At 35.8% G+C, this 72,089-nt stretch overlaps 3 protein-coding genes across 5 annotated transcripts; 1 reads left to right on the top strand and 2 right to left on the bottom strand.

Moving 5' to 3' along the window:
- The first annotated feature begins 2,652 nt into the window (after positions 1-2,652).
- Positions 2,653-3,567, top strand: LOC123544027 (uncharacterized protein F54H12.2-like). Its single transcript, XM_045330081.2, has one exon. It carries the CDS (start codon positions 2,653-2,655, stop codon positions 3,565-3,567), a length of 915 nt encoding a protein of 304 aa, XP_045186016.2.
- Positions 3,568-19,257: 15,690 nt separating this feature from the next.
- On the bottom strand, positions 19,258-43,503 carry LOC128547456 (uncharacterized). Of its 3 annotated transcripts, XM_053520367.1 has the most exons (18): positions 42,532-42,745; positions 42,345-42,408; positions 40,670-40,828; positions 40,255-40,374; positions 36,654-36,791; positions 35,822-35,932; positions 35,385-35,495; positions 33,719-33,918; positions 31,814-32,096; positions 31,134-31,346; positions 28,676-28,816; positions 28,225-28,386; positions 27,123-27,255; positions 24,475-24,608; positions 23,721-23,831; positions 21,608-21,718; positions 20,651-20,843; positions 19,258-19,396 (listed from the first exon to the last, which is right to left on the bottom strand). In XM_053520367.1, the coding sequence occupies exons 2-17, from the start codon at positions 42,406-42,408 to the stop codon at positions 20,689-20,691; spliced, it is 2,346 nt and encodes a 781-aa protein (XP_053376342.1). In that variant the 5' UTR covers positions 42,532-42,745; the 3' UTR covers positions 19,258-19,396; positions 20,651-20,688. The 3 variants fall into 3 exon arrangements, 2 of the variants coding, with proteins under 2 accessions (XP_053376342.1, XP_053376343.1); XR_008366570.1 differs by lacking the exons at positions 19,258-19,396; positions 20,651-20,843 and having other exon boundaries at positions 23,721-23,889; positions 42,532-43,503; XM_053520368.1 differs by lacking the exons at positions 40,670-40,828; positions 42,345-42,408; positions 42,532-42,745 and having other exon boundaries at positions 40,242-40,361.
- A 4,555-nt stretch (positions 43,504-48,058) lies between these two features.
- Positions 48,059-59,326, bottom strand: LOC128547458 (uncharacterized). Its single transcript, XM_053520371.1, has 13 exons — positions 59,136-59,326; positions 58,069-58,209; positions 57,396-57,557; positions 56,891-57,017; positions 55,923-56,053; positions 55,284-55,394; positions 54,731-54,841; positions 54,260-54,453; positions 53,522-53,756; positions 52,966-53,061; positions 52,426-52,602; positions 51,012-51,194; positions 48,059-50,604 (listed from the first exon to the last, which is right to left on the bottom strand). The coding sequence occupies exons 4-13, from the start codon at positions 56,995-56,997 to the stop codon at positions 50,507-50,509; spliced, it is 1,443 nt and encodes a 480-aa protein (XP_053376346.1). The 5' UTR covers positions 56,998-57,017; positions 57,396-57,557; positions 58,069-58,209; positions 59,136-59,326; the 3' UTR covers positions 48,059-50,506.
- Between the last annotated feature and the right edge of the window lie 12,763 nt (positions 59,327-72,089).

The following is a 72,089-nucleotide window of genomic DNA, read 5'->3' as shown; positions in this document are numbered from 1 at the left end:
TCTAAGTCTATAAAACGTGAACCCAGAGCTTCAACGTCCCAGTCGTGGGAGGCTTATTAACAAGGACAGTAAAAAGGAGGTAGTGCTTCATAAAATTTACTACGATCCAAAACATCCTGCAGGATTTTCGGGCATACAAAAACTGTATCGGTCAGCTCGAAAACAGATCAAATCTTTATCTTTAGATCAAGTCAGATCATGGTTGCAGGAGCAGAAAACCTACACGTTGCATAAACCTATTCGTCGAAATTTAAAAAACGTCAAACAAAGGTGAGAGGTATTGATCATCAGTGGCAGGCGGATTAGCAGATTTACAGAGGTTAATGAAAGACAATGATCAGTTTCGTTATTTGTTGTGTGTCATTGATGTGTTTTCAAAATACGCTTGGGTTGTTCCAATTTATAATAAAACATGTCAAACTTTGATTTAAGCGTTCGAGTCTATTTTGAAAACTTCAGGTAGATCCCCAAAGTCCTTACAAACTGACAAAGGGTCTGAATTTAAAAATAAAGACTTTCGAAAGTTCTTAAAGTCCAAACATATTCATTTTTCACTACGGAACATCCTGAAACTAAAGCAAGCATTGTTGAAAGATTTCAAAGAAGTTTGAAAAGTCGCATGTGGAAGTATTTCACACATGAAAACGCGACGTTACATTGATATTTTAGATGATTTGGTTCATGCCTACAATCATAGTTTTCATCGGTGTATTCAAACAACACCCACATCGGTTACTGAAAAAACAGAACCTGAAGTATTACAACACTTGCATGGATCAAAAACAAAATCAAAACCTATCTCGGTCAAAGTGGGTGATTTAGTTCGCATCAACAAAACAAAGCGAACTTTTGACAAAGGGTATCTACCAAACTGGACCAAAGAATTATTCAAGGTCATCCACATTCGCCGTTCTTTGCCACCAACCGTTCAGTTAGAAGATTTGGGTGGGGAAAAAATTGAAGGATCATTTTATTTGTCTGAAATTCAGACTATAAAAGACAAAGATATTTACGAAATTGAATCAGTCCTTGCTCGTCGCACAAGGAAAGTGGGTGGAAAAAAAAATCAAAGAAATTAAATTTCACTGGAAGGTTTCCAAAGAAATTTGACAGTTGGATTCCAGAAAGTCATTTGGTATAAAATACTCTACATTTTGACAGGATGTCTCAGTCAGATTCGGCTAGCGTGGAGGTGACAGACAATACTACGACGCTTTGTGTAACTCGTGAGCCAAAAAATCGTCTCACTTACATGTCACAGATTTCTGCCATTTATTTTGTGTTGGTGGTTTCCATCATTCAACTCTGTCTGAAATCTGAAGATAGGATTTGGTTAAATCTGCTCAGTAGCACACTTTGTTACATTTTACCTACCCCAGGTTTAAAATTCATAAAACAGCCTACGTTGCATAGTCTAGCTATTGGTCAGCAACGATGAATTCGTTTTACATAACGGTGCTCAGTGACAGCTCTATGGGCATGTTTTCTAATAATATCCAGAGTGAATTCAGAACAAAATTACCCAAACCAATTCATGTCAATAAAGATGATTATGAAATGGCTTTGGTCGGACTCATCATTCCTTCTCAAATTGTCAATGTGACAAAGGAGGAATCTCAAATTCAAACTGTTACAACCCATGCCAAACTTGGCAAGGAATTTAGTTAATTTCCTTCCAGCAAGTGTAGGAAAATCAATGTTCAGTACACGTTTCTTTGCTGTATCAAATCTGGGGTGTATTCTTCCCCAGAGCATCTCATTACTGAAATCGACAATGCTATTCAAAAAGAACTTAAAGACATTTTATTCCATAGTGTTTCATATAGGTTATTCCCAACCAAGGAGACGAATCAAATTCAAAACCGATACACAGCATGTGGGTATACATTTCCATCCTAGTTTATTACTTAAGCTAGGGGGTGAAAGTCAACATCTGGGATATGTTTATCCAGGGGATGAAAATCCTTTTCCTTACGGTGTGGATTTGAATGCTGGCACTAATCATTTATTCTGATCTGGCAGCAATCCTTCGTGTGGTTCCATTTGAACCGAGCAAGAAAGATTCAAATCATGTTCACGAAGAATTTGTCAATTTGCATTATGTCCCCCTCTCCAAATCCAGTTTTGATGAAATAGGTATAAATATAAGGGGTGACACTGGACAAACCGTTCAGTTTGTTGGTGGCAAGTCTATGGTGAAGTTGCATTTTCGAAAGAAATCACGAGTAAACTTATGATCACAATGTATCCCGTGTATCGTGGTGTTCCTCGCCAATATGGTCATGGAGTTGGGTCAATCTTTAAATCAGTTATCAAAACAACATCTCCTTTGGTGAAACCCGTGGTTAGATCAGCAATTAGGGCCCTCAAACATGAAGGTCTGGGTGCAGTCAAGGATATCGTGTTAGGAAGAAATCCAAAACAGGTGTTAAAGTCTCGTGGAGCAAGGGCGTTGAAGTCTGTTGGAAAAGCAACAGCTTTACCCTTGGGAGAATCTTTGATCAAAACTATAAAAGGTTCCAAACCAAGGCCTCGTCGTCAGTACTCATTCAGGCATCGTGGAAGAAGGGTGGTGGTGATACCACAACGTGGCCGTGGAAAAAAACGTTCACAAAGAAAATCTAGACCTCTTGATATTTTCGACTGAAAAATATGGTTCAACACGGTTCTTGCGAATGTAGCAAAACGAAACTTGATGTTTCTGCTGTACCTCCAACCATGTCAGCCATGCAAGATGGACAATGGACGGAACATTACCCGATTTCGGCTTTGAATAATTCAGCCCCCATCGAATTTATTATTCCTCCACAAACAGAAAAATGGACTGATTTGAATCAGTCCTATTTGTACATCAAATTCAAAGTGCTCAAGGCTGATGGAACAGACCTGGAGGCTGGCACTGAAACTTCTGTGGTCAATAACTTTTTCCACAGTATGTTCAGTAGCATTGATCTATATCTGAACAATAAACTGATTTCGAGCAACTCACACACCTATCCGTACAGAGTCTACATTGAAAATCTCCTGTCCTACAACAAAGAATGTAAAGACACACAACTGCGGGCGTTTGAACTCTGGGATAAAGATACAGCTACTCATATGCAGGATAATACACGAGATGGAAATAATGATGGATGGAAACGTCGCAGAACTCGTATTGCCGAAAGCAAATCCTGTGAACTCACTGGAAGATTACATCTGGATTTATTCCTACAAGAGAAATATCTCCCCAATGGAATTGAAATACGCCCCAAGTTGAACAGAGCCTCCACCAACTTCTGTCTCATGGGCACCGCCGAAGGAAAAGTTGATATCCAGCAAGTGAGATTCAACGTGAGGACGGTTGAATTGCTTCCTGTGGTGGCCAACGATTTGAATCAGGCCATCAGTCAGCATAACATGAAGATTCTGATACGACGCACTGTAGTGAAAACATTCACAATCACCGATGGACAGAGATCTAAAATTGATGATCACTTGTTTCTTGGACAACTTCCAAAAACGACTCATCATTGGTATGGTGAGAAATGCAGATATGAATGGAGACCACCGTACCAATCCGTTTGATTTCAGACATTTCCATTTGTCTAAACTAGAAGTCAGTATCGACGAGAAAACCATTCACAACAAAGCCTTCCAACCAGATTTTGAAATTGGAGAATGTTTGCGATTCTACATGTCACTCTACCAGGCAACAGGAGCTCTTGGTCTCAACAGGTCAATTGGATTGACTATGACAGAATATAAAAGTGGCTACACTCTCTGGGGATTTGATCTCACCGCAGGTTAAGGTTGCGAGGAAGGTCAACTTCACCCTATAAAAACGGGGAACCTGAGGATAGATCTTCAGTTTGCACAACAACTCCCTAGCGTCATGAACGTGATAGTATATGCAGAATTCGGCAGTCAAATTGAAATCAACGGATTGAGAGAAGTCGTCACAGATTATTAAACATGGATGGTCATACCTATGCCAGAAAACTTAGAGAAGATGCTGAGAAAGTGAAATACCAGGAACCGATATTTAAAAGAAAACTGAAGAATATGCGAGACACCTTAAACGAATGTGTTGTGGACGAACTTCAAACACTCATCTTTGATGAAGTGCATAAGAACTGTTATGGATGTATTGTGGATCATCCCAGTCAGTTACAGCATCAACTGTGTTTGTCCACATCTACAGACGAGTGGGTGGAGTTGTACATTGAAAAATCTCTTAAGCAACTGAATCTTTACAATGTCATGGAAAAATGGTATCCAAAACTAGAGCTTACGAACGTGCATGGCAGTGAGAAAGTACAAGCCCTGCATATGTGGGTAGATATAAGGGACAAGTTAACACGTCATCAATCAGATCCACGGGAAAGCTGGATGAGTATATGGGCAGATCGAGTGAAAGACGCTTGGAATCATGAATACCCATGAACTTCAATACATCTTGGATAAATCGTTTATATTGAGAACACTCAATGGAGAAGTGTGTCCTAAGGATCATCTGCCGAAGCAGAAACCCTGTCATGTGAAAGCTTACATAGTGAACACACATGACACAGATAAACCAGGAGAACATTGAGTGGCTATTTACTTCAGAGAAAATACAGACATCTACTTTGACTCTTATGGATTACCACCCTTAGAGGAAGCTATTCGACCTTTCTTGGACAACAATACCCGAAGGCGGACTAGGAACAACATACGACTTCGAAGTGGAAGCAGTGCCATGTGTGGTGTTTACTGCATATTTGCTTTAGACGCTTTAGCCAGAGGATATGATTTAGAGACTATATTGACTATCAAATTTCGTTTAGAGCCAAGATATTGGCATCTCAATGACAAAGATGTAGGAACTTGGTTTAAACAATTCTATGGACACTTGTTTTCAAAAGCTAGATCACTAGCTAAACCTGAACATTGTCAGTGTTGTACAGCAGATCAATCTGAAATGAAAAACTTGCTTTAGCTTTGTTTAAATTGTATGTTAGACCATGATTATTTGTACCCTTAATGTTCTTTGTTAATACATGTATTGTTTTCAGACATTTACATTTGTTTAAACTTGTTTTGTTATTTTTCCCTATCTAGGGGTAGTAGTAAAAGGTGCCATAACCCCATCCCTCAAAAAGACCAGTAGTCCTGGTCTTTTTTCAACTTAGCCATGTAGATGTTGGTCCTACTTGTAAGGGCAAAAAGGTCAAGGTCGCCGACATTTAATCACTTGCCTGTCACCGATGTTGGTTCGAACCGAACCTGAGGCGTTGCAGTCTTCATGTGAGGAAGCCATCCTTCTGGCTTACGGAAGGTCGATAATTTTACAAGTCCCAGAATGCACAAGTTATATCCCGAATATTTATTTTGTAATAATAGGACTAGAATCTAGTACATATTTTCCACGTAAAATTAACATATAATGCCTTTCAAATACACCCCTAAGTCACAGTTTAGTCATATTTACACGCTAGTAAAGTTTTCCATTCATAAACACGTGTTATAAACAATAATTATCCTGTAAATCGTGGAAGCCAATGAAATACACACGTATTATGCTTGCCCAAACTAAATGACCAATCAGATTTCACTTTGTCCCACCGCTGTCAATCAAGTCCATATTAGGTATACATACGGGTGTCAAGGACATGTACACATTGGCGATATAGCACTAATTTGTTTACTATACAGTATCAAAAGGAAAAAGTCAATCTTGTCGTGAAGTTTACGTCACACACACAAACAAAAATGCGCACTTGCGATCTACTTATCTTACTTATCATTACTTTTCCTTGCCAATCTTTACCCCTACTTTCTTTTCTTTCTTTTTTGATAGGTCACTTAAGATTATGGATTACTTCGCCCTATAGGATATTCTGCCCGGGTATAACTTAATGTCTGTAGATTTAATTCTATATAGGGCGAGGGTAGGACTTTTTGTTGGACTCCAGATGAAGACAAATGGTCTAAGGCGCTTTACAACCTTTGAGTTGATAACCTGGATGGCTCTGATTCTTCTTCTAGCGGTCGATGTTCATGAGAACCCAGGACCTAGCTCAAACGGTAGCCAACCTTCTTCTTCACTGTCATCATCTTCCTTGTCGTCAACTCTTGACATCGTTGATGGTTTTAAGAAGTCATTATCTTTCGTACATTTTAATGTTCAGAGTTTTTTCCATAAACGAGATATATTACAAGGAGAACTCCAGCATTTCGATGTCATCTCTTTTACTGAAACCTGGCTGAGTAATGACACTGAGTCTGATTGTATCACGTTTGATAATTATGCTATATCTTTCAGAAAGGACAGACCAGGTGATTCCCATGGCGGCGTTCTTGTTTATGTTAAAAGTCATATCCCTGCTCTCAGGAGACCTGATCTAGAGATTGCTGGAGTCGAATGTCTATGGATTGAACTTAGAATCATGCGTAAAAAAATTCTTTATGGTACATTTTATCGCCCTCCAAACTCATCCCCCCTCCTTTTGTCAAACATAGAAAACTCTATTGGACTTGCCTTCGATACAAACATCAATAGTGTAATCGTCACAGGAGACTTTAATTTAGATATGTTAAAACCGGCAACATATAGAAAATTAAATGACATAGCATCACAATACAACATGATTCAGCCCATAAATGAACCAACTCATTTTACTGAAACATCTCACTCTCTTATTGACCTTTTTCTAGTATCCTCTGCATGTAGTGTTCATACATCTGGAGTAGGAGATCCCTTTCTTGACCAGAATCTTAGATTCCATTGCCCCGTCTATTGTTGTCTTAATTGCTCCAAACCTTATTCGAAAAAGTATAAGCGCAATATATGGAAATTCGACCAGGGGGATTATGACAACCTTAGAAGAGAAGCGGCAACTATTAATTGGGACTCCCTAGCTGACGATGATATTAATACATACGTAGAAAATATTACTGATACAATTCTATCTATCTCTAAAAAGCACATTCCAAACAAAATAGCAACAATAAGACGATCAGACCCTGCATGGATGCATAATGACAAAAGAAAACATACGTAGAAAATATTACTGATACAATTCTATCTATCTCTAAAAAGCACATTCCAAACAAAATAGCAACAATAAGACAATCAGACCCTGCATGGATGCATAACGACATAAGAAAACATATAAGAAAGAGAAAGAGAGCTTATGACAGGGCCAAACGAACCCAAAATGAACATCACTGGTACATTTACAAACAAATAAGGAACAAAACTACACAATTATTACGAAATGCAAAAACACAACTTTCAGAAAAATTATCAAATAAACTAAAGACTGAAAATCTTAAAATATCTGACTATTGGAAGATACTAAAACAGTTTATATCACCATCCAAAAACACACCAGTTCATCTATTAAATGACAATGGTACTCTTGTAACAGAAGATACAGATAAAGCAAACTTGCTTAACAATTTCTTTCAGTCCCAAACATTACTAGATGACAATAACAAAACACTGCCACACATGCAAACAAATACAAATCATCCAAAACTTGAGATAATTGTCATCACAGAGGAAGAAGTAACAGAAACAATCAAATCACTTACCGTAGGTAAAGCTGCAGGACCTGACAACGTGAACAACAGAATCCTGAAGGAGCTCTCTCAGGAACTTGCAAAACCACTCAACTTTTTAACATATCTATCAGCACTGGTCAAATGCCATCCAAATGGAAATTGGCACATGTATGTGCTGTTTTCAAGAAGAATGACCCACAGCTAGTCTCAAACTACAGGCCTATATCACTTCTAAGCACAATCAGAAAAGTACTGGAAAAAATCATTCACAAGCATATTTTCAACTTCTTTTCAGCAAATAACACTATCTCAGCTCTCCACTCTGGATTTGTTCCCAATGACTCAACTACCAACCAGCTAGTTTCTATATACAATACTTTTTGCAAAGCATTAGATGAAGGTAAAGAAGTCCGTGCAGTTTTTTGTGATATATCCAAAGCTTTTGACCGTGTATGGCACAAAGGTCTTTTGTTCAAGCTGGAATCTGCAGGTGTATCTGGAAGTCTGTTAAAATGGTTTCGTGACTACTTATCTGAGAGAAAGCAGAAAGTTGTTCTTCCTGGAGGTTCTTCTCAAACAGTTTTTATCTCAGCAGGTGTGCCACAAGGTTCTATCCTTGGTCCTCTTCTTTTCATCGTCTTTATTAATGACATTGTTCTCAATATCAGTTCAAATATCAGACTCTTCGCTGATGATACTAGCTTGTACATTGTTGTTGACAACCCGGTCACTGCAGCCGAAACCCTTAATTCAGACCTCATGAAAATAGACGAGTGGGCAAATGAGTGGCTTGTCGATTTCAACCCGTAAAAAAACAGAATCACTTCTTATTTCTCGTAAAAATAACAAACCCCTGCATCCTCCTCTGTATATGCATGGTGTTCCAATCAACGAGGTGACGTCTCACAAACATCTTGGTGTTGCTTTTTCAAATGACGGAAACTGGCACGAACATGTAGATAGTATTAAAGAAAAGGCATGGAAAAGAATCAACATAATGAGAACCTTGAAATTTATTCTTGACCGCAAGTCTCTTGAAACTATACATTTGTCCTTTATTCGGCCTCTCCTGGAGTATTCTGATGTCGTCTGGGATAATATAACCCAGCACGATGAATTTGAACTTGAGAAAATCCAACTTGAAGCATGCAGAATTATTACAGGAGCCACCAAACTTGTTTCTTTTGCCAATCTTTATAAAGAGACTGGCTTCCAACCCCTTAAAGTTAAAAGGCAAAAACATAAATTCACTCTTTTCTACAAAATGAAAAATCATTTAACTCCACAGTATCTTTCTTCATTGGTACCTGACACTGTTCCACAAACATCCGTATACAATCTTAGAAATGCCGGTGATTCCAGAAATCTGCTTTGTCACACACAGCTCTTTGCAAACTCCTTTCTTCCATCAACTGTTAGTGACTGGAACCAACTTCCGCTAGACCACAGAGATTCTCCAACATTGGGCATCTTCACAAGACGACTTTATTCTGATGTAACGAAAGTTCCAACTCATTATTATGTAGGTGAACGTAAATTCCAAATTCTTCATGGCAGACTTAGGACACATTGTAGTTCTCTTAATGAACATCTATTCTCTAAAAATATCGACAGTCCACTGTGTGTATGTGGCGAGGTGGAAAGTACACACCATTTCTTTTTCAGCTGTCCTAATTATCAGAGAGAGCGCACAGAACTACTTAACTGTATTAGGCCAATTACCACTGTTACACTAAAAACACTGTTACATGGCGATTCCTCAATTACAAGCAGACTTAACAACTCCATATTTCTCCATGTACATAAATATATACAGAAGACAAAGAGATTCGATATGTAATTCCTTTATTACCTTTTTTCTTGGACACTAATAGCTGTAATAATAGCTTTGTATTCCAGATTTTTTGTCAGTTTAGTCCTTCTTTATAGCCTTGACGAAAGTCCTAAAACTCCATGTGTCTTAAGTGACATTTCTGACCTATTGACCCCATTTCCTCTATTTTTCTTCCTTCCTTCCTATCCCTATCTTCTTAGATATTATTGTAAGATAAAGCATTTATAATTTAGAGTTAATTTCACATAAACATTTTAATTTTCTTATCCAAAAATCCTTTTTGTCAATCTGTTTTAAAAATACAGTTGACACATTTTGTCAGATATCATACATAAACGAAGAAACTGCAAGCAGAACAATTATGATGGATTGTTTATATTGTTACCATTGAAATTGTATTAGTTATAGGGAGAGAGTTTTAAAAAAGCTTATAGCTTCCTACTCAATCCTATATGTTTGTACATTTAACAATTTAGTGTAACAGATGTAATTATGTCAATAAAATACTGTTTAAACCAACTGGAAGAAATTTGTATAGCCAGTCTATGTATTTTTAACACTCCTCTTACCTATACATTCGTCCATTCGTCACCCGTTTGCACCTTAGTTTAGACGCATTATTTTCAGATATACAGAAAGGACCGATAAAATATGTTTGAAATCAGTTTCGTTACTTATAACCAATTTATCATTTAAATTATTCAAATAAGGCAAATAATTTTGACAGTTTTCATCCGTTTGCTGGTAAACAGAATGTAAACGAACACGAGTGCTCAAACATTTGTACGTGTATAATGGCGTAGCTTCTGAACATATAAGCGTACATGTAATGTATGTCATTCAAGGTAAGGCGTTTATACCTTTATTTCCAATTACTTGAAGTGCAATATTCTTTGAAATTGCAAAAAAATACAGCAAATTTAACAAACAAGCAATCCCAACGATGTATTATTCATACTTTACAAAATGAACATAATTATAATGTAAAAAAATAAATATACTGAATTCAGCGATGATGTATTTCTGGCGTGACTTATTATTCAAACTGTGATAGAACTACCAATATTTATCCGCATAAGGGATGTCGGTCTCTCAAAGAAATGGTTTAGGACGAGATGAGGAGGCAGTAAACAGTTTTTATCTGTTAGTCAAGTTAGTGTCGAATGGGCCCATGTCGAATTTACAAATAAGAGGCAATTTACGGATTAAAGTGCATATTTGTATAATAATAATTGCCAGAATTGAAGTTTTAGTGGCAAGGATTGAGTTTCAGACATTGAGTTAAAATTAGATGTGTAGCCTTGACCTTGCAATTATGACGTAACTTGATTTGCAGAGAAGAATACATGCCTTCGTTGAGCTAGCTTAAAGTGGAGCTGTAATTTTGACAGGGGCCTCAGGTAAATTAAAATAGTGGAAAACAAACGGTACAGACAGCATATATATTTGAGCTTAGTTTCATATTTTACAGTGTAAGTGGAGTAAGAGACTGTGTAGTAGTTGGTGCTTTCATTTGCAGGGAATTTTGCTGCGATTTGAAATTTTACAACTTCAGCTTTTTTTCGTCATCAGATTTCGCGGCCGTGAGAGCACAAAATTCAGGGTTTGTAAACAGAAAACTAGATGTTAGACATTATTATAATGAGACACCTACAGTCATATAATCAACAAGGCGACTGAAGTCCGAGGTCTAAAATCTGTTGAAAGTCTCCTGAGCAAAGTGTCGAAGATTTGTGTTATTGCCGTTATCTAAAACGAAAGTAGGATGGCGTTTAATTGAATCGATATGTTTGTTATCCTTGATAATAAAGTGTTGTTTTGATTTTTAAAAAAGTACTATCATTTAACAGATTGTGTAAACAGAAAAATACACTCTATACCATTTTGTCTTAACTGTCACGTATTTCAAGACGGCCCATTGTTCCATTCCTAAGCGTGGTGTGATGATGAGGTAAATTTCTAAGATTATGGACCTGACCAATGTTGTATACGAGGCCTCGGTGAACATCACCTTAGTCAGGTCAAAAACCTTAGATATTTACCTATAACAACATACAGTAAGGTTTTGTTAGGTTTAGCGTCACCCCGACACAAGTAAAGGTCATATGGCGACTTTCCAGCTTTTCATGGAGGAAGACCAAATGTGCCCCTCTGGGCTTATTTTCATCACGCATGGGCACCTGTGAACCAACGACCTTCCGTTAGCCAGATGGATGGCCACCTCATATAGAGAATTTCCAAGTGAGGCCCGAACACACATCGGTGAGGGACAAGTGGCCACCTGGCCATTTAGGCCCCTCATACAGTTAATAGGGTTATTATAACGGTAGCTCGATCTGGGATGCCTATTCGGCTCGAGTGGATTTTTGCCAGATTGGATCTCACGAGGCGCGAAAGCGCCGAGTGTGATCCGACCTTGCAAAATCCACGAGAGCCGAATACAAAATTCCAGATCCAGCTACTGTAATAATGACCCTGTTATTATATACCTCTATCTTTGTGTTTGTTGTTCTGTTATTGAACAAAATCTCCAATGTTTATCGATATTAAAATGACACTAAGTGAAGTTATTATAGAACTGTGTCAGGTCATGCATATCAATGAAAGTAGTCCGGCAGCATACAATACGGAAGGTACAATACAGAATTTAAAAGGTTCAATACGGATTGTTTTTCTGCCTGTTCATAGTTAATTGTGAAATACAAGCCGATTGTTTACAGAATTTATATAGGTATATAATAAAGTATAATATTTTATGACTACACTGAAAAAAAAGAGCAATGTGGTCCATATCTAATAAAAATCAATGCTAGATTACTTTCAGACAGGCTTTATTAAGCAATCGTCTAGAAATTTTATAAAAAGACAATGCATAGAATATGAAGCCGTAACATTGTATTCAATCCAGTTATATTTAAAAATTAAAAACACAATGTTATATTCATGGAAAACAAGTTTGTGCACAAGAATATCACTGTTATATTGTAAACGCCATTTTCTACGGACCTCCATGTTAACAATTACCAACCAATCTGATATAAAATAAATTAAATCATAACTGAATCAAACCAAACTTGTGAGAACTAAGGAAGTTTGGCGAAATTTCAAGAAGCATGAAATAAACTTTGTTTTCTATGACTTTTCTGTTTGATCTAATTTGCAGACAAGTCAAAGCATAACAAATGAAGAAAATTACTTTGGCGCGCAATTACTAAAGAAACTGAGCACGTATTGGATATATATATATATACTTTTATATACTTTTACCGGTTACAAATTACCTATTATCAATACATTTTCAGTATAAAAAGCATAAATAAACGGATATATTAACATAAGAATAGAACTTGGTGTATGATTTCACCATCAGATGAATAATGTACGATTGCATTTAAACATACAAAACGCATCGCTACATAAGATCTAAATCTAGCTTAACAGTGACAATAGTTTACGCCACGTAACTTAGCAAGACACTACTTTTGAAAAAGCGCATGCCTCCATACTCTTTCGTTTGAATGGAAATGGTTACTGATATGTGATATTTGGGTAAATAAAGTCGATATTTCATATATATTATGTAATATCAGATTTGGTCAAATTTTTATAACCTATAAATTATAGACCTGGCAAGGAATAAACCTACTGATGTGACCTCAAGTGTGACCTTGATCTTTGAGCTAGGGGTCTTGGTGTTTTGAATGATAAATTGCCTCATACCTGGGAAACATTGTCATAAAAATTAATATCAAAATCATTTGATGGACGACAGCGTTATCAACAGCAAAGGGAAAAAACCTATTGAACTCTGACCTCCAAGTGTGACCTTGACTTTTGAGTGAAGGATCTAGGTGCTGCGCATGACACATTGTCTTATTGTAAGAACATTTGTATAAAGTAGTATTAAAATACTTTGATGAATGACAGAGCTATGGCCTGGGAAAAAAAAACATCTATTGTCCTTTGACCTTTGAGTGTGACCATGACATTTGTGCTAAGAGTCTGGATGTTGCACGTGATACACCATCTCATTATAGGATACATTTATGCCAGTTAATGATAAAATCGCTTAAATAATGACAGAGTTATGGGCCGGACAGGAAAACAACACTATTTCCTTTGACCTCTGAGTGTGACCTTGACCTTTGGGCTAATGGTCTGAGTGTTAAGCATGACATGCAGTCTGATTATGAGATACATTTGTGCCAAGTAATATCATAATCCCTCCGAGGATGACAGTGTTATGGACCGCCCAGGAAACAGTATTACTGACCTGTGACACCAGAGTGTGACCTTGACCTTTGAGCTACGGTTCTGTGTGTTGCGGATGACACCGATTGTGGGAAACATTTGTGCAAAGTAATATTAAAATCTCTGAATGGGAAAAAAACTTGTGCAGTTTTGACCCGAAAGAGTGACCTTGACCTTTGGGCCAGGGATCCGGGTATTGCGCATAACACACTGCCCTAATAAGAGGAACATTTGTGCCAAGTAATATTAAAATCCCTTGATGGATGACAAAGTTGCAGACTAGATACGAATTCGGGACGAACGAACGGACGGACGGACGCTGCAATTATTATATTCCGCCTCCGATAGAGGACTTTAAAAGTCAGTACGATGATATGATTTTCTTTGGAAAAATAAAACAAGTAAATAAAATATACAAATTGATCTATGTAAACACTTTAAACTGGTGACAAAGTACAAATTAGTCTAGTGTAAGTTCTTTTAGGTCTAATGATAAACAAGTTCAGCAACATATATTTATTAATCCACTCCCCCTCATTCCAGATGGAATCCACCGCCAAGAGGGTATTAGGCAAGAGAAGCCAGTTTCCCATTTAGCGCAAAGCAATGAGCTACTGGTACCACTTTTCATGTATTTGGTATGATGCAGCCAGGGTTCGAATCAACGACCTCTCGCACTCGAGGCGGACTTGAAGGACAAAGCAGTAAGATCATTATATAAATAGAAGTACATGTAGTAAAACATAGAGTTCAACACTAAACCCGAATATCTCAAAATTAGATGCTGTTAGACCACCCGTTTGTATTGATCCTTCGACGCTATAATGCATACTGTAAGTTAGCTTTCTGGTATGCTGTAATTCATAAATGCTGTATACTAAAATTTTAAAGCTTAATATTGAAGGAAAAACGTCAGCATTAAAGTACCACATTGTAATATTTAAGAACTGCCACATTGTCTCTTGATTAGTATAAACTTTCACTGTAACTTGGTAGACGTATCGTGACAATAAATACGTTACTCGAGCTAGATTTAATCTAGCCTTAACCAGCAAATCTTAATCACAAAAAGCACTGTAGAATAATACTTCCAAGGGGCTGACGCTTGGAGTATTATTTTCTATGACTTTTCCTTTGACCAGGTGTTGTTTCGAAAGTTAATTTTATTGCTGCAATTTTTAATTGAAAATAAAACTGTATATAATAACTGCCAGCAAAATTCCCATCACACATCCATGTTCTCTTACGCTTCTTGAAGTCAAAGTCTTATTGTCTGAAATAATCAAATAAGTATTTTGTTATGTCTTCTGTAGGAGGGGTTTTGTCAAATACATGTTAAAGGAACGTACCACCGCCTCTTATTGTTGACCATAACATACAAACAACACAAATTCACGTATTTGTGTGGTATCTGAATTCAGCCACAATCTATGAAACATCAACCATCATGATTACTGCAAACACTATATGTGACCCGCAAAATGTTTCAGGAGGGGCACTGACTTACTTTTGTCCGTACGTCCGTGCGTCCGTCTGTCCGCCCGAATTTATGTCATGCATATAGATCTAAAATATCTGCAGTCATGCAACATGATAAGATCGTTATTCCGCTTATGAAGTTGAATATCTGGGGTTTGTTTGTGATTTCACTCAGTAAGACTAGAGCTATGGCCCTTGGCAATCAAAATGCATAAAGTGCCTAAACGTTTGTGTCGCACGTATCTCAAACTAGTCTGGCCTAAAGTCATGAAACATTATACGATTGTTGTTCAGCAGGTTTTGGAATTTCAATATTGAAGTGTTATGGCCCTTGAATTATTAAAAATTATAAACGGACTAAAAGTTTGTGTCAAAACTATCTCAAAACGTTTTTGACCTGTAGTGGAATTTTACAGGAATATTGCATATAACGGTATAGTGACAGGAAGTGGGGCACCATGTCCTATAGACATACACCTAGTTTATACATGTATGTAATGAACATACTCGTATGTAATTAACATTTTAAAGAACTTATTGTGTGTATCTTTAACGAAGACAGCATAACTGCAACAAATAAATGATATCTTGAATAAAATACAACTACTGACTCTTGTACTAGTGGCAATGATAAGATAAACAAAAGAAGAAGTCAATACCACTTTCTTCGTGTGAATATAACATCAAATAAAATGGCAAAAGATTCAACAATTATTTTACTATATCATAATAATATGTTCATACAATATCCGCATTTTATAGATATATACTTCGCTTAAGTTTATTTAACATTATCAGTTGAAATGACAACAGAAAAACAGGTATGCTAAACATTTAATTTAATACTATTTCTAATATGCCTTTCTCTGTTAAAACACTCTTACGCTAGAATAACGTCACATTAACGTGCGGTGACGTCAATGTTTTTGTTGCAACCAAGAAAGAGCTCTACTATATTTATCTACTGTCTTAAGGGCATATTAAAATCTATTAAAATCGAAATAATTTATACCAAAGCCGTGCTTAAACACTATTTATACACTCGGGCGGTAATACGTCGTCCAAATAATTTCACGAGGGCGACGCCCGACGTATAACCGCCCATCGTGCATAAATAGTGTTAAAACACTCTTTTGCTATAAATTATTTCTTAAACGAAGAGATGAGTACGATCAGCATCGAGTAGGTTTACTGCATTTATTAATCTCCAGTTTTCGACCTTACACGATATTCCTCAGGAATAAGATTAACATACAATAGTTGAGAAATAAAACATGTAGTATTATATACATGTATGTGCCACTGAATAATATATCAGCGTGTTTATTCCAACAAAAACTGTTACATGTACAAAAATATAACACATTCCGAAACTATCCGTATGAACTAAATTTAGAAAAAGGCAATAAAAACGATGTTGAATGTGTTTTTTTTTGTGTGTGAAACTATGTGAAAGTATATAGTTTTGACAAATGGAAACTAGTTTATTAACATACCATAAAATAAACGGTTAAATCATGATAAGAACTGGTCAAATATGATGTAAGGCTTTCAAATAGTTAAACGAAATGAAGACATAATTCAAAAGAGTGTGCGAAAGAATCCGTTTTTAAACAAAGAATTCACCAATATGCCGAGAACGTTATCTTTACTGTTAATAGCTTTTAATCTTAAATTATTCAGGAGGGAATTACAACAATAAGTCTCCCTACCCTCTTCCTTGTGTACACTGCAAGAAGGTGGAACAGCAGACCAATTGCCGGTAGACAAGCATTCTATCATATCAGTACCATTTAATTTAAACCCAACGTCGCACTCGAATGTCACATTCTGTCCGAAAGTCAGACGAGTTACATTCATTGTTCCATTTGCAGGAGCTTCGACAGTGCCACAGTCTAAATACCAACAAACATGTATTGCAAATTGTACAAAAAGCAAGAATCATCCTTATAATATAATGACCACAAGGAACTGCAACAAAGTTCGATGAAATATTTCGTTATTTTAGTTTCTAGTTTTTAGATTTTGTTACGAGTTGTCTTACAAAACAAAAAACTCAGACCAGTAATCATATAACAACAATAGCTTTTCAAGTTTTAATTTTCATGTTTTTGAAAATAAACATAAAATTTAGCTCGCTTATTTTCATTAATTTAGTTTTAAATACCTCGCAGAAATCTATATATTATACACTTTAACTATAAGCCTAAAACATGGTAATATGAAATTCTTCAGTTTGTTTTAAATCATCGCAGTTTGAATACTTGATTTTTTTTCACTTTAAATGAAATCTTATCTGAGATATCTCAGTTAACAAACGTTCCATGTAAGAAATTAATAGTGTTTCAAAATCTAAATGGGCCAGAATTTTCCCCCATGAAATTTGCTATACAGTATTTCAAACCATGATGTTTAAAGAAACGACAGGAGGTGTCTTATAAATTCAAAATGATCCCACTAAAGAAATAAAGAATTACTTATATTTAGGTCTTGGCAAATAAAGAAAATCATCATTACAGAACTGGTGAATCAATTGTAAGACAAAAAATGTTTGTGAATACCAAAATTCATTAATTTAAAGCAGGTCTAAATTACTACAGCCAGTAAATTTACTGGGGATCAAAATGGAAAAACGTCACTAGGTTTCTTAAATAAATTAACAACAAACCGACTGGTTGACAACTCGAATAAAATTCCCACTTCATATCTCTGAAACAGACCGCCGTTATATCCAAAGAGATACGGTATCCATTATCGCACTCTAAGGCAGCCATAGCGCCAACTTCAGTCCCATTTATAGTTGTGTTGATAAAACCGTTCTCTACCTCTGGCGGAGGACCACAATCTGAAAGGTAAAACACACCAGCAATTAGTAAATGTATTTTATTATGTTTTCTTCGCTGAAATCAAGTTGTTTCGTAACTTTATATAAAATCTAACAATTTGTTCTTTATCCTGGTAAACTATTCAACGCAAGGGAGAATCTACGTTGACTTGCGTGTACATAACGACACAAACAAGGAGTACAATGTATATACTATCATTTAGCTATACCGTAAGTGCGCTTTGAAACAATTAAGTTTAATTAAAGAGCTTTATTAAACGGTGTCCCACAAAGGACAGAAATAATCCTGGCTCAAAAATTAAAAGTTAACAACACCGAATAATAGTTATAATAATAACCAATAATAATAATAACAACAATAATAACGAAACCTCCATTTATCCAGCTGTGCAATATTCCAATTCCTTCGAAAGCTTTTTCTGAGTATTTTCCATTTCCAAACGAGTCCGGTATGCATACTAAAGCCCCTAAAATTTAGACAGCATACAACTAGATGTAAAAACCCATTCATACGCAATTTTGAAAATAAGTTTAACCCTGGAAGTGTATATATGAACTAAGATTATGTTTTATCTTTAATTGTCTAAACCTTAATCTTAATAATGTTTGTCTAAGCCGAGCGAAGGGGCCTCCGTGGGCGAGTGGTTACGGTCGCTGACTTCGGATCGCTTAACCATTACGACTGCTTAGGTTTCGAAACCTCGCTGGTTTTAGTGAGAAAACCATCCAGCTCGACGATTCTATCGAGGTTCCCACCCGTTCACGAAATACTGACCGAATGCACTACAGTCCATAAAATAAACAAACGTGTTTGTAAACATGGACGGATCAAAAAGGAAGGGGAAGAAGCATTTTATAGAAATATTTCGATGGCAAAATACTATGCATATCGTAGCCCTGACCAACCTATAAATCGGGCTAGTCTATTTTATAAGTGCAACAACACGGTTGACCCATTTAAACGAGCTGTATTATTGTGTCGGTCGGACCAATTTATAAATATAACATTCGAACTCCACTCATACTCCCGCAAGTTCTACTCTTGGTCTACTTGAGTGACACTTACCAAAGTTTGAGTCAAGTGCGAGTTTGATTAACGAATACGAGTCAATGATTATTAAGTTAGCTCTTTTAACATTATATTTGTGCACGTGTAGCATTCACGTTAGTTACGGCTTTTAGTGCACCTTCAAAAACTTTATGAACTGTTGCACTATATACTCACCTGTATCATGGTAAGGACTACTGAAGTTTTTAGATTTATACAGCAACATCTCGGTGCTTTTTTCTCTTAGAGAAATCAGGAAACTCGACCAATGTTCGTAACCGTAAGTAAATCCTCCAAATATACATTTACTGGCGTTCCCGTCTTTGCGGTATCCATCCCTGTCAGCAAGATAGGCCGAACTTGGAAACCGGTAGCCTTCGTTCAGGCTGGTAGGATCTCTTATCTCTGCCTATATTTGTAAATATTACAATAGATGGTCTTCAAAATCTGTTTAAAAGCATACTTTCAACACTGCAGCAATCTTTCAAAATCCACAAAAAGCATAAAAAAATACAGTATTTAGCCTACTTTGTATTTTAAAATCCACGAGCCGAATCCGAGCTTAAAAACTCGAAAGAAATATTTCAGCGTCTAATGTAAATTGTTCATATCATGTATATAATTTCGTTGTAAGTAGTACCTAAGCCTATAGTTCCAGCATACGTGGCAGAAAAGTACAGTACATCATTTTTTTAATGCGGTTCAGACAATATCTCTAATTAAGGTAATTCTGCACGTCTGATAAACCAGAAGTAATGGCGTAACGCCACAAGATATAATATCATAACGTTTAACACGTTAAAATCTTTCATATAATGTCCTAAAATCTGCTCTCTTTAATCATGGGCAAATATCTCAAAAATAAGCATAAGGACCTACTATCTTTATTTCACCATTTACAAACCATACATTTATTTACGTCTGTGAGAAGTTTAATTAAAATCTACATTGTAGAAAAGGTTCTGTTAGCGTAAATGATATCGAAATTGTGATCTTCCCATAGGCGCAAAAAGTTAAACTCGCGACCCTATCAGTTTTATTTGCCAAGTTTTCTTAGTATATTCAGAATGTTTTTTTAATATCATGATTTAATCAAATACTACTTCGTAGAAAAAAATGAACCGAATGTGCAGAACTACCTTAAACTAGGGCCATATTTGATAATACCTCTTAAGAGTTGTCTATTTAAGATATTCGATACTTTTCTTAGATTTTCATTTAAAACCAATATTTTAGAGTTAAGGAATATAGATAAATGCTCAGTTAAATATAGTTCGCTTTTGGTTTTGCCCCGTTTATCAAACAGTATTTCAGTTGTGTAACCGATGGACCGTTAACTCCGCAAGAAACTGCCAATTTTTTCACATATATTTTGTGTAGGACAAATGATGCCAGACACATTGTCCACAGAAAACATACGCCTGGTCTTGGCCTTGGGACGAATTTACGATCCCATGATCCGTAGAACTGCGCTCTCCCTCGCGAGCCGAGCTGGCGGACTATCACGTTGGTAAAATGTAAATAATATTTGTCTTCTTACTGATTTTATCAATGCCGCTTAATGAGTTACTATTTAGCTAAAATATTTTAGCAAGTTAAGATATTTTCTAATGAAAAACTTCAAATGCTTCATGTTATAAGTATGGCCTGTAAAAGTTCTCACCACAGCTACATTGAGTGCATCACCAAGCCTAAATTTCATCAAAATTCAACAGAGTCTGGGAATCTGTCGTCATCTAAGGAGAACATATATGTGAAGAATGGAGTTAAGGTTGATATTTTCCACGCATAAATTTCAACGATTGCTTCAGTGACAATAATGTCAAATTTCGTGTGTTTCCTGCCGTCAAATATTGCTGAAACAAACAAAACATGCCAAAATTAAAGACATAAGTAATTCATATAACCTTTAACTAAAATAGAAGCTGGATCGCAAAACATAATTCTACAAGATAGTGTATGTATATAAATGGTTATTTTTAATGCAAATTACAGTCCTATTGTAAAAAAAGTTCTGAACGCATGAGTAACCGGATTTGACATCGCAAAGTCATTTATCTGGAAAACCGAGAATGCACTTTCAATTTTTGGTTTAAGGTTTTCGCAATATTCATTATTATTTGGGTGTTAACTGGAAAAAAGGGCCTCCTTGGAATAGTGGTTAAGGACTTCGAATCTCTTGCCGCTCTCCGCCGTAGCTTTGGTGTAGAATTCTTTCATGTGAGGATATCGTCCATCTGTTAACGGAAGTGCGATAGTTTTACCAAGATGCCCGACCGTGCGTGAAATAATGCCCTAGGGTCTTCTTCAACCATTTAAAGTTGGAATGTCACCATATAAGCAATAACTGTGCTCTTGTGACTTCAAAACCAACAAAAATATGTTAGCTGAAAAATGATCATGCATGTCGATCTGTTTAACAATAGTCGGGACCGATTAAGTCGAGTTACCGACATTTTAACCAACGTTGTAAAATTATCTTGTCATTTCCTTCATGTTATGTAAATAATGACAAATATTTTATGAAATTTTAAGAAAATCACATGAATTCTGACAGAATAATGAAACATTCTATTTCGTTTAAACATGACTGATATGCAAGTCTGGCTCGGTAACTTACCTCCGTTTTCTGATGAGTCTACCCATGCGCGCACACTTTCACCACTAAATCCATAGACAAGAAAAGCGTTAGTCATGCCGGGCACATTGTAGAATACATTTAGAGCTGATCCTTGAATATACAAAAGTAGGAAGCGATAATTCCAACGTTTCCAACATTATTTGAGAGAATATTGTTTCACTTCATGCATTTAATCTAGGGGGTTTAAATCAACAATAAATGGAGCACTTCTTCTAGTTGAAGCCGCTATATAAAGCTATTTAAAAAAGGTTATAACGATATCAACTGACTTACTGTTATTGCCTGTGGAAGACAGGGAGAAACTCGTGGGACAGAGTGGAATGGAAAACCGATGGTTGAGAAACACCTGTCTTACTCAGACATGTAATTTTTTTGTCTACCGTTAATACATGTATCATTGCAACATTTTCAAAGATATCACTCATACACTTCTCTGTCATACAGTTTTTATTCTACCACTACTTCTTTTTTCGCTGAAAGAGGGCTGACGTGTAAATTTGGCTTAATACGTCACCCTGTGTATACGTCACCCTGCCTTTGCACGACGGGTGCTGACGAACTCTTTTTTTAAATATATTTTGACTTTGATCAAGATTTCAGAAGATGTTATGATCGTTCAAACATTTCATCATGCGTACTGGACAAACTACTCGAGTACCGAGTATTTTAAAAAGGTACTCTGTACTCATCAGTACCGAGTATTTTAGCAAGGAACACTGTATTCATGAGTACGAGTACCAATAATCTCATGCAGTGATTTGTCGCTGAATAAATCATTGTTTGGAGTTCAGATGCGAAGGAATTATATTACGAGGGCACAGCCCGAGTGATATAATAATACGCATCTGAACGACAAACAATGATTTATACAAGAGCAAATCACTAAATGAGATATATTATTTCGATTCTAACACGTTTCCAAGGATTTTAAGTACATCCTTGACGACATTCATTAAATATTTGCCCGTTTTCATTTGGTTTCTTTTCCAGCGCGCCGCTATGCCGTTTGACGCTATGACGTAATACTTGTGACGTCAGAACAGTGATTTGTTGTCTAATAATTCACTGTTTTCAGCCTTCTTTGTTTAATAGGAAATTGAATCGGATCGTGTTAGAATATTTCTTAAACATTGCCGTCATGACTTTAGAATTGTAGTTTCAAACAGACACTATTTGACTGGCAGAAGTCATTGCACATCTGCGGTGACAAGAGCTTGCTTAATGTGTATGTCATTTCTAGGGCATCATTTGTCAGATGGCGTAAACGATGAATACCCACAAAGATCCTATAGCATGTATTTAAAACCTCTAGCTAGGAACACGCCGTTTGAGCCAGTGTTCATTGACCGCAACCGTTTGAACTAGTGTTCAATGACAGGAACTGTTTGAGTCAATGTTCATTGACCGGAACCGTTTGAGTCAGTTCAATGACCGGAACCGTTTGAGCCAGTGTTCATTGACCGGAACCGTTTGAGCCAGTGTTCAATGACCGGAACTGTTTGAGCCAATGTATTGACCGGAACCGTTTGAGCCAGTGTTCAAAGCCGGAGCCGTTGGAGCCAGTGTTCATTGACTGGAACCGTTTCAGCCAGTGTTCAATGACCGGAACTGTTTGAGCCAATGTTCAATGACCGGAACCGTATGAGCCAGTTCATTTACCGGAACTTTTTGAGCCAGTGTTTATTGACTGGAACCGTTTGAGCCAGTGTTCAATGACCGGAACTTTTTGAGCCACTATTCATTGACCGGAACCGTTTGAGCCAGTGTTCATTGACCGAAACCGTTTGAGTCAGTGTTCATTGCCCGGAAACCAAGAGCGAGGATGAGAGAGATCAAACTCTGATGAACATTGTTTAAAAAAATCAGTTTTATATAACTGCGTATTTTGCACACGGTTCAAACTAGTTTTGAAAGGTAAATATAAATGGCTTTTTATTGGAACACTCATGTAACAATATACATGTACTTTAAATCCATTTCATTTACTGATTATTGTAAATTAAATGAATCATAACACAGCAATAGTAATGTTTGTATTATAGGATTCAGTCTGTCAGAATAATCAAGTTAAACATAATATTCTATTACGTACCCACTCCATCTGCGTAGAAAGTACTTCCATTATGCTGCATTTTAGCCCGTACAACAACAAGACTGGGATATTCTCCTAGATTGTGTTTCAGTTCATAAAAAGAGTCGCTGTCTGAAACGAAACGTTAACTTCAAATGTATACTGTTGAGTTGGGTAAAAGCCTCTGTCACTGCAAATATTAAAGAATAAAATTAATATAAATTAATTTAAAAATAGATACGCTAATTCTGTGACAGTTATCACGAGTATACAGTAAATCATTTTGAGTGTACGTGCTCGTCCATTGCAGTAGGCCTTGGTACGATAAAGATGATGGATGACGCATTTTATTTCCTGGATTGACCTTTATCTTTTGGTTGCCATAAGACTACAACTGAAATATTTTGATAAAAATTATGCTGGACTTCTTTCGGGAAGTAATGAAGCGGCAATTTGACGTCATTTTACTTAATAACGCTCTCTTACCGGTCCGCGCGTCAATTTTTGTTTTGTTTAGCACAGTATTAATCTACAACTTGACCTTCAACTTTGATTAACTGCCAATAAAACCGAGCCATGTTAGAATTTTTATTTGTTCCTTTTAAAAATATATAGGCCGAGTGTAGTCGACGTAATTACATGTATCTAGAAATATCCGAGTACAACAAAGGCGAAACTTTAAAATCAAGTAAATATGTGCAAAATTTAATACAACACTGTCGAATTTAGTCTCTAACTTTCCAGATAGAATCATATATATCTACATGGCTATTACCTGTAGAACTTTTTGCACGAAGCACTCTCGAGTCGTCTAACAAATCCGGAACTGGAAGTGATTCGGATTTCCAAGCTTGTGCTCTCACCATACCGTAATCCTTCCAGTGGTATTGCAATCCATCCCACATATAGCTTCCTTGAATAAAGAGTTAAGATTCTATTACTTACTGCATTATATTGTGACTTACTTTTAACATTTTAATATTCGCATGTTGTTTGTTTCACGACAGTGTACATTTTACAAATAACCATGTGGATCATTGGTCAGGTATGCAAAGTATTGAGATTTTTGTTAATTAACATATCTAAAACGTAGGCTAGGAGCAGATGAGGGGAGCATATGCTTTGCATCCCCCACTCCTCCAAAAACACACACTCAAGCCCATACTTTTGACCCAAAAACTGGGTTTTCTCAAAAATAACAATAAACAAAGGCACAAAGGCCAATCTGAGAAAGATATTGAAGTATACAGTTGACACTGTGTACATTGTATTGCCAATAGGGAGAAGAACGTATTTTTGTTGTCCAAAACTTTTCAGGGAAAATATGGGTAGGTTCATCTGGTCGGACCTCATTGACCTCCCCCCCCCCCCCCCCCCCCACTCCCCCCACACACACCCTTCCATCCCCTTCCCAAACACCAACTTTTAGACAGCTATTAAGCTAATATATAAGATATGGCGATAGACAAATAACTAGTCTAAATGCGCACCGATCATTGCAGATTTGCTTTTGTATCATTGAGACCCAGATTTCAGCTAGGTTTGTACAACGAAGTAGTTATTGACACATCAAGATACCTTGGTGTTATTATGAAACATTGACAGCATTCATTTTGCATACATGGTGAAAACATTACAAGTAAACAACGCTTTAGAGTCCTCGCCTTTAGAAGCGCAACTCCTGCATTTACATTCAGCAGTATTATTGAAAGTTAAGTAACAAAATATATGAAAAATGATGATGTATTTTTTAAAATTATCCGACAGTGGTCCCCCTGCCCCCCTTCCCACCCCCACCCCTACCCCCGGCAACGTCCTGCTGAGCCTAAATTTCACAACTTCTTCGTTTTTCAAAATAGAAGAGTTATGTTCTTTTTTTTCTTGTGTAATCACCTTTTTTGGGAATGTCAATATGTGCAACACTACTGGAGCCTAGTGTATCATTTTATCAATAGTAAAAGTTTTGATGTAAAAATAGAAAAGTCTTCATGTGTTTGACGGATGACAGGAAAATATAATGTATTCTTATGCTTGCAAAAAAATCAAATCTGTAAATGTAAATTCCAGGAAATATTTTACCAACTTTTGAAGCCTTCAAAGTTAAACTGAACAACCGAATTAAGCTAGAACAAAATGATTGCGTTGATAAATGACAACTTAAGAGATATTTAATCAAACTTTACATGGCTTTTTTGATTAAACAGACGAGGGAAACTAGTGCAACTCAACACTCTTTTTTCAGTTGTTCATCTGACTTTTCCTCCATTTATTTATTACTTTTCGAAAATGTTTTCACTTTTTTCTTCATAATTTTAAGTTAGAAAATAGCGTCCTGAAATTGTATTATTCTTTTGTATGTATTCTGAATAGTCAATCTATACTTATTGTAAGGTCAGTATGGGATGGTTCCCCGACCCATGCTGACCGTTTGACGGGGAGAATAAATGGGGTCACTCTATTATATAGAAGGCTTGTATCATCTCTTTTTTGCAAAAACGTTAATATAACAAGTTCACCATGATAACAGAACTTCGTAAGGCTTTTTCTTCTTTTACAGAAATACCACACCAGCCTTAAATACTTCCTACCAAGCAATAGAGGGATTTACACTTGGCGAGATCCTTAGAAACGGAAGTAAATTTGCTCGCATGCGCACACAAAAAGACATGACCGCACAATATAAACTACGTTAAAGTAATATAACATTTCAATTTATCCGATCAATACGAGTCTGTATAAAAGTAAATTACCACTAAGGACAAAGGAAAATATATGTAAATCTTTGCACATCCGTAACTGCCTTGCTCAAAATGAATAACTTCAACTAATGCGCATTGTAACTGGTGATTATAAATTCATACTGAACAGGCAATAAGCTATTTTTCAGCAATTCTGATCTTTCGTCCCGAGAAGGAATTAAACAATAAATGAGATATATTCATTCGGATAGTAAATTGGTGGCAACAAGCATGTAATAATAAATGATCAAGTGCTCATAAAAATCTTCTACTTTCCCTGATGTACTCTTGAACTGCTTGAAATATTTGAATGTTGATAACATCGCTGTGATTCCGGTCCCCATTCAATAAGATATACATGTAAAGTGTAACGGTGCAATAGATGGAAGTAGTCACAAGCAAACGGGTTCTGACATCACTATAACGGTGACATATTGAATGGGTTCCTGGGGATGCGATATATAAAATGTAGGAGTCAAACATAGCATTTCAATAAAAACGCTAAGTTTTTCATTAATAATTAAAAATAGGATATAGAAACATCTTAAAGTATAGTGCATATTTTCTTATTTACAATAAATCATTACGCCCTCTTATTCTATGATACGAGGACTAGGATGGCGTTGATTACTGTCAAAACGATCTAATGATACTCTATTATATTATTGTAAGTTATAGAGTATACTTGCTCCTTGACATGAGATTGGCATTCCAGGTGTTACGTGTCCGGAATGACGATACATTGATAAAGCTTTCATCATAAATATACACTACGGCGCTGTTTTGGTCGCTGTACTCGCCTTGGTCCGGGGAAAAACCTGAAAGAAAGTTGATTTTAAAATTTATGGTCCAAAGAAACACAGCTAAATTCATTGGTTTTGAGAGATAAGAATTAATTTACGGTCCGCAGAAAATAACAAAACAAACAAATTAATACATCAAAGCAAAATATAATGAAGTAATCTTCATATTTAAAACTGAAAAATGAAATCATGATCCAACTATTTCCAGCACACAACATGTTTGTGTTCAGCTTTCTAATTGTGAAGACTATATCATAGGTAGTTCTCAAAGTCAGTTAACTGTTTGGACTCAGCTGCTTTGATATTTGTCCCAGATCGCTGACCCCTAGAGGTGGCTTTCCTGTTGATCTGGCTTCCACAAACATACTGAGAAGACGCGTTTTGGTTCGTTTGGTCTTGTAAGCAAGACCGGTATCTATAATATTTACATTTATATCGCATTCCTGTGGTTAACGTATAAATCCCTTCAATACCATTACATCAAAAACATTGATTGGTCTCCATCATTCTGAAGGACCAGAAAATATAACAAGAAGCCAGTTTTACAGGATCATATTTTAGTACAATTAGAAGAGCCATAACATAGGCTTTCGTAGATATTTCTAGTACACATTTAAGTATTATATATTATCTTAGTAGATATTCTAGTAGGGAATATTCACATTTTATATTTTATTAAAAATATTTCCGTTACTAGACTTCCGTTTCTAGGCTTACCAAAACAATCTCCGTTTGCAATTGTTTCTTAATTGACAAAAGCAACTTCCGTTTCTATGTTTGCGAAAATAAGTTCCGTCAGCAACTTTCGTTCCAATTTTGCAGAAGCAACCTTCGCTCCTAGGTTTGCAAAAGCCACCTCCGATTCTTGAATTACAAAAACAACTTCTATTCTTATGTTTGCAAAAGCAATTGCCATTCCTAGGTTTACAAAAGCAGCTTCCGTTCCTAGGTTTGCAAAACAACATGAATATTCAAACAGTTTACCTATTGCATGAAATACATAGCCCGAAACTTCCACCTGAACATCGACTAACATCGGTACTGTCCTTAGACCATGTTCCAGCTCTAGGTACCAATTGTGTCCACCTTTACGTATCGGTACCCAGTCGCTGTCATAATCCGCTTTTGGCAAGTATTTTCCTTGTGCTATAATGAAATATACATACAAGTACTAGTAAGAACAGGACATAATACGTTAGTTTAGTTCTTTTAAATTTCGACTTTTAACGCTGATTTTTTGTTGACATGTTGAAATTTGCATGACAACTGTCAAGTTAACAAGTTTTCGACTTTTCGCGTAAATTTACACCACGACAAGTTAAAGTCTAACTGTCACGTCGAAATGTCGATGGCGGAAACAAGATTCCGTATTAGTCCAATCTGCCTTTCCCGTACTGGGAACTATTTTATAATACCAAACTAAGAGCTTTCATACCTTTACAACGGCCATTAACATTATTGTACCCTCCGTTGCACGCACATTTATACACATTCAGAGTCGACATCAGAGTACAAACAGCATGTTTATCCCGACATTTATCCACAGCAGGGTTACATTCAGCGTCCACTCCCTTGTCTTCAGACAAAATGAAATATTGAAGATATTTCATATTCTAAATATATACCAAGTAAATATATTGAAGGATCACTCATACTTACTGAACAATTTGAAATGTTTGAAATTGATTGCAAAGAAAAGTTAAAATAATTTGTCAAAATTTCTCCGGATGAGTATAACTGATACACATATTATTTATTATCATTTAGTGAGTCGAGACAAGCTGATAATGAGTTTTTAAGCCGAAGACTTAAGAAGTTTGAACCCCAAACCGAATTACTTTATCCATATGTTTTTGTTTTTGACATTTTTTCTATAAATGTTAACTCATTTTATATTCTTTCCGTAAAAAAGACCCAAAAAGTTGTTTTATGAGACAAGCTTCTTTATTTTCTACGTATTCTAAATGGGTCAGATAAGGCAACGATAGTCAAATTAAAATATACGTTCGTGAAAGTTTTATTTTCCTATCCTGATTGCCCAAAATACAAAATTATTTTAGCATAAGTATAGATTTCTTAAACATATTAAGCGTAAGAAATGACATGAATATAAGAACTGTTGTAATTTATTTATTGACGATTGTATATTTGGCTAAAATTCACGAGAAATGCAAGTTTGTAAAATTATGATTTCCTTGGTTGTGTATTGCCAGTGCTCCATTACAGAAGTATGGTGGCTAATATAGGACATTTCATAATGTCGCGCTGGGGTGCGCGCGGTTTATATAGCACATGTCGTCGTGTCGTCCTGGCAAGTGCGCCAACGCGCTATAATAAAATTTTGAAAGTTTCGTAGTGTCGTCTTAGCACGCACACGGACGCCTCAAAACCAAACTATCAGCGCACCACAACGCAACGCAACACAATAAAACATTTAATCTGGTATTGCAAAAATCGTGCTTCCGCACGCGATATGACGAAGTTTCGTTGTCTCGCGATGGCACGCGAGCCTGAATGGCACATTAAAATAGGCTACAAAAGCCCCGCGCATGCTAGCAAGACATGACAAAATATCCTAAATGAGAGTTTTATAGCACAGTTAAAGGCATACTATAATACTGAAGTGGTTGATGGTTATTCTACGTGTACGTCAAGGCAGTTACAAGCACGAGGGCTGACACTAGGATAAAACAAATGACGTTCTGCAATCTAAGGGACTGAGCCCTTTACAAGAAAGAATTTTACACCCCATCTCTAGCGCGGAAAATGGATTTAAAGTCACTGACAGTATTAGTAGATATCCTAGTAGGGAATATCGACATTTTATAGTATTAGTACTGCACCGGTAAGGCAACCCTCAGACCAAACAGTTTTCGTGTGAGACCACTATTGCCTATAGATGCAGATAATGCTCTTCCGGTTTGCAGCGGGCAGAGATGAACTATTGTATAACCAAGAGAGAGAGGAGAGAGAGAGAGCGTTTAGACTACCCACGATACAGATAAAAGAGATTGTTATCAAAACATATTTATTTCAAAAGTTCATTTTGTTTTTAATAGGACTCATGAGCCAGTCTATTTTGGAAAAAATCTCAGAGAAATAATTATTATACCAGATTTATATAGCCCTTTTCATGATCAATTTCACGTTCAAATGCGCTTTACATAGTTCAAATGCAGCCACACAGGGCGTATAATTCATCCTCTAATAGTACAGAGCGATCTGACCAGAGGGACAGAGTGAGACAAAGCCCCCGCGACAGAGAGATCAGAAATCAGATACAGGCCTGTCCGGCTAACTTAGCCTAGCTCGTTGCGAATAGACAGCCTGGTTCTTTAACGTATAGCCCACTGATACACGCAATGATTGCCTGGGTTCCTGACCAGTACACCTCTAGTTAGGTGGGAAACACTGAAAAGCGTTTCTGAAAATTCCCGAGTAGCTGCCGGGGATCGAACCCCCGACCTCAGGATTGGAAGACCAGTGTGCAAACTACTGAGCTATCCGTCCACCTATTAAATGGTAAAATTATTGCATGTATGTGTTCATTTCAATATTGTACTTAGAATAGAGACATTCAATACATTAGAATTTTAAAAGAATTTAAATCACTGAAAAAATCATATCTCTAGAACAGGTTCCTGCCAATCACTATAGTCATAGTTCGGTCAAGCGGCTCCGTTTGGTCGTTTTAAGAAAAATATTTTCGCACGCAAGGACGAAAGAGGTCGCGAATTCACATGTGTTTACACTAGTCTTTCAGCATACCGTACATATAAATACACACTTGTAATCAAGCCACATTCGATGTAGTGACTGATATGTTTCATCCATCATTTTATTCGAACTCTGATCGTAATAAGATATTGTATAAAAAGTCATATATGACTTACCATTTGGTACGCAACTTGGAACATTCCCCCAAGATCCAAATTTATGGCATGTTATTGTATTCTGTTCATAGTCGTGTATGTAATAATCTTTTTTTGGTATCAACATAAACCTCTCGTAACAGCTTACTCTTGCCTGTGCCCCCGTTGACGTTCCGTTGATTGACGTGTCCGCAAACCCGTTAGAAATGACAGGTGTCGGACATCCACCATTCTCTGAAATCAATTTTGAATATATTCAAATCAAAATTATTAAGGACTGTTGAAATATATTTTTGAGAATGAGAAATCCTACTATTTTAGTATTGTTATAAAGAATCAGCAAATGTATGTAGATTTTCTATGCTGTACTTGAAAATAGTTTTTATTGACTTGTAAACAACAACTGCAACAGCCACCAAACAAGGAATTGGATAAATGGCGAGGCTTTGTATACAATGAATAGCTTTCAACTCCCCTGTGGTGTTTTTGACACTGACCATTCCTAGTTGGTGCCTCAGTTTGTCCACTAAAGGGTATTTTTCCTCAAGGATATTAATGTTACAATTATATCTTTGCCTGTTTTTAACCGAGACAGTTTTGGTGACATCTGTGATTGATATTAATTTGTAAACAATAAATCAACCATTGCACTTCCAAGCAATGGGTTAAATGGTGTCGTCTATAATCTAATACTAACTTACCTTCGTATATCCAGCTTTGAATGTAGACAGACTCGCTGTGAGATATTTCTGAATTTGTTCCATAGCCAAATGACTCTGCGATAAATATTGTAGATTCATTATCGAAATATTTCGGCTGCCAAAAATTAAACTTATTGTACTTTGTTTCATATGTATAAGAAAGGCCACCGACGGTTGCATATTTTATGGTATTTCCGGCTTCTGACGGCGCTGGATACCCGAGATGCATTGCTCCAGGAAACCGGAAACCCTCATTAGCACCACCTGGCTCTTCTGCTAGAACCTGCAAATCATTTTAGGTATATATTCAGGTGATCAAGACACTCCGCCCATCTTCTTACACTCTATTTTAAAGTGTTAGCCATTTGTCAGTTTTAGTATCTTTTGAAAATAAAAGGCCTTTAGAAGATTAAAATTGGTATAAAGTATTCACCTAGTACTAAAAATAAAGCCTTGCAATTACCCTATCAAATTTTTTACAGATTTTTCAAACAAGAAATGTTTTGACAGAATAATACAGGCTATATTATTAAAGGGAGCATAACTTAAAAAAAGATAATCTGAAATGAAAGTCTCAGCAGTATGTACATGTCCATTTCATGCAAGTTCCATTTGAACTGGATGGCAACTGTAGGAGTTGAATTCACAACGTACAGATGTACTCGATACATTTCAAAGTCAAAAAAGGCTATAGCTCAATAAAACAAGGAGCCGCAAGATCATGACTCAGGGTGTATGCCTTAAGATGTTGTTTTTTTTAAAGATCAGTTTGTAGGTCTTATCACATGGTTTGTTGAATGTGAGTATGTACCTAAGTGGGTCATTTATGTGGGCTGTAAGAACAAAGTTGTTGCTCATTACAGTTTTAAGTTTAATGGTCATGTGTGGTCAAGGTCATTTATAGATAAGGCAGTTTTTGTAGGTTTTGTCACAGTTTTTCAAAAGATAATTTCCCGGAAGCACAGAGCACCCTAAACACAGCCATAGAGCCACGTATCGCAAAGTAGGCCTACAACAAAATAGAAACTGTAGCGGAAAGATATTGTAGATATTGTAAACAAGCTGCTTCAAAATAAAAAAAAAAAACACCTATAAGCAGTCAAAACTAACTAAATGATAATTGAGGTTGAAGTTATACTGTGCATCTGAAATGACTAAATCTTCAGTTTCCGTACCGATAGTACAAAAATTATCATAGACAATGCCAGAAAAGTGCCATTAAAAACACTGTGGGGAATCACATGATCAAAATAATCTCTAAACCAAGGTTATATTTTAAAGAACATGAATAAATTTCCTGTCATGATAAGATATGAAATTTAAACATAGCCTATCATATGACTAATGAAAATTGTTAAATTATCATGGAGTTGACAATAATAATAGATATCTTGTAATTACAAACACTAAGGAAAATAAGAAGTATCAGTTTCTTGAAGTTTTCCAGATAATCAGAAGGTGATTGTGATTGAAATCTATGTAGTTTTAGGATACATGTATGTTGCCATATGATAGGCTATATTTTAGATTTACAGCAAAAGATTCTTCAATATTATCCGACATTATTCATAAATTTATTTTGGTTTAGAGATTATTTTGATCATGTGATTCCCCGCAGTGAAAAAGTGAAGTCACACTGGGGTAACGGAATTGTTTATCATTTCTTATATGATTTCTGGACGTTTTCTTGGCGATTTACGTATAAAAAGTGTGAAATGTTTCCACAAATACATGTACCCGACCTTTTTTTTTAACTCCTTACAGCCCCTTTATCTTTTTCTGTATTTTGCATATAAAAATGTAGTTTTAGGTAGAAAATAAATGCACGCCATCATTTCTTGGTGGTTTGACTATATAACTGATTAATTTTAAAAAAGTAATGAAAGGCCCGGAAATCATGTTTACCGAAACTCGAATCAGCGAGGTTTCTAACTCATACTCAACATCAACGTCCCACCGCGTCGGAACTTTGCCCAAATTATATTTTGTTACAACACGCTGGTTGTATAGAGGTGTTATAGTTGAACATTTCCATGCGAATATTTCGGCCTCTCCCTCGGATATAACCATGTCAAACCATGTATGTTTTCTGCCGTCAAATATTGCTGAAAAACAGAATGTGAATATTCACGTGCCCGCAAACGTAGCGACCTTTCGTATTTGCATATTTTAAAATACAAAACGTTATTTTTTCCGGCAAAAAAAAGATTCATAAGGGGGCAAGGGACAGTAAATTTGAAAAATCCACAAATCTGCGCTGATACCAGTGCGAAAAAAATCATAAAAAATCCAGTTTTGAAAAATTCCGGGGAAGTGTTAGGCGGATGTATTGCATATACTTAACATTTCATCATGTGACATTTTCAGCCTGCCGATTCCGTTATTTCTATTAAAAAACGAGTAAAACGTCCGTTCCAGGACACTAAATGTTTTAAAAAACGAGTAAAACGCCGGTTCCAGGACACTAAATTTTTAAGCAAAAATGACCCAAAATGCACACCTTGTGCGACCTGTACCGTATTATCTGCAAATGACTGACCTAAAACGTATGTATAATCTTTAAAGTATGTGACCAGACGAAAATAATGGTGGGAAGAAAAATGTCTCCTGGCCGTTTACTTTTTCCGCAAATGAGCTGAATCTGGATGGATGGATGACCGTTTCCATTTCGTCTGATTTCCGTTACCTCAGGTAAGATTTTAGACCCGGCCGTTTACACGGAGCTAAGCATATATTTATTTTTTTGACAAAGAGATAGTGTGGGTATTGTTATTCAAACGGTTGTTGTTACCAAATCTCAAATGTTGTATTGAAGTGAAATTGCCCAGTATTATTAAGATATTAATTAATTGATTGTATACTTTATTGTTTTATTTTCAGGGTATTATTAAAGAAATGTATGAAAATCATAGGTGACCGATTATAAATGTCTATGAGTGTACGGTTTACGCTCGTTATTTTATGTTTTCGCTAGAAAATATAGGTAGGTATTAAAAAATCCTGGTTTTACGTTCGAAAAACTTAGTTTATTGATCGTTAATCCTAGTTTTTCGACCGTGAACCTGGGTTCACGCAATTATTGGACAATTGGCATGCCCATACTATAGCCTCCTGTTTACACTGACGACACGGCAGGAGAACCATGTAGAGTACGATATTTTATGAGATAGAGTCGAACTTTTAATTGACATTCGCTCTTTGGATTTAGACGAATCAGACAACCTTGTATCCAGTAAGTTCCCTACACATTTTATTCGCACCAATGTGCGAGAGAATTTGTGGCCTCATATCAAATTAATCCACAGTGTCAGAACATGACATATTTTGACATCATTAAGTACATGTTTAAGAAAATATTTTTAGCACGCATGTATTAATAATCAAAATAAGTATTCATCTTGAGAATAAAAAAACAACAACATTGAACACGAAATGAGCCGAAACTATAGCAAAACCTGAGTTGACCAATATGATTACCGGGGTACTAAATTAAAACTCACAGTTATTGTTTAATTGTGACCTTTCATTATATGCAGATAAGTTTACATCTCGTTATAATCAAGGAAATTACCACCGTAAATTGAAGAGTCCACCCACAGTCTGAATGTGGTATTGCTATAACCATACACAAGATAGGCATTCGTTCTGTCTGGTACATCGGCAAATACCTGCATACTGGAACCTGTACAAGACAATATTTTTTATATAAAACTTGAAGTTCGTCACGTTTGAAGTATTCAAAACAGCCACAACTGCTTCCACAGCATTGAATTTGTCTCAATTTGTAAACAACGTCAAGGGCAATACGGTGATTTCGTCGACCGGTAAATATTAGTTTGAATATTTTTTTTTTTAAACCATCAGCAAATATCTTATTTTTAAAGTTTAGATTGATTACCTCTATGCATTTAATCGCCGTCATGTCTGCAGCCGTGCCATACACAGTTATGTTTATTTCAGGATACTGACTTCCGTAACCTAAAGCTATAAATTCATCCTCTGACTTACCAACGCCATCAGCCATAATCGTACCATCACCGTGATACATTTTCATACGAACAACCACAAGACACGGCAATTCATCCAGATTATGATTCACTTCAGCGTAGGAATCTGAAACTGTAAGAAGACGTGGAAGGTCACAGAGTATATTCACCACGAACATTTTGATCTTGGTTATGCTGTGCACATTTTGACATATGACATAACTTCCTCGAAAGTTTTATTTTTCTAAATAAGATTTTGTTTAAGAGACGATACAAAAGAAATTGTAGATTATGTAAAACAATACCGCCAAACCAAAGGTTCCCATCACATATATAGTATAGGTTAGTGTTTATTAGTAAACGTTTATCAAATTGGTCTGGCGCAGCTGTTTAGTGTTTGAAATTATCTTTTGTTTAGTATGTGACTTACCGGGTTAATAAACGACTTGAAGTAAATGCTGATTAAATAAAATAAATTTCCCGACAATTTGAAAAATACTGCAATGCCACTGGACAAAAATTTATTTCAAACACTAAAGTATACCAACAGGCTAGGACTACGCTTTCAAAGGTGAGAAATTCTCCGTATAATCCATATCTGTCATTAAAAGACATCATAAAGTAGCTGTAAGGATACTTCAATGTACGTCTTGTTCTGAATTTTCAAACCTTCATTCTTTAAAACAAATATTGGGTAAGCGGAAGTGTATATTGTTAGAGATTGCTTTGTGAAAATGGTGTGTATGCTTTATTTTCAATTTTGTAGCAGGGCAGAAAACCAAGCAAGTTATTCAAAGATAAGTAGTGTTTTAGGTATATACATATATATGGTGTCCCCGTAATGTGTTACAAACCTTTAGATGTATTCGCTTTTAACATTATTCCCGAATGCTTAAAGTCCTCTTTTGGGAGTGAAGATTGTTTCCAAGCTCGAATCCGCACATTCGCATCTCCAATTATCCTCACGTAGTCCCCTTCATAGGGCGACGGTTCTGAAATTTGAAAATTAGAATAATTGAAAAACACATTCATCGAGTTAATAAACCGTGCAGTTGATGAGACAACAGCTTCAATAATATACTTTTTACCAGGCAATATCTGTTTTAGTTTTCTTTCTACTTATTTTGTATGTAGTGTTTATTGATGGCTCCAGCTATATCCGTCTCAATGTTTGTAACGATTATTGTCTACGCAACCTTTACACACATCCAGAACGTAATTTCATTCAACAGGAAAATGATAAGTTTTAGTATACTTTTGGGTCACTGAGTCCATTTAATCAATTGTACAAGAGTGTTCGGCTGCAACAGGTGCGAGAGGTGTTAATTTCATTATCTCCCATGATCAGATTCAATAAGATATAGTCTGCAACAACAGTCTTTAAGTGCCATGCGGCGCCTGTAAAAAGTTATCCCGTACCTGGACATTCTGGTCCTTGGGACCATGGCTCCCCCTCAATGAATCTGTAAACTGAAATTCCACTGAAGAGGTGTGTATTTCTCTACCTCTCATGAACAAACTCGACCAGTAAAATCTGAAGAATATCCTTTGGAAGCAAACACCTAGCAAGATACTGATTGAATCTGTACAAGGGAGGTAATGAAATGTGTAACGCCCTACAAGTCTACAAGTAACGGTTTATGCTGAATTCTAATATATCAGACACACCGAAAGTACTTCATGATCCCGAAGGAAAATAAAGAATACCAGACTGTGTTGAAGCACGGGAGACTTTTACTGGCTGTCACGTGGCACTTAATGTCTGCTGTGGAGATAGTAAATAAAAGGAAGCACAGAATCTAGCCAAACAAAAAATAGCAGACTCGGCTTCATTGTTCACGAGAAGTAATAACATGTACAACCTAGGACTGGATTATGCTGAATTCTGAATTACAGACACACCAGGCGGCCTCCATAATCCCAAAGGACCAGAAAGTTTAACATACTGAGTCTTAGTATGGGAAGACCTCGATTCACTAACAAAAATCTATAAGACTATAAAAATCTTATATTCTTTGGATACGTAGTTATCAACCAAACAAAGGAAAAACAGCAGAATTGATTCTGAGAGGAAATAAAATGTGCAACACTCCTCACGTCCCTAGCACTACTAGCACCGGCTTTAGTGGAATGCTGTTATCCAGAACACAATCACAACACGAAATCTGCATTTTTTTGCTTGGTTGCTTCAAACAGATCTTCTTATAGATATCTATTTGTCAGACTGTACATCGTTATAGCGTTTTACTCTAGTATTCAAATTCAGAAATGTGCTGGCCTATTAGCGTAAATATAGATGGGTACATTCAGAAATGCTATGAAAATGGCATAAAAGGAAGCATATTTGTCACTTTTCAATCTGCTTCATGCTTAAGAAATAATATATCTCATTCAGTGATTTGTCGTTGAATAAAATCATTATTTGGAGTTCGGATGCACAACAGCAAATCAGTGGTGTATATATATCTTATTCTTACACGTAATCAAGGATCATTAATACATAAATCTTTGAAGATATATCTTTTCTAGCGCGCAGTAATGACGTTTGACGCTATGACGTAATAACTGTGCACGTGTTGCACACTAACACACCTTTTCAGTCTGCTGTTGGAGAAATAATATATCCAAAAAGATGTGATTTGTCGTTGTTTGGAGTTAAGATGCAAAGAGATTATATCACAAAGGCCCAGCTCATTAATATGCAAAAGGTTTTTATTCCAGAGCAAATCACAGTTTCAGATATATTATTTCGATTCTAGTTCACGTTATCACGCACTACTTTGTACATTTTTGATGATATCTACCGAATGAGTTTCTTTTCCAGCGCGCCGCTATCACGTTAATAACTTTGACATACAAACAGCGGACACAATTTCCCGTCTTCTTTGTATAAAAGGAAACCAAATCTGTTCGTATTACAATTAATACAAGAGATCACAGAGTGATCTTGGAGCCCACCACTGAGCCATTTCTGAATGTTCCAAATTTCAAGACTATAGATCAAGGTCAAAATCAAGGTGAAAGTTCATTTTGGTAGACAAAACTGTGCATGTGGTCCATGCATGTGGTCCAAATTTGAAGCTGTAGCTAAAGAAATGTGAAAGTAGGATCAATTTCAAGGTCAAAGTTAATTTCTGTACACAAAACTATGCATGTGCTTCAAATTTGAAGGCTGTAGCTTGAGAAATGTTGCTAATAGATAAAATCAAGGTCAAATTTCAATTCAGAACACAAAACTATGCAAGTGGTCCAAATTTGAAGCCTGTAGCTTGAAAAATGTGAAAATAGGTAACTAGGTCAGTCTAAAGGTCAAAGTTCATTTTAGTACACAAAACTATGCATGTGTTCCAAATTTGACGGCTGTAGCTTAAGAATTGTGAAAGTAGGTCACTAGGTCAAAATCAAAGTCAAATTTCAGTTCGGAACACAGAACTATACATGTGGTCCAAATTTGAAGCCTGTACCTTCAAAAATGTGAAAGTAGGTCACTAGGTCAATGTCAAAGTTTATTTCTGTACACAAGCCTATGCATGCGGTCCAAAATTGAAGGCTGTAGCTACAGAAATGTAAAAGTAGGTCACTAGGTCAATCTCAAGGTCAAAGTTCATTTCGGTACACAAAACTATGCACATGGTCCAAATTTGATGGTTGTAGCTTGAGAAATGTGAAAGTAGGTCACTAGGTCAAAATCAAGGTCAAATTTCATTTGGAACACAAAACTATGCATGTGGTCCAAATTAAATGTGAATGTAGGTCATTAGGTCAATGTCAAGGTCAAAGATTATTTCGGTACAAAAACCTATGCAAGTGGTCCAAATTTGAAGGCTGCAGCTACAGAAATGTGAAAGTAGGTCACTAGGTCAAGATCAAGGTCAACTCATGTCAAGGCTCATCTAGCCAATCAAAACTATACATAAGGTCCAAATCTGAATGTTGTACTTTATGACAAGGAGATTTTTAAAGTTTTCCCTATATAAGTCTATATAATTAAAACATGTGACCCACGGGACGGGGCCACATTTGACCCTAGGGAAATAATTTGGACAATCTTGGTAGATGACCGCTAGATGATGCTATATACCAAATATCAAAGTCCTAGGCCCTGTGGTTTTGTATAAGAAGATTTTCAAAAAAATTCCCTAAATAAATCTATGTAAATTATGAAAATAAACAAAGGGCCATAACTCACTCAAAAATTGTTGAACCAGTCTGATTTTCAGGGGGACACAACTAGGGTACCAATACATCATTCTGACAAAGTTTGGTCAAAATCCCCCCAGTAGTTTCTGAGGAGATGCGATAACGAGAAATTGTTAACGGACGGAAGGACGGACGGAAGGACGACGGACCACGGACGCAGAGTGATTTGAATAGCCCACCATCTGATGATGGTGGGCTAATGAAATAAATAGTGACATGTCGTATGTAGCATAATGCCTTACATAGAACTCTTACTTCGAGGAAATATTCTGTACAGTGGATCTTCTATAGGAGACGTTGATACATTGACATACATGTCATCGTATATATAAACAACTGGTCCAGATCTCTCTTTCGGGTGATCAGGTCGAAATCCTAAAAATGTAGAAACTCTGTATTTTGAGATTGACATCCAGAACATCTTAAACGTATATAGTACCATTACACATGCTTTTTATCATAATATACAAACCAATCTTCGAAATATTTGAAAGCAAATAAGTTTTAAGGTCATATACAATGTACTACTTAAAAACTGGAAGCAACAGCTTAAAACACTTTCTGTAATTATTTTTCTGTTAATTTCTATCTAACATGTTTGCTACCTCACACCCCAGACAGGTACGAAATTTTCCAACCAGTAAACCTACTGATTAAAGAAGTAGTTTACCTGAGGCCGGGAATATATGGTCCTTGATTTTTACCGACACATCAACAAGAACCGGAATTTCTCCTAAACCATGGTCAATATTAAGTCGAGCAACATGTTCGAGGCCGTTTATAATAGGCAACCATCCACTCTCGAAATCTGGCCATGGTAAACTTCCACCTAGAAAATATATAAATGACTAGATCTATTGCTATAGATTATTCATTATACAGTCTTTCTCTTTTTGCATTTTTGAACATTTATTTAACATATAATCAAGGCATTCGAGTGGTTTATCGTCTAATTTACCAAGGTTCAGAGTTCAGATGCGTAGGAATTGAACCACGAGGACGTTAGACCGAGTGGTTAAATACTGAAGCATCTGAACGATGAATCACAAGAAGGCCTTTATAGTTTTTATTCTGACATGCTCATTGACATATTTCAGTTCTGTGTCGAGAACTTGCGATGTTTGACTGGCTGGCAATGAATTGGTAGAGTTACCTAAATACTAGATAAAGTATCGCATATTTTCATGACACTATGAAACTGGTTTCAAATGTATATTTTGCTATTTTTAATAATATAATGATTCTATTCTTGAGCTCCAGACGAATTGCAAATATTTTATGTAGGTTTAAGAGAAGATAAATCTCGGCAGTTTTCGTAATAGTCCTTTTTTAAGCCGGCAAAACTTGGAAGTTTTAAAAAGACAAATGAGCAAATATATTCTTGCTATGAAATATTTAAAAATGTCAATAATCAAAGTAAACACTATTTTCAGTAACAGCATGCTCACTAATGAGCTACTTATCAGACCTACGGAAAAAACTTATAGGAGCTGCAACTTTCAAGAAAACACTTCTTATTTATAACAGTAAACTCACAACTCTAATCCTTATCAATTATCCAACTTAATCCAAGGTATTGAGATTTTTATCTAATGTATTCAAGAATAAATACACTATCAAATTATTTTGACCTTGTTCAATTTATAGTCAGCAATTCTCATAAAAAATTGTGAACAGTGGCACATTTTGTGGTAATTTCTTTTATTGTGTACTTTGTTTTCAAATTGGATACCAGGATGAAAAAAGTATGCTTTATGGACATACTATGACATTACTTTACAAGAGACTGTAAAATCAAATTTTAGACCCCAAAACACACCAGAGGCCTCGATCCACTTCACACCTATATTTCAAAATTTTCCAGGGAGAGAACCCCCCTAAAAGGAGAGGTGAACCACTCCCCGGATCTCAAAATTTAGACTTAAAATAATGCACAACAGCCCAGCATTTCATACCTGCTTTTCAAAATTTTCCAGGGGGAGTGTCCCCTTGCCCCTCCCCACCCCGCCCCCACCACCACACACACACACACACCACCACCACCACCATAAGGTGAGGGGAATACCCTCTGGTACCTAAATATTTATATCCCCAATATGCACCAAAGGCCATCATTTCATACCTGTATATCAAAACCTTTATAGGAGCGACCGCACTCACCCCCTCCCCGCCCAACATGGACACAGATGCCCCCTCCCCTGCCACACCTACCTCGCACTGGTGCCCCCAGTCAAATATTTCTGGATCCAGGCCTGAAGATCCTCATATAAATTGATACTGGCAATATGAAACACAACTGGAAATGTACACACAAAAATCAAGTTTAAGATAAAAATCTTACTTACCATCAACCATCCAAAATAAAAGCGAAAGTGACAAACAATACACGTTCAGTTTCTTCAAACACATCTGAAACAAAACAACCATTACAATTTCACTTTTGCAGAAACGCACGTTTCGAACGCGTTCTAAATGCAAGTTTCGCAGCACACGTTCAATACAGTGTTAAATATGTTTTTTCATACATTTTACCTGGATCGATATTTGTCACTAATACGTCTGTATTTCATCCGGTCAATAAAAACTTGTGGCCCGTGCAAAGTATCTAATAATCCAAAATAGTAAAATGCGTGTATAACGCGATTTGCACTGCTCACAAATAAAAAATAACAAAAACTGTTTATTGTCGTTTTCATGTGACCCAGTATGCAGACTGCGTAGCTGTTCCGCATGGCGTAAGTTGATTAATATATACTACTAATAAACTTTGATAATGTGGCAGTTGAGTCCAATAAGTCCAGGGGTGTTCAAAGATAATCCGTCATAAAATTATGTAGGGGCTATATTGCAAAGTAATTATTAGTTACCTGTATTAGAAAATAAACAGTGTCTATTGTATTGAGGTCAACTGCCACATTATCTAAGCTTATTAATATGCCCCAACGATAACTTGATATTTACAAACATGACTATAAATAGATTAAAATGGAACATAGGGAATTCAACATTTTTCTAACATGTTGCAATCTAAATCTTTCTAGATTTTGTACCAATTACGAATTAGCTCAGTGGCATGTTCAACAGATATTTTGCCGTGTGGGTTCGAAACTCAGCATCGACAGTCAATTTTTATTTCACTTTTGCATAAACATTAACATTCCTTCATAAGCTCTGTGAAAACACGACAGAGAGGTATCTAAAAGCGATATGGCAGATCAGAATATTTTATTATATATAAAAGATGATATTGATTAAATACATGCACTTTATCCATGCAAATAATGAAAATACTATTGTGTTAAATTAAGACATATATACAAATACAAACAATCAAAGAACAAAAATACGGAAGCAAAAATGAAAACGAATAGGAAAAATAAAAAAAAAATCTGAAAAAAAAAAGAAATCCTCATGAGGATTCGAACCCACAAAACGATTCGCTTATATCTAATTCTTGTCTGTATTTTACCCAACTGAGCTATGTTTCCATATACTTAGTGGATATTTTAAATTCTGTTATTTGCTTGTCAAGTAATGTGCAAGCATTATGCATTGTTATTTCATCAGTTATCATGAATTAGACTCGTCCTCGCGTTTCGGCGGGAATCACGTTATCATTGGGGATTAGTATGTAGATTCATAATATATCAAGGAGAGAGAAAACAAATAAAGTAGAGATGATATGAGAACTCTGTAGGGTAGACTGCTACCCCCATCAGGGAAAAATCAATTACTCAGCTTCCAGGAACTTTCTCTTCGTTCGTGTAGTTTTGAGCTGACGATCCCTTGCATGTTTCCTGTTACAAGCTCGATTAAAAGTTAATTAATAGTCACATCTGCCCTGTAGGTAGATTGACTTTTAAAATCAGACGAACGATGAACTTGGTGTTGTCGCAGAAGGTTATATATAGAACCACAGGCGCTTGAAGCTCTAACAATAAATATAAACATACATATATACCATATCCCACCCACCTAATATACTCTTCAAGAGATCTAACCTTCATATACTTTTTATTGATTGAGCTTCAAACAACTTATTCTGAATTCGAGTCACACTGTAACACTGTTTTATGAGAAAATTTGTTAATAAACTATAAACAGTTATATATGCGCCAATGTGTCGGCTGCATTTTTCTGTGCTCGCAATATTTTCATGTGTATATACTTCATGAAAAATTCTGGAATTTGGCAAGATCGTACATAAAGGAATTGTGAATAGATTGGTGTACTTTTTGTGAAGAATTTTACCACGGTTTGCATGAAATTTGAAGTTTTAAAATCATTTTAGTGTCATATTTCGGATTTTAAAATCAAGAAACATGCCTGTCAGCTGGTGAACACTTAGCAGAGTATGAAGGGATTATACAGTACAATAGATGCGATCTTTCCTTTATACGCCAATCAACCAATATTGAAAAGCCAGATCAGCTACTATTATCACAATTAAAACTTTAAGGTCTATTGAACTTTGAAAAATCAGGTACCTCGATAGTTTCTCTCCGTTCCACCATATAGTATATTTCTCGATTCAAAATACGTTATTTTACGGTAAGAACATACCGTTACGCAAAAAACGATAAAATTAAAGTGGAACTTTGTTATTGTGCGTCACTGAAACGTCATGACGTCACTTCTGCCTACGGACGTTAATTTCCAGCGCTTTGTGTACATACTCTTCTATACATTGAAAGTATTTCTAATTGTTTAATTTACAGAGGATATTTGTTTGTTTTGAGTGAATATGGAATATATCTCACTGAGAAGTGAGAAAATTTCAAATATTTTCACGAGCGCGTAGCGCGAGTGAAAATGTGAAAATTTTCTCACTTCGAGGTGAGATATATTCCATATTCACGAAAAACAAACAAATTTTCTTTTTATTTTATGCTCAATTATGTTGAGAAATGCATTTTGCAATTATTTTAATCTCAGCGCGGGAAACAGACGCGCGTACACAGACATGACGTCAGACGTGCTGTGACGTTATAAAGACGCATGCAACATAAAGTTCCATTTTGTTTTATATTTTGCTGCATAACGGTTTGAAATTCTCTTTAAGTAAAATAATTTGAATCGAGAAATATATTATAAAGAACAAAAAGCGACTATAATTTTCATCCTGTTTTAAGCAAATAATTTAAAATTCATACACAATGTATGAAGGGGCGGAGCTCATATCTCTCACAGTGTGAAAATATAGATTTCATATTTCCACAGTGTGAGCAATGAGATATAGAGGATATTTGTTTGTTTGCAGTGAGATATCGAAATATATCATCACCGATAAGGGAGACAATTGAATATTTTCACGAAGGCGGAGCCTGAGTGAAAATATCAGAATTGTCTCCCTTATCGGTGATGATATATTTCGATATCTCACTGCAAACAAACAAATTTTCTTTTTATTTTATGCTAGTTTGTGAAGATCAACGAATTTTCTGTTTATTACGTGCATAAATGTTCATATAAATCCAATATTTCATGACGAAATTCGGATTTATTTAAGCTACCGTGTTACATATGATACATCCGCTAAATTACCATGGACACTTAGGCACATTAATATCGAATATTGGTGATTAGGTTCATTAAATCAACACGACGCCATTTTGTTTTTAAAAACAAAAACTGCATTTAAATATTTTGTGTAAAAATACACAGTCCGCGGCTAACAGAGACATTGACAAATGCCGGTAGTTAAGTAGAAGCATATTTAAAACTTTTCGGGTCAATCCGTCAGTTCGTTGAATAACCGGAAGCTTGCTTTGTTTACCAAAACACACGCTGAAGGTCAGATTAAAAAACAACACGAGAAATCTAAAGAACTGAGGAATATGCGTAAGTCCTTGGAAAGTCAAGCTGCAGAATTAAATATCATAATGGATTCAATAGAAATAGCTAGGAAATATTGATCTAGGAGCTGCATAGCATAACAAAATGAATGGAAGTTGGAACACAACTGGCTGGGCTTGGAGTGGGAAAGTACTTCGTCTTCGTAAGGTTGAGTTGATGTCTTGTGATAATTAACTAAGACAACAACCAACTAAATGTGCTGTCGCCAGTAAAATCTACCACACGATAGTGAACCAATGGAAAAAAGTAGAGGAAACACATATATCTGTAGTGGCAAGGCCTAGCAACCAAGCTGACAAAGGTAACATTATTTCTTTTGCAAATTTGATTATATAGCTAGCCTGTTCTAAATAGGATTGTCTAGCAGTTCATGACATGTGTATGGCTTGAGTATTATAAGTATAATCCAGTAATATTAAAGGCAGCAAAGGAAGGTAATTAAAGAATATATTTCAAGGGAGATAATTTATCTGGAAAAAAAAGAAGTTCGGCACAGTGAGTGATATCGATTTATATCTCACTGCTATTTTCCAGTATTTCACCAATAAGCATAAAATAAATGAAAATATTTAACTGATAGAATACAGTATTTCATTAGTTAGCATAAAATAAATTATATTATTTGTAAAATACAGTATGCAAGAAAAATAATCTGTCACAATAAAAAGCTTATATGCAAGAAAAAAATATCAGTCATGTGTTAACGAGTCGGATAGAAATATCCGTCCCGAGGCAAGCCTCGTTACCACCCAATGCGCAGATGCCCTCGGGACGGATATTTCATATATTATTAATCACTGAACTTTTATAGATGTCCTTTTCAAATGTACACAAGCGGACAAGATGTAACTGGTATCTGAAAAAGTATGTCTCCAGTAGGTCTACTTAAGGGTGTATGCATATAAAGCATTAGAGAGTAGTGAGATTTCGACCTATTTCTTGAAATATAGCTGTAATGAATTCTTACCACTTATTACAAACATTATAATGCACATATGGAGGTAAGACATGTAGCGAGGGAGTTTATGAATGGGAGAATAAGACCAATCGTCTTAAATCCAATACTCTCTAAAACTACAGCCCTGTAGGCCTAACATGTGCGTCTCGGCCGGCATCTAAATAAATAAATGAAAACACACTTCAGGAAAGACTGCATTTCGCTTACGAAACGTTTCACACACTCGAGTGTACAGAATGCCACCCTTAAGTCACCTGATAGAATTCTTTGACAGTCCCCTCGAGCTACTTCTTCTATCTGTTGTTTTCGACACAAATGACAACGAACACTAACATCACATTGAACATCATTTTGGAGTAACACACAGGTCATAGGAACGATTCTTTCATATCTAGGTGAAAGTGTGCGCTGATTGAACAACAATAAGAACAAAATAATTAGAAACAACAATAATTATAATTGTCGATTTTCATTATTCAAATATTTTCAGGAAACTGATGTAGTGGAAATATAGGTCGTCCTTGGTGTTGGACCTATACATTGTATTCCTGTGTATATGAACGTTCAGACCAATCAGAAACAATTTTATATAACATTTCATTCATAATATTCTTTTTTATGGGACGAGTAGCGCTTTTCTAAACCACAGTGATGGATTTGGCATCACTGGTAAAATCTTACTGTGCATATGTTTATATTCAATCAATGAATATGAGTATAATTTAACATGCCGAGACACGCTCATTCGAAAGCATTGCATTCGCAGGTACTAAAACATTGTACCGACATGTACCGTTCAAAAATATTGTTGGTATATATTAGTACAACTACTGACATTAGTTTCGGTTAATATGTGGTTTTGTTGACCTCGAATTTATTTACTTTATTCTGAGGGATCCCACGTGCCCCTTCATGCATTATCTAAGAATAACCACAGACCTTCAAGTAAGTCAGCTGGTTGGCTTCGTCAAATGAAACAGCTGATCGAACAAAACCACTTGGGCCCGGTGGCCCCTAGTCTATTAGTTTATAATAACTGAAACCAGCAACTGCTGCAGATACCGGAGTAAGATCATATCGTGACATAAGTCACAAAACTATACGATTAATTTCATTTTTATTGATAAGACATTTTAATTTAATTAATACATATAAATAGTACATACATTACAATATGAGAAAAATAAAAGTTTAGATAATGTGAAAACTACAACTAGAGTACGTGCTGTAAACATTCAAAATGGCTGAACTTTTGATCTGGTTGAGCCTGCTCATGGACGGTAGTGGAAGTGCATGCTACCGTCCACGCCCTCTAGCCCCTCGACATTTACACACGCTACAAGTACAACAACAATAATGCATGAACTTAACAATAACGTGGAATGTCCCTATTCCGGTACCTGAGTGTTGGAACATTGGAGTGTCACACGGACCAGTTATCTTGATTTTATTGAAACTTCACACAGTTACAGGGGACATTGCTAGAAAGCATGCATAGTATGAAAGAACAACTTTGTTATACTTCTTTATCTATACTGCAATATAATACATTAGATCCCCAGCAACGTCGAATATCTTTTTGAATGATATTTCTTTTTTTCTAGATGATTCATTTCCTCAAAGGTCAATGTTATGGAACAAAGCATGCTTTAGAAATACGACACCAGTTGTAAGAACTTCTCAAAATACAAACACACTTGCAGGCAGAGTCACGATCTTCGGGTACGTTAGTGATAAAAGTTAAAATGACTGAATTATCAAATGATTTTCTCACAATTTTGAGTGTGAGAAAAACTCACTTGATTTTTTATATGTAATAACTAGAAACATCAGCACAAAAGTCTTCTTCAGCACAAAATTTAATGACAGCTCATTACTTCTTATTATCAAATATTTAAGTGTAAATTGAAATAATCACCATGGGAACAACGCCGTCATGTAATATCATCTCATCTCGAGCATTAGACTCCTATTCTGGCGTGCACGACATCTTATTTCGATCGCTCGAGATAATCTAAAATGTAAGTGTGTCTCCTAAACATACCAACGTTCTTTTACGTTGATGCATTAAATTAGAATATAACATTTATATTCAGATAGTTGCCGACAACTTCCCCACACGATGCTAAATATAAAACTTGGGTGATCTTCTTTCAAAGTCATAGGCTAAACTAGCCCCACCCAGCCCAGCCCAACTTTGTTTAATAACTGCTACAAAATATATTTTTGTAGAAGGAAAGTATAACATATGCGACATAAAAAGGATTGCCAACGAAGGATCGAACCTCGATGTATTGGAGGACAATCAATTGCAAATTGATGTTAGGGTAAATGTAACCAAACCAAGGTTTTACACCACATTAATGAAGCTATAGATGTTACTGAAATGTCAAGGTTTCAGACCACATTAGTTAAGCTATTGATGTTAGGGTAAATGTAACCAAGACAAGGTTTTACACCACATTAATGAAGTTATAGATGTTACTGAAATGTCAAGGTTTAAGACCACATTAGTTAAGCTAATGATATTAGGGTAAATGTAACCAAGACAAGATTGTACGCCACATTAATGAAGCTATAGATGTTTCTGAAATGTCAAGGTTTCAGACCACATTAGTTAAGCTATTGATGTTAGGGTAAATGTAACCAGGACAAGGTTTTACACCACATTAATGAAGCTATAGATGTTACTGAAATGTCAAGGTTTCAGACCACATTAGTTAAGCTACTGATGTTAGGGTAAATGTAACCAAGACAAGGTTTTACACCACATTAATGAAGTTATAGATGTTACTGAAATGTCAAGGTTTCAGACCACATTAGTTAAGCTATTGATGTTAGGGTAAATGTAACCAAGACAAGATTGTACGCCACATTTATGAAGCTATAGATGTTTCTGAAATGTCAAGGTTTCAGACCGCATTAGTTAAGCTATTGATGTTAGGGTAAATGTAACCAAGACAAGATTTTACATAACATTTATTAAGTGATTAATTTAGTTTATATTAATTTTTTTAGCTCAATTGTGATGAAAACTTCAAGCATATTGGAACCACTCTCGAGTCCGCATCCTTGAAAAAAAACAGTACTGGTGTCATATGAGAAGTCATGGTCGTGACTGCAGTGGGGCTCGAACCCACGACCCCTGGATTGAAAGGGCGACACCCTATCCACTGGACCACCGCTCCCCTACAAAGTAGACATTTAGTGTAAACTATTAAGTATTTGATGTTAGGGTAAATGTAACCAAGTCAAAGTTATCAAACACTACTAAAACTATTGGTGTTAAGGTAACATATAACCAAGACAAGGTTTTATACCACATTAATGAAGCTATTGAAGTTAGGGTAAATAACCCCTAGACAAGGTTACAAGGTTTTACGCCACATTAACTAAGCTACTGATGCTGGAGAAAATGTAAAGAATGCAGGGTAAATGTACCCAAGACAAGGTTTTACACCACATTAATTAAGTTATTAATGTTGAGGTAAATGTAACCAAGACGATGTTTTACACCATATCAATTTAGCTGTTGATGTTGGGGTTAATGTAACCAAGGCAAAGTAAATGTAACTAAGACAAGGGGTTACACCACAAATGATGCTGGCTGACAACTATTATTAGGAATGACACTTCGCGTCTTATATTCTTTTCATTTCTTTGTGTTGTCCACATGTGGTTTCGACTGCAATGCTATAACTTTTCAATGAAAACAACGCTGTATAACGTTAGTGCTATGAAGATGCCTATGACACTCCCTCGTCCTCTTATACTTCTAGAAGTCTCATTGTCTGAAAAAAACACACAAGTTATTTGTATTCAGATCTTCCATAGGTGTATTCGTCAAATACATTTCGAAGGAACGTGCCGTCAATTCCAATTGAACATTAGTCAAACAACATATGGCGACGTGTATGAAACAACAGTAAACTTGATCAATGGCTCGAGCCATTATAATCATCTAAAACTCAAACAACTGACGACGACGTCTAAGAAACATCAGTACAACAACAACAACAAATAGTTTTACTGCACATCATCATTCACATGACTTTAGCAACGAGCATTACAAACAAAATAAATATTACAAACATAATGTGTATCATATATTATATAATATAAAACATTTGTAATAGACAACGTGGTCGCATACTTAAGTAAAGGGTCATGATGGAATATCAAATATATGTACCCATACCTTCTTTCTTCTTTAATCTGCAATAAGGTGTATTTGCAGACCACTTCCCGGTGGAAAGGCACTCTATTTTTTCAGCACCAGTTAATTTATACCCGACGTCACACTGGAAAGTCACGTCACTTCCAAACGTCAGACCGGTTATATTCATCGTTCCGTTTACAGGGGCTTCAATCGTTTCGCATTCTAAATATAAAGAAGCAAACATAGCAAGATGTAAATGTACAATTTTTCGATAAATTAAAAGCATAAACCTTTGATAAAGAAATCGTTCACAGTTATTCTATAACTTCGGTTATAGTGAGCAAAAACAAATGTACATTTTATTTTGTTATAGTGTGTGTATCTGGTTTGAAATTTAGTTTTAAGTTAATAAGTCGATGTTTCAAATACATTTTAATCAAACTGAAAGCATATCTCAACTTAAACATACCTAGGTTTTAGCAGTACAGATCAATTACGAAGATTTAACATTGGCGTTTGTAAACCGAAGACTAAGTATCAAATGCAAAGTATTAAAAGCCGTTAAATCGCACACCCTTCCACGTCATAATTAATCCTACAAGAAAATACTTTGGAAGCATAGAACACACGAAACAGACACGATTCATAGAGGTAATGAAACGTGCAATAACCCTCACGTCCCTAGTCATTAGGCTGTTCAATGAATTAAGTCAATGATGCCAACTCATGGAGAAAGAGCGAAAAAATAAAAAATATCATGTCAAATGAAAGAAATCAAAACGTTCTGAATGCAGAATCATCCGATTCGTGTTTAGGTGTTGAATCTGGCAAAATTAATTCATGCAAAATTTATGAAAAAGTATCTTTTGCCACACTCATGCAGTCGAGAGAAAAATGTCATGTTTTAAAAAGGAAACATGAATACAATAGGGTTATTATAACAGTAGTTCGATCTGGGATGCTGTATTCGGCTCGAGTGGATTTTACCAGACTGGATCTCACGACTGAGGCGCGTAAGCGCTAAGTGTGATTCGGCCTTGCAAAATACACGAGAGCCGAATACAAAATCCATGATCTGGCTACTGTTATAATAATGACCCTCTTATTTTATACTCTAGTGAAGTTTTTATATGCGCTATTTATAGAACTGTGTCAGGTCATACATATTAAATGAAAGTAGTCCGGCAACATACAATACAAAATATACAATACGGATTTGTTCTGCTTGTTCTTATTTACTTGTAAAATACAAACAGTATTTTGACAGAATTTATTCAGGTATATTATAAAAGTCCTTGTTCAAAATGCACAAACCTCAGAAAAAAACAGACACTTCTCGCTATTGTTAAATTTCAAAACTTGAGTTTAAAAATTATGGATTTCTGTATAGACTCATCCAATAATCTAAGATCCTATAACGATATTCAAAGAAATTAAGATAAAATCCACTAACCAACTGGACGACAACCTGTGTAGATTCTCCATTTCATGTCCCAGTGGCAAACTGGCATCCATTCCCTGGACAGCCGGTAACCATCATTACACACCAAGACGGCCACAGCACCAATTTCAGTGCCGTTTTCCGCCGCGTTGATATAACCATTTTCTACCTCAGGAGGAGGGCCACAATCTTAAGGATACAACAAGAATATACAATAATTTACAAAGCAAATACTTATTTTACGAGTGTTCTTACTAATTTCGTTAAAATCAATGGACAGGTTTGTTTCCAGTAACGACATAATGTGTCAAGCAACAGAGACTAGCAACAAGGACACCCCAACCCTTGACCCAATGTTAATAATTGTTCGCGCAGTAAACTTTTAAGACCGAAAATAATATCGCATAAAATGGTAGAATTCTGGAATTTTGACAGGTATGTATCCATTCAGTTTGAACTTATTGGCAGATACTGTACTCAAAGGTCTTACAAATGTCCCGCACACGTTGCTTCCATCACGGTTAAAATGATAAAATTTAATGCTATATTTACCTCCATTTATCCAGCTGTACATCACTCCTATCCCATTGAAAACTGCTTCTGAATATTTCCCATCTCCAAACGAGTCTGGTATGCATACCAACGCCCCTAAATTGAATATTCTATATATTCTTAATAATGAAAATCTGATCATTTTATCTTATATCGGTTAAGCGGATGCAATAGACTATAAATTAAGCGCCTCCGTGAATTCGAACAACTTGCGTCGGGAGCTAGGTCGTTTCCAGTTAAAGACGAGTTTGCGTCGTTGTTTCTAGACAGGTACCAGCCCGTACTGGAATAATACACGGGTGGACATTCTGGACCTTCCTTCATTACAGGCTGGAAACTCGCGATATGACTTTCACTGTAACGTTATTTCTAAAATTTAACTAAGACAAACAAATAAGCGTAAAAACGTATACATATACATAGATCAAACGGGAAGGTTTAAAACCATTCTTAATCAAACATTTACACGCATGACTGCCAAATACTTTTGCAATGTCACCAAATGTTTTGGATTTTTTTTTTAAATTTAACTTCAATAATGTGAAATTTTCCTCACCTGTGTTATAGCTAGGCCAGTTGTGTTTTTTGGGTTTATAAAGTATCATTTTAAGGCCTCCCTCTCCCGAAAACGGCAATGTACTCAATACTTTTTCGTAAGCTAAAGTAAATCCCCCAAATACGCAGTCCGTGGGGTCATCGTCTTCGTCTCTGTATGGCGATCTGTACGCTAGAAACGACGAACTTGGAAACCGGAAGTCTTGATTCAGACTGCTAGGACCTCTAACCTCTGCCTGTATTTTGTATACATCAAAGCATATTGAAAGAACAGTTGTTTTTACGGGAGATTACTTGTTTACCTGTACATGTCAAGGTTTTCTCAAACCTAAGGGACACCGCGGAACATAATCCTAGCGCTATCGAAGCTTTTTATCCACGTTGTCCCGAAGGTTGGGATAAAATCTGGACCTAAACTAAAACATTCAGTACTCCGGGATGCATATTATAGCATAACTGGTGTGTATATATTTTATTCAATAGCTCTTGTTTTCAAATGTTTAAAAGCTGCTCCGGGAAACTTGCAAAGGTTTGTAGACAGCTGAAGCAATGGTACATTACTGGAATCCATGATTTGAAAGAATATAGCAAAAAAGGAGTCAAAGTACAAGGGCACTTTTCATGGCCGCCGCGAAACACTTAAACACTGATGATATGATAGTTAAACTGTACAACTGAAGATCATTTAGAAGCACATAATAGAGTCAAATGAAAAAAGAACATAATTTAGAATTCTCACCACAGCTACATTGAGCGCTTCGCTCAGCGGATAGTTCATTGGCAATTCAACATAGCTCGGGAACCTGTCATCCTCTAAGGAGAACATGTACGTGAAGAATGGAGTTAATGTTGATATTTTCCATGCATAAACTTCAACCGTCGCTTCCGAGACAACAATGTCAAAGTTTGTGAGTTTTCTTCCGTCAAATATTGCTTAAATAAACAGAACATGTAACTCCAGCCTGTTGGTTTTCTGACACAAAATGTGGCACTAGAATAAGATGCTTTTTAAAACCCTTTGTATGAAATAACGACAACTAACTAAGATTAATTCTGTTTGCATTTTTTTCTTATTTTTCTCGATTGTAAGCTACTAGCGGGAAATACATATATCGATAATTTAATTCAAACTTACATTTCCTTATAATTCAAGTCTAGTAATATATCCACTGCAGAACTCTAGCATATTTAACTATAAACGGCGACTTACCTCCCCTTATAGAGGAATCTATCCACGTGCGTACACTCTCGTTACTAAATCCATAGACAAGAAAAGCGTTTGTCATGTCAGGCTTATTGTAGAAAACATTTAGTGCTGATCCTAAAATGGAAAAAGGTGAAACACTTCAGAAACAATATTGTGACATTTTAATTCAAAGATATTCAGCAAACTAAACAAGATATATATGTATTCTAAACAACTTTTATTATTATACCCTGGTTTTTCGTTTTTATCTCATTGAATGAAAATTGGACACATTGCTTAATGAAAAGTTCATTTAGGTAAAACATAACAACGATAACAGTTGTATATAAATTCATTGAGCCACGACAGCTCAGCTACAAGTAGAATTTTGCAACGATAGAAAGCTTCACAAAAGTGCAACTTTGTGCTGATTGCTTTGTGGCAAGTAGTGTCATCGGCGGCATTAAATGCTGAAAAACTTTCTTTTGTAAAACAATTATTTCTTCTTTTAAACGTCTGAATAGACCGACTGTATATATATTATGCAACAAGACAAGTCAAAGTTTCTTTTACATACCCACACCATCTGCGTAGAAGCTGCTTCCATTGTTCATCATTTTAGCTCGAACAACAACAAGACCGGGATATTCTCCTAGATTATGTTCTAGTTCATAAAAGGAGTCGCCGGCTGAAATGTAACGGCAATAAGGTAGCTGCTAGAAAAAATACACGGATGCAAGTTACAGATATAAAAAACTGCATTACATTGCACTATGAAATACATTTATTTCGTAAATTTACGCTGAACGTCTATCCATTTAGGTTTGAGTAAGTTAATTTCCAAAGATTCATGTAATGTATGTCAACATATTTTACTTAGATCTAAAACTGCTTTCTCCGAAGCTCATTGTTATACATAATGCCTGACGGACGACAATACAAATCTCTTCCTTTATACAATACAAACACAATGTAATGCAATACAAATTTAAAGTCGGTGCATATGCAAAATTTGTATTGTATATTGCTATGTAGTATAATAGAAAATTCAGTGACAAATTTTAACGAACACCAGTTAAAATACATCATAAGGTGAAGGTCATGTACGCTATGGTACTCTATAGACAAACACGGGAATAGGCATTACAAGCAAAGCAGATGAAAAATAACGCATTTTCAGGAACCAAACTGACATTTTATTTAGACTATATATTACCATTAGACGTATTTGCACGCAGTACTGTGTCGTCTAATAAATCTGGAGTTGGAAGTGATTCTAGCTTCCAAGCTCGTGCTCTCACCCTACCATAACCATGCCAACTGTGTTGATAACCATACCATTGGTCACTTCCTAGAGTAAGAATAACCAAAATATTGTTACCGTCTCTCCTCGTGTCACCTCCTAGAGTAAGAATAGCATACCAAAATATTGTTACTGCCTTTACTCGCGTCACTTCCTAGAGTAAGAGTAACCAAAATATTGTTACTGCCTTTACTCGCGTCACTTCCTAGAGTAAGCGTTACCAAAATATTGTTACTGCCTTTACTCGCGTCACTTCCTAGAGTAAGAGTAACCAAAATATTGTTACTGCCTTTACTCGCGTCACTTCCTAGAGTAAGAGTAACCAAAATATTGTTACTGCCTTTACTCGCGTCACTTCCTAGAGTAAGAGTGACTAAAATACTGTTAATACCTTTACTCGCGTCCACGCAAGACCAAGAAGCATCAAACTTAATTATCAACAAATGGTATTTCGTTGAATTAAAAAAAAAACTTGAGATTTAGTAACTTTCGACTTCGTCAAACAGTCAATGATTTGCGTTGAACAAGGACTGGCTTAATCCTTAACCCTACCCTGCAATCTGTTTCCAATCTCAGATGAGAAATGATCATATGAGGTTAGCACTATCTATATAAATGACATACACATATTAGTGCCACTGGCAGAACCCGCAAATAATAGCATAAGCATAAAATACATATATTGTCCTCTGCCTCTTTACCAACATTGAAAAATCGTTAATGCAAACAGATATCGTGACGACAGGACGTTGCGAACACTAAAACTAAAAGACATTTTACATGCAATCGTTTTCTGTATATCAAGTTGGGTTAACGCTATTTCGCAGCCCATTCTGAATTCTGGCCAGGCTTGGGTTAAACACTGATACATGCTTTAATACTTGCTTATTTGGAGAAAATCATCGGCATTTTCAGTATCCCGGGGTGCAGATATGTGTATATGCCTTCCATCATAGATATACACCACAGCGCTACTGAAGCACGGCATATCTTCCTCTTATGGAAAACCTAGGATCGAAATATTTATGTTAAACCACACGTTTTCTTTGTATTGAACTAGCTAAAGATTACCCAATTTAAATACCCTATGTTACCATTAAAACATATGAATCATATGCCATTGTTATTTCTGCTTCCAAGTAACTTCTTTTTTGCTGTTGTTGTTGTTGTTGTTGGCCTTCCCGTTAAATATTATAGTAAACACACTAGCCTGGTTTTACACGACAATGAATTTTTACTTAAAAGCTAGACTGGTTCAGAGGAAACCTTTAAAATCATATATACCATGCATTATCATTCTTTCTATAATGATGAAAGGGGATCTGTACCTTACATAGAGATGTATAACTGGAATTCAGATTACAAAAATAGATTAATATAGCTTACCTATTGCATGAAAAACATAATTTTCTCTTTTCACCTGCACATCGACTAAGATCGGTACTGTGTCTAGATCATGTTCAAGCACTAGATGCCAGAGAGACCCATTTTTATTCATCCACACCCAGTCACTATCATAATCCGCTTTTGGCAAGTATTTTCCTTGTGCTGTAATAAATTATGTAATATTATAAATAGTTGCACTTTTAAATAATATTTGCATCAAATCAAAATCTGAATTTTTAGAAATTTGAAAGAATAGACTTGCTTGATAGTAATCCAACTGATGACTGGCTCTCCTGCATTCAAACATTTCCATTGACAAAAATTGTGAGAAGCTAGTATGTACGTGATTAACGTCTCTACAAAAGCTTGCACTCACGTCATTTTTTTCAATGTGGCCTCCGTGACCGAGTGGCTAAGGACGCTGACTTCAAACCACTTGCCTTTCTTCAATGTTGGCCTCGCTTGGAAAGCAGTTTTATTTACATCAGGTAGCCTTGTAGCTGCCTTATAGAAGGTCGGTGTTTCTACCTAGGTGCCCGCCTAAGCTTGGAACAATGCCTGGAGGGGAGGAACTGGGATCTTCCTCCACTATAAAAAGCTGAGTAGTCGCCACATGACCTAAAGTGTACCGGTGTGACTCCTAACCCAACAAAAATCAAAACCAATTTCTTACCTTTACAACGGCCATTAACATGTGTATATCCATGGTTACACCTGCATCTATACGTGTTACTGTCCGCCACAAGAGTACACATGGCATGTTTATCACGGCATCTATCCGCAGCAGGATTACACTCACTGTCCACTTCTTTGTCTGCAGAAAGAAGGAAAAAAGTCATTATGTACATCTCAATAACGCCTAGAACTTAAGCTCTAAAAATGATTATCATTAATATAGCATTTAGATACTAAGTCTTGTTTTTCGTACTGATATTAGTTATTTAATCATATACGCCGCATCAATTGAGGTGACCCCCCCCCCCCCCCCCCCCCGCAACTGCACTGTATAATTTTGTCAATATTATCTCCAGGAAAAGGCCCTTACGTTAAAATGAAAGACCGGTTGCATGGTTTTGCGTGCAAAGATAGTTTTATGCTCCATCTAATTGTAAAACATTTCGGTACTGGTACGTTACATTTCAAGAATGGTTTATTTATTTCGCAGGTTGTGGCACTACATTTGTTAGACTATAAGGATCTTACATGCCTGCCTGTGTAAGACGGGGTTTTCCCTACCCGAGGGACAGTGTGGAATGGAAAACCGAGCGTTAGCGAGGTTTTTTATCCATGCTGTCCCGAGGGTAGGGAAAACAGCTGTCTTACACAGGCAGACATGTTAGATCATTTTTCTTGCCTATCATGTTCAAAATAGATCGTGGAGACAAATAGGTTTGGGTATTCCCTGACATTATTTATAAAGTTTATGACGTCACAATGGTACCACCAGTACTATGTGACGTCACCTTAGTGCACGCTATTTTGGACAAGGTTTTTCCCTAGGGAAAGACAGGAATATCTATCCCCGGCGCGTGCTCGGATAAATGTATACTTTCCCCGCTAGGTAGGCAAGAAAAAATTATCTCTAAAGCTTGAACAAAGATCAGGTGAGCTAAAAAGCGCAATTTTCTATAAACAAGTACAAGATAAAGTTGTCTTTCAAGTGTAAAAGTTACCTCTTCCTTTAAAAATACCTAGTAAATTTACAGGAAAAAAAAAATAAAAGGAGAATGTATAATTCACCTTCTAGTACACAACTGGGAATATTTTCCCAGTATCCAAACTTATGGCATGTTATTGTGAACCGTTCATGTTCATATCTGTAAACGAGCATTTTCTGTTTAAGAATGAAGCCCGTGTTACAGCGGGCTCTTGCTTGTGCTCCTGTTGACGTCCCGTTCATTGATGTGTCCGCAAACCCATTAGGAATGACTGGTGTCGGACATCCACTATTCTCTGCAATGGATTATGATCAGAGACTATCAAATAAAATAAGTACAAGTAACCTACTTGAAATTAGTTAAACGTGTATCTGGGAATAAGCTATGGCTTAGTCCGTTCTTGAAAACAAACTCTCGAAGTGTTTTATCGTGAAAAACTTGATTCATGTTTTTTTTTTCTGCTATAATGAAAAAGGTCAAACAAGTTAAAGTTATCTCATCTTTACGCTTATATACAATATTGAGTCTTAAAATTGAAATTTATCTTGTCATAAAGGTACAGCCGCTGTTATTGGTACAACAAACGGAATAGTCAAGCTTCTTGTAGGCTCGGTATATCTGCTTCTGTCTGCCAGAATCTAACCTCTCTTAATTGAAACAAACCTATACTGTGTTGGTGCGCCGTAAAACCCAAATAAATAAATAAATAAATAAATGAAACATTATTATTTGAATATTGTTTTCTATTGTTGGTTTTCCGAAGTTGCTCGAATTTAAATACATTTAGATGTTTAAGTAGTATGAATTAATGATATTTTCCCGACCATTTGCAAAATAAGGCTACATTCAATATGATAATGATACTCGTCCCTCGTAACTTATTTCACAGTTATTTCATGTCCAAAGGTTTATTGGAATCCTTGTAAAATTTCCGCTTTTGACAGGTAATCCGGAATTTTATTATAAATCGCACTAATGATACGGGGTGATTCTTAGGTACTTTTCAAAGGCAAAAGAACTTTTAAATATTCTATAAAAGGTGCTATTCCTGGTGTTTTCAATAAGAGAGTACATATCAGTTACGAATACACATTTAGTTCTGCAAAAAGGCCAAGGACAGTTTTTCTTATAGGAATCTTGGTTATAATTTCTATTGACAATATACAAAATGTTATATACAATAGAGGACAATTTTTTTGTTGAGTGATCATTCAAAGTTTATAAATAAGTGATGCTAACCACACATATTTTGGTCTCAAATATATGATACAGATTAAAGATATAGTAGACCCAAAATGAGTATTTAAAATGGGACCAACTACTACATATCGTTTCAGTAAAAATAAAATCAACCAGAGTTGTCACATGAGTGACGAATTATATCCCCACAATATAGCCTTGTCACAGAATTAAGCCAATTTTAAAGCTGAACTTCCTTGACCTTTGACTTACTGACCTGAAAATCAATACAGGTCATCTGCTGGTCATGACCAACCTCCCTATGAAGTTTCATGATCATCGGCCCAAGCGTTCCCAAGTTATTGTCCAGAAAAGGTTTAAATGTTCTGGGTCACTCTGACCTTTGGCCTTTGGAATTCAAAATTAATAAGGGTCATCTGCTGGTCATGACCAACCTCAGTATGAAGTTTCGTAATCCTAGTCCAAAGTATTCTGAAGTTATTGTCTGAAAACCATTATAAATGTTTCAGGTCACTGTGACCTTGACCTGTGACCTACTGACCACAAAATCATAAGGGATCATTAGCTGGTCAAAACCAAACTCCCTATCAATTTTCATTATCCTAGGCCTAAGAGTTCTCAAGTTATCATCCGGAGACTGTTTAACTGCTTCGTGTTATTGTGACCTTGACCTTTGACCTACTAACTTCAAAGTCGAACTTGACTTGTATTTTATTATGTTACATCTGTTTGCAAAGAATTATGATCCTAGGCCTAAGAGTTCTCAAGTTATCATCCGGAGACTGTTTAACTGCTTCGTGTTATTGTGACCTTGACCTTTGACCTACTAACTTCAAAGTCGAACTTGACTTGTATTTTATTATGTTACATCTGTGTGCAAAGAATTATGATCCTAGACCCAAGAGTTCTCAAGTTATCAACCAGAAACCATATAAGTGTTCCGATTCGCTGTGACCTTGACCTTTGACCTACTGACCTCAATATCAAACTTGACCTGTATGTCATGATGTTACACCTGTGTACAAAATTTTATGATCCTTGGCCCAAGCGTTCTCAAGTTATCATCCGGAAACAATTTTACTGTTCAGGATCACTGTGACCTTGACCTTTGTCCTACTGACCCCAAACTTGACCTGCATTTTCTGATGTTACACCCATGTATCAAAAATTATTTAAATCGGTCAAGCCTTTCATGAGTTATCGTACGGAAACCATGAAAACCAACGGACCGACCGACCGACCGACAAGCTCACTCCTATATACCACACCCACCCCCCACCCCGCAAACACACACACACACACACACACACACACACACACACAAACAAACAAACACACACGTAATTATGACATTTTTTCAATAAAATATACGAAAACCAATTCATATTGTCAATCAAATAAAATTTAAAAGTAAGTGCTGAGAAAATTGTTCAATAAAATTGACTGAATGATACCTGCATAGGAATAAGCGTTCCGTCAATTGCTCCTATGACATTTGGCAACCCGCATTTGTTGTAGAAACTGTACTTTGTACAATTCAGACTTTCCAAAGGAAATCTACAAAACAAAAAAAAACGTACAATTACTTAGATACAAGTTTATCTGCTTCAAAATGTTGTTATGTTAATTTCTACAAACAATTGTTTGTTATTGTAAACAAAAGCCTAGCTCTTTACCAGAACTAGAATAACATTGAACTGTGCTTGCTGAAATATCTCATTATATTGATGATATAATTTCATGTAAAGTTCAGTTGAAATCAGTCACAAGGTTTATAAAACATTGTGTTGTAACACAATTTTAGACAGCCACTGATAAATTGCACAACATCTAAATGTCCAACTAAGTGGGCAGACAAAAGCAGAACACAACTGTACAGTCTGATCATGATCTGCAGCATGAAATTCCCTATGAATTGTAAATGGTGCTGTCTAAATTGAAAGATGAGAAGGTTTAATACCTTATGTTGTCTTATTTGTCATTAATAGCTGTGACAACAGACTCGACTGCATTGCAGACACTACTCCTGCTTACACCATGTAGGTATGCTACCTCCGAGTAAAAGCTACCTTTAGCCAGGTATCTCAGTGTAACAAGAACCTGAAATATAAATTATTTTGCAATCATATATATGACGCTGGCAAGAGTAAATAGCGGCATTACAACATATTTTACAGAGCTTCATATGTATATACTGCCTCAAGAGCATAGTGGTAAAGTGTATGCCTTGAATGCTGGAGGTCTGGGGTTCGATCCCCGGCTGTGTCATACCAAAGGCGTGAAAAAAGGTACTGGTAGCTCCCTTGCTCGGCATTCAGCAATGAGAGGGTTGCTACAGGAGGTAAAATAAGCACAGGTACATATCTGTTACTCGATACCTGGTTTGTCTCACAAGAGCTTTGTAGCTCATGTTGCATGTTGGATTATACTGTATGGGATGATAAAAAAAGCTTGCCATTACCCTTTTTACCTTTATCTTTTATTTATATATTGAATAAGTTTAATAAATAGAATGTGTATTATCATTTTCATTCAATGACTTTCTTACACTCATGCCACTACAAACATTTAATAAAAAGACACATTTTGTTGTAGCATGTAAATTCATCAAGAAGTATGACTATTTATTGCATGGTAAATAGATTTAATTTTGCTTCCTATACACAACCATTTCTTTTGAAAATGCAGTATATTTAAAAGCCAATAGATCCACTGCATAGCACTTGGAAATTCAAGTGTGTCAGTTTTATATCATGCTTGTCTAGAAAATAACAAACGTTACAACCTTTGCCAACTTAAGGTGATGTCACTTTTTGAATTTCCGGTGAATAACAAAAAACCAAAGAATATTCAGTTCTTTCCAAAAACCGTTATATTATATTTCAACCAAATAGTTTCCTTTGTCTACCAGAAAGGAACAATTCTTATATCTTGATATTGAGATTTGGTACCTTTATAACAGAGCTCAACAAAGCAATTTCAAGCACAAATATTAATGTGGAATGTAAAGTAAGTTACACACTAAAATATCCGACCAAGATACTTTCATAAACAATGCATTTGCAGAATAAAGAGATAAAAATAATTTTGACAGCTCGTGAAAACTAATGACAAATTTTGATAGGTATATTATGACTCATGGCCTAATTAATTTTTTCTGTTATTTCTTAATTCCAGTTTGATTTTCATAAAATGAGTATTCTTTATTGTAGCTTACAACTCATACATTAAAACAATAAAAGAATATATTGTTACCTCACTGTCGTTTTGTCTATCCATCTCTCGTACGAATTCCTATTGTTTCAGTCATTTGTCAGTAATTAGAGCAACTCACAGTGTTGCAATCATACAAAACACATCCCTTATTTTCACATAGATTTATCTAATGAGCACATGTATTGGAAACACAATTTCAATACCGACTGTGTATTGTAATAATGCTAAACTATCTCAGCCGTGACGTGTCCTTAAACGCAAATAACAGGAATATAAGAAACCCTATGAATTCAATAAACAGAGATAGAACTATAATGAAACCCTCCAGGGGCAGACATACACCACAAGATGCATCCGCGCAGTCTTGTCAGGATCCATGCTGTCTCAAGTTGAACACAAACAGCATATGGATCCTGACCAGACTGCGCAGATCCATTCTGGTCACAAAAGCACTTAGTTGGTTTTCTCATGGCACGGCTCATATTTTCTTGGTTAACTTGTGAAGGTAGTGTAAGGATATTACAGACTATAGATGGTGTGAAAAAAATACATTGTGTTTGCTTCAATAATGATACAAACGGCACATAATTTACACTTGGGAATCTGAAACCGCAAAACTTAAAATCTTACAAAAAAGTCAGGTTCCGAGAACGTAATCCAATCAAACCACATAGGATAACAAGCGAAATTCATTGTTTATTCGAGAAACTTATTTTTTTAAATGTTAACCATGATGTACGGTCGATATATTACAATTAAAAAATCGACTATGGTTCACGGCCGTGAACCTTTATTTACGAGTTTACGAACATGAACCCCTGTTTACGACCGTGGGCCTAGGTTTATGATCGTGTACCATAGTTTACGGACGTGACATGTATGGAAATTGTTCAATATTCTAACACGATCCGATTCATTTTCCTATTAAACAAAGAAGGCTGGAAACAGTGAATTATTATACAACAATTCACTGTTCTGACGTCACAATTATTACGTCATAGCGTGAAACGGCGTGGCGGCGCGCTGGGAAAAAAACGATTGAAAATGGGCAAGTATTTAATGAATGCCAACAAGGATGTACCTTAAAGTCCTTGGTAACGTGTTAGAATCGAAATAATAGATCTCATTTAATGATTTGCTCTTGAATAAATCATTGTTTGTCGTTCAGATGCGTAGCATTATATCACTCGGACTGCGCCCTCGTGATATAATTCCTTCGCATCTGAACTCCAAACAGTGATTTATTCAGCGACAAATCACCGATGAGATATATTATTTCTTAAATAACATGAACACAGCTTCACAGTCGAAAACCTAGGTTTAACGATGGATAAACTAGGTTTTTCGAACGTAAAAGCATTTAAACCTGTTCTTTTGAGCAAAAACATAGGATTACTTCGCAAACCATAGTTCATGCTTGTAAGTGTAGGTTCACGTTGTACATCCAAATTAAAGTTCAATCGAGAAACCTAGTTTATCGGACGTAAACATGGGTTCAAGAGAGTAAACTATAGTTTACTCCCGTTATCCTGTGTGTTCGCTCGAAAATTTATGTAAGTATTCAATTATCCTAGTTTTTCGACCAAGAATGTAATTATTGGATAATTTGATTGCCGAGAACTTGGGTTTACGAGCGTTAACCATAGTTGAAGAACGTGAGCCTAGGTTTACATTCGATAACCTTGGTTTCTCGTACAAAACTATGATTTTTGGTCATTTTCCTATGTTCACGAGCGTGAAACAATGTTTACGGTCGTACATCCATGTTCACGGTCGTAACCTAAGTTCTCGGTCGTTAACATATGTTCACGTTCGTAAACTATGCTTTACACTCGTGAACCCTTGTTTACTCCCATAAACATAGGTTCACGCTCGTGAACTTAGAATAACGGCCGAAATTCAAAGTTCAATTGAAAAACCTAGTTGAAACCTGGGCGTGTTTTCGCTCGAAAATATGGGTAAGTATTAGAAAATTCTAGTTTTACGTTCGAAAAACCTAGTTTATCGATTGTTAATCCTAGCACGGGTGGTAAACGCGCAATCCAATTCCCACTGGGAATACGCTAAAAATGGGTTGCGCGACTTCCGGTGCTGGTGTTGCGCATCACTATATACAAAATCGAGGTAGGTGGGTTTTTGTTTTTGTAAATAATGACACATTTACGCGTGTTTTCGAAAAAAGCAAAAATGCTATTCGACGCAAAAATGAATAAAGATCATATGCGTGAAATACCAACTTATTAATTTAAGAATCAGCTCTGTTATCACGAAAACTCTGCTGGCTCGAACTGTCAAAAATGCATGGAGTCATGAAAAATGCAAATTTTCTAACTCTTGTGCCTTCTTTCTGGAAATGTGACGCTTCTAATGATCAAACACGTGTAAAACAGTCATGAATATTACATACACTTGAATGAAATGTTGCTTTTGGGGGAAAGATTGGCAAAAAATAATCGGGAATGGGGTTGCGCCCCGGGAATGGAGTTGCGCGTATACATTATATACATTATGATGTATACGAGCAATTCCATTCCCGGTGCGCAACCCCATTCCCGATGATTTTTTGTCAATTATGTCCCCGTAAGCAGGATTTGAAGCAAATGATTTTGATATCCGTTACTTTATAACAGTTGAGTTATCATAAAAAGCATCTGATGTTCTCAGATTAGGCATATGAGGTCAGAAACTTCCATTTTTGTTGATTTCATACTTTTTTCAAGCTTCGTGTCGCCTGAGTTTTTGTGATAATAGAGCCGAATCATAAATTACAAACCAGATATTTTACACATATGATGTATTATAATATTTGTGTCGAATAGCATTTTGCTTTTTTCGAGAAAATTTATTCTTGTCTCATACTAAGCAAAATCATAACTTCACATACCTCAATTTCGTCTATTTCTACGCGCAACACCAGCACCGGACGTTGCGCAACCCATTTTAAGCGTATTCCCAGCGGGAATTGGATTGCGCGTTTACCACCCGTGCCTAGGTTTTCGACCGTGAACCTGGGTTCACGTTATTGTTGGACAATTCGCATGCCATAACCGTTTATATAGGTTTCTAAAGAAGCGATAATAAACATTGAGGGACATAATATCAGATAGAATATAAAGGTAACAAGCATAACATCTATGTTTCGGTATGCAATCCCCGCTTCCCCTCCACGACATACATCATGTATGAATGTATGAACACTGATCAGATGGGGCGATTTTCTTGTCGGTATGAGGGAAATTTTGGGCTCGAATCCCGCTACAAACCGGACTGTTAATGATTATTGTCTAATCATGTTCGTTCCCTAATACGATCGTTAGGAAAATTGACGTACCCGTAATAATGTACTCCTTTTTTTTAAGAGTATTCAGTTCCTACCATGAGATTACTTTAACTAATTTTTCAGGAGGGCGTAGGTTCAAGCCCCACTAGGACCAAATTTGTTCATTATATTTCTTTTTTCAAGTAAGATAAACTGTTGTTTTTTTTTCAAGACTTATTATCATTGATCTGTCGTACAAAAGCGGAAATGTTTTATTTGACTAGCCATTTCTTGCTGTTTAAAATGAATTTAACCTGAAGGGTGAATGATTAGATATCTTTGAAAATACTTAGTTACATTTGTAACAGTTCTTAATTTTACACTTATTCTTTAGTTTACAAAGTTTGGAAGAAATGTAGGTAGGTAGGTTTTACTTCTGCCCTATGGTTATGTATGAATGCAGAGAGCAAGGCCATAATTGGAGTTGGAGCTTAACATCTGTCCGATTAAATCCTTTTACTCGAGGCTCTCTAGAAAAAAATGTTATTGACAATTTTATTTTGTGTCTTATAATTGTTACGCAATACTTTGAGGTTTCATTTAGAAAAAAATATTTGGTAAAATGAATTCTCTTCGATCGTTTTGCGCAATGGCTATCACTTTGAAATTTGTCTCTGTTTCAGCTGGAGGAAAAAAACAACAACATAATTTATGCCAAATTAACAAATAAAAACAACAAAACAAAAACAAAAAAAACGACACGGTAAAAGTCGTTTAAAGATGAATCACAGTGCGAAATTATGTTAACTTCAGGACTGTATCAAGTTAATGCAATAGTTAAACATACCAATACGAGTCCACTATCTTGATATAACCTGAAAACAGTTGAAAACGTGTTTTTAAACAAAACTCGCTTACATCTACGCCCCCACTCTTTAAGGAAATTGGTGATAAAATACTTTTTACATTATATCTTTCAGTATTCGTCAGAATGTTTAAAACGAATTTAGTATAAAAATAGCCTTAAAAACTGCTGTTAAATCAAGTAATGTTATAGTTTCTATTGTAAATGTAAACATTATTTCTATAGCAAAATATAGCATGTACGCTGTTTAGGTATATAACACGTAGAATGTGGTCATTTGTTTCTTCTTACGTTACTGTGGCAATTCAACGCAGCGATTTCGTCCCGTAGTACCTATAGCTAATGATTTGAAAGAATAGATTCTTAAAGCCCACAACATAAGACCTGACATAACTCATATCACTATAAGTTCATTTTAATTGATATTTCATATTTCTTGTTAGGTCGTCGAATAATGCGCAGTATAACTCATATCGACAATTGTTTCTCGGAACCAGCGTTTGTCTGATTAGCATTTATAGACCGGGGTCATAATATATAACGAAGCGGTCAACAGTGTTGAGTTACGAAAAAGTTCCATTCATACGGACATTTCTTTCATAGAGGCGAATTAATTTACCATCATTATGTAATATTTTCTAATGTTATCATTCAAGTATTTACGTTGGAAAAATAAAACATTATTATAACATGTTTGAACAAATAGATCTATTGAAACAGGAAAGTTTATCAATCTTTATACAACTCTATGGCAAAGCTGATAAACGTGGCGGACTATTTGAAATGCGCATGAAATCATATTTTGTGTTGTCAGTCTCAGCACCTGTATAACTTTGTGGAAACTCGATATATGGTTATAATAGTCTGGCGAATATCACCAGCCTAAAAATGATCCTTTATAATAAAGATTATCAAAGCCAGCTACATTGACTTACATGTTCATATACGATATGTATATATATAGAGCCGGCTACGTAGACTAAAGGTCTAGGTAGCCGGAACCGACTACCTAGCCACTGCCATTCTTGTTCTCAGTACTGTAGTCAATTAAAAAGGCTCAGTTAGAGCTTACAGTATGTTATATTGTTAAATGTCTTGACGACATAAATCAGACTTATCTTATCTTATCTTATGGTAAATGCCAGTCTGTGTGTGAAATCGGTCTGCCTTGCAGTTGATAGACAACTCCTCTGCTAAATTATGTCCATAAAAGTGACTGTCTCCTCCGTAGAGATATGTGTTTACAGCTAAAGTAACACAAAACCTGTGACTTTTAAAGAGTTAACATTTTATTCATTAGCTCAGGGGCATCGATATAAATGTAGGGTCCATTATAGACCCTAAACAAACATTGAAAACATTACTCTGTGTTTCCAAAGTTTGTTTATATTTCCCAAGGTCAAGGCCATGATTTATAGATTCAGACTATTGTAGGGTTACAGGCGCAAAGAAAATGTAAGAAGCGCAAAGGATAATAATTTAGTAAAGTGAGCGGAACCGCAGTTACTGTAATTAAAATTAAAAGAAGGGCTCACCTGAATGTATGCACTTATTGAACACGATCTCCGTGTAGGTTTCATCAAGTCGTCAGCTAGCAGCTCTATCAAAGCTTCGATTGACACTCTGTCTAACCGGTATCTAGACATCACCTCAAAATCTCTTAATTGATCCAATCCTATCCTTTCACGGAACAGTCTATCATTTCTCCTTCCTTGACAATTGTACAAATACAACAATGCGGCCATATTAAATACAATAGACTGACGTCGCTAAGAAGTCTACGACGGCACGTATGTTGTCGTAAGTCTGCGACATTTTCTACGACGTCGTAGACTACGACAAACGTTGATAAAACGGTACCGAACTGTCTGCGACACTTCTAAGACAAAAACATGCCTGCGACATGTCGTAGAACGTTGATAAAACGGCCCCCAGAAGACAAGTAATTCAAATTTAATTCAAACATTTTATTCAAGTCTCATCTTAGTGTATACATGAACATATATTATATGTACAGTACATGTAACACAGAGCCAATCTATGCAGATTTGTAGAAGACTATACATGTAAAACACATTAATAAAACATTTCAAGTATGAATCACAATGATGCCATTTTAATTAAAACATGATCGTACAACTACAATACTGATAAAAGTTGTTAATACCATGTTATATATATTAATAAAAGGGTAAAACAATCGGCTGTAGGAAGTTATGACTTAGAATTAAGACGCTTTCTCCTTCTTCTCTCATGAGTTATATTATGGCAGGTTTTGGCAGCAATAAATAAAACATTTTCATTACTAACAGTGTCAATCTTTCATTATCAGACATTATATCGTAAGTCAAATTTGGTAACTCATCAGTTGCAGATATTTAACCTTTCCTGATACCATTGTATGGAGTAAAACATGTTTTCATCTTTAATAACACCCTGGCAGTAAAAACATCATCTTCTATTCAATTCTAAGTTCTCATATCTCCCTGTTTAATTGTCAAGGGTGCAACGCCACATCTAAATTTTGTAAAAGCTGATCGATAACTTAAAGGTAAATTCTTGTAAAGATAATCCTTTGTAGAATATTCTGACTTAAGCATGAACAGTTACTACATATAGTTTATGTAAATATAAGATCAACAAGTTTATGTGTATTAACAGAATTATGCATTAAATTTAGGTCTAAATATTACACACTGTCTACACGTATAACTAAACATGTAGTATGAAAGTGTAAAGCCACTAAAAAAAACTGGAAGTATTTTTAACAATGGATTGTTAATGCATGATATTTACTTATGAATGTAGCTCTACACACACAATTAATATATACATTTAGCAAAGTTAAATACATTTAATAAGGATTTTTAACATTTGAATAACCTGAAAATGAAATATTTTAGCGAACGATGACCAATGGGTATCTTTAAGCATTTTAGAATGGCCATCTGATATATAAAACACATATTTTACTATCGCTGTAAATTTTGAGTGGAAAAAATATTTTATTAAATTTCGAGAGATTTTATCCTTAAAATCCACAAAGCCATTATATTTGTTTACTACGAATAATGTATGTTTTCCTACGACCATACAATACATCAGCCATTATAAATACAATTTCTCTATTTCAATTAATTTTGTTTGAAAACTGGAGATGTTTAGTTCTATTGTTTGTGTAATACACATATATCTTAAAGTAGACTATATTTTAGGAAACACATATAGGTTTAGGCAAATTTTATCCAGGTAACTGAAATAGTTATAGAAGAGTTTTACTGTCTTCACTATCCTTAGCAGGACCAAATGTCCTTCCAAAATGAGGAATGAAGTAAACAAATATTTTTTTCTTATGAAATAGAGGTACTATACTTAACAAAAAAGCAATTTTAGGTCATGAAGTAAAATAACATTTATAAAATAGAGAGACCCTGCGCAACAGAAAAGTAATTTTTAGCTACTCTAGAAGTATAGCATAGAGGTTAAGCTTAACAAGGACAAAAACAAGAGCTGTCTGTTGACAGCGCGCTTGCCTATTCGAAGAACTGATGCAAGTATGGGGTCGAAATATTACCAGATATTTTTAGACAAAAGAAGAAAAAAAGATAAGACAAACAAAGTACCTGTATTTTTGGATTTGGAGAAGTCTTGCATTATATGGTAATGTGTGACCATGATGGTAAGCAAGTGATCAAAGTTTCAAAGCCATATATCAAACAGTTTAGACAAAATATGAAATGGTATGCGAAATTTCTATGTCAAAAAAGGGCCATTACTGAGCTAAAGTTCTTGTCCTAGTTATGTAGTCTTGCCTATATACTAGTATGTAGACTATGATGTTAAACAAGTGGACAAAGTTTCAAAGCCATATGACAAACAGGTTAGGCAAAATATGGACTGGTATGAAAAAAAAACCGATTTCCAAGTCCAAAAAGGGCCATAATTCAGCCAAAATAGTTGACAGAGTTATGTACTCCTGCCTACAGATGGAGATCATGGCGATAAACAAGTGTTCAAAGTTTCAAAGCCACATGTCAAATAGTACGAAAACTGAACCAATTTTCAAGTCCAAAAATGGCCATAATTCTGCCAAATTAGTTGACAGTGTTATGTTCTCTTACCTACAGATGAAAATCATGATGATAAACAAGAGTTAAAAGTTTCAAAGCCACATGTCAAATAATTTTGACAAAACGTGGACTTGAGTTACAAGACAAAAAGTAGCATAAAGCAAACTTAGAAAATTTTATCTAGGAACCAAACGAATGAATAAGTTTGCCTAAAATACAAAATAGAAGTAAATATAAAAAATGAAAATTCAAGGATAAATCTTAGGTAAGCAAGATTTCATGATTCATAGGGAATCTGGCAATAAATCAGAGTGCACAGTTTCTAAGGTAATACTAAATTAGTAAATTAGAAATGGTGCTGCAACCTGTTGTTGTACTAATATGATGGACTTAACCAAATGTTGGTGCGATGAGGGTGGTTAGCAT

Source organism: Mercenaria mercenaria, chromosome 12 (genome assembly GCF_021730395.1).
Source record: "Mercenaria mercenaria strain notata chromosome 12, MADL_Memer_1, whole genome shotgun sequence".
NCBI lineage: Eukaryota > Metazoa > Mollusca > Bivalvia > Venerida > Veneridae > Mercenaria > Mercenaria mercenaria.
This window is presented reverse-complemented; position numbering and strand designations above follow the sequence as displayed.

What these genes read in the sequence shown, in the direction of transcription:
- LOC123544027 (XM_045330081.2), top strand. Translation starts at nt 2,653, where the DNA reads ATGGTTCAACACGGTTCTTGCGAATGTAGCAAAACGAAACTTGATGTT.
- LOC128547456 (XM_053520367.1), bottom strand. Translation starts at nt 42,408, where the DNA reads ATGTGTTTGAAGAAACTGAACGTGTATTGTTTGTCACTTTCGCTTTTA. An exon ending in TTTATTTTGGATGGTTGATG is followed by an intron (nt 40,829 to 42,344) that starts GTAAGTAAGATT and finishes TATATTTTCTAG; the next exon opens with GTGGAAGTTTACCATGGCCA. An exon ending in GATTATGGCTGATGGCGTTG is followed by an intron (nt 35,496 to 35,821) that starts GTAAGTCAGAGG and finishes TGTCTTGTACAG; the next exon opens with GTTCCAGTATGCAGGTATTT.
- LOC128547458 (XM_053520371.1), bottom strand. Translation starts at nt 56,997, where the DNA reads ATGCCGTGCTTCAGTAGCGCTGTGGTGTATATCTATGATGGAAGGCAT. An exon ending in GTACAGCTGGATAAATGGAG is followed by an intron (nt 52,603 to 52,965) that starts GTAAATATAGCA and finishes TGTATCCTTAAG; the next exon opens with ATTGTGGCCCTCCTCCTGAG. An exon ending in CAGATTAAAGAAGAAAGAAG is followed by an intron (nt 50,605 to 51,011) that starts GTATGGGTACAT and finishes TGTTTTTTTCAG; the next exon opens with ACAATGAGACTTCTAGAAGT.